Genomic DNA, 72,089 nt, shown 5'->3' on the forward strand with positions numbered 1-72,089 from the left:
GGATCAAACTAAATTGGCAGGGGCATGGGAACCTATGCAAGTGTCAGAGGAAGGGAAATCAAAGACAATAACAAAAGATAGAAAGGGGAATACAAGAAGTGATAGGCAGAAGAATCGAAAGCCAGAATCAAAAAAGACCACAGTAAAAAGAAGTGGGAACGATGCAGAAAGTTAAAAAGACAAACCTTCAGGCTTTGTGCCTGAATGCACAGAGCATTTGAAATAAAGTGGATGAATAAATCACACAAACAGATGTAAAAGGCCATGATATAGTTGGGATTATGGGAGGCAGGGTAACCAGGGATGGGACCTGAACATCCAGGAGTATTCAGTATTTAGGAGGGACTGACATAAAGGAAAAGGCAGTGGGGTTGGATTACTGGTAAAAGAGGATATAAACACAATATTGAAAGATACTAACTTAATCTGTATGGACAAAATTGAGAAATACCTAGGGGCAAAAAAACATGAGTAGTACTGAGAGGCCCAAATTGTAGTGGGAATATGAGGCATGGCATTAAACAAGAAATCAGAAAAACATTCAGGAAAGGAAAATCTGTAATTATGGATGCAAATCAATACCGTCGAGGAAGAATTCCTGCAGTGTGTATGGGATGGTTTTCTGGACCAATACGTGAAAGAACCAACTGGAAAACAGGCCAGCTTAGACTGGATGTTAATCACTGTTAAAGGTACAATTGGTAATATCATTGTGAGAGACTCCTTGAGGATATGTAACCATAATATGATTAAATCTTTCATGAGGATGGAGAGTGAACATAGCACATTACAAAGCAGTGCAGGCCTTTCAGCTCTTGATGTTGCGCCGACCTGCAAAAATAATCTGATACTCATCGAACCTGCACTGTTCCATTATTACCCATATGTATGTCCAATGCCCATTTAAAAGCCTTTAGTGTCGGCGAGTCTACTACTGATGCAGGCAGGCCGTTCCATGCAGCTACTACTCTCTGAGTAAAGAAACTACCCCTAATATCTGTCCTAAATCTATCACCCCTCAATTTAATGCTATGTCCACTCACTTTAGCCTTCACCATCCGAGGAAAAAGGCTCTCACTGTCCGCCCCAACTAATCCTCTGATTATCTTATACATTTCGATTAAGTCATGTCCCAACCTTCTTCTCTTCAACAAAAACAGCCTCAGTTGCCTCAGTCTTTCCTCATAAGATCTTCCTTCCATACCAGGCAACATCTTAGTAAATGTCTTCTGAAAATTTCCAAATCTTCCACATCCTTCCTATAATGCAGTGACGAGAACTGTGCAGCCATACCAGTATCTTGTACAGCTGAAGCATGACCTTGTGCCTCTAAACCCATTCCCCCTATCAATAAACGCCAACACACCAAATGCCTTCTGAACAACCCTATCAACCTGGGTGGCAACTTTCAGGGATTTATGCACCAGGACACCGAGATCTCTCTGTTCATCTACATTGCCAAGACTTTTACCATTAGCCCGGGACTCTGCATTCCTGTTAGTTCTTCCAAAGTGAATACCTCACACTTTTCCACATTAAACTCCATTTGCCACTTCTCAGCCCAGCTTTGCATGTTACCTATGTCCCTCTGTAACCCACAACCTCTTTCAACACTATCCACAACTCTGCCTACCATAGTGTCATCTACAAATTTTCAAACACATCCTTCTACGCCCACCTCCAGATCATTTATAAAAAACAAACAGTAATGGCCCCAAAACAGATCCTCAAGAACTCAATAAGGTTCGTGAGGCACGACCTACCCTTCACGAAACCGTGTTGACTATCCCTAATCAAATTATTCCTTTCCAGATGATTATAAATTTTATCTTTTATACCGTTTTCCAACACCTTTCCAAAGTAAGGTTCACTGGCCTATAATTACCACGGTTGTCCCTACTCCCCTTCTTAAACAAAGGAACTATCCTCCAGTCTTCTGGCACTACACCTGTCAACAATGATGACTTAAAGATCGAAGCCAAAGGCTCTTCAATCTCCTCCCTGGCTTCCCAGAGAATTTGAGGATGAAATTAATCCGGCCCAGGGGGCTTATCTATTTTCAGATCTTCCAAAATTACTAAAACCTCTTTGTTATCAACCTCAATCCCATCTAATCCTGTAGTCTGTATCTCCGTATTCTCACGAACATTTCCCTTTCCAAATATGATGAAAAGTATTCATTAAGCACTTCCTCTATGTTGTCAGATTCCACACACAACTTCCCAGTCCTGTCTTTGATTGGCCCGAATCTTACTCAAATCATTCTTTTATTCCTGATATACCTATAGAAGGCCTTAGGGTTTTCCTTCATCCTATCAGCCAACAACTTCTCATGTCCCCTCCTGGCTCTTCTTAGCTCTCTCTTTAGGTCTTTGTGGCCAACTTATCATCCTCAAGCTCCCTCAGTGAGCTTTCACGCCTCATCCTCACGTAAGCCTTCTTCTTTCTCTTGGCAAGAGCTTCAACTTCTTTCGTAAGCCATGGCTCCCTCTCTCGATAATTACCTTCCTGCCTGACAAGTATATACTTATCAAAGACCCGCAGTAGCTGTTATACAGTCATAGAGATGCACAGCACGGAAACAGACCCTTTGGTCCAACTCATCCATACCGACCAGATATCCCAAACTAATCTAGTCCCACCTACCAGCACCCTGCTCATATCCCTCCAAACCCTTTCTATTCATATACCCATCCAGATGCCTTTTTAATGCTGGGCTGAATATCTCTCATTAAGATGAATGTTCTTCCTCGTTTGCTATATCCCGTGCGTATGCTCCCTAAAATGTTTCCCAGGTCAACGCTACGGAAGCATTTGAGATGGTTTGGTTCCTTTGTCTGGTATTGTGGGCAGCCCCTCATCAAACTTACTAAATTGCAGTTGCCTCAAGGAGGGGGAGGAGTTGATCTCCCAGACATCAGGAGGTATCAATTGAGTTCCCTGCTGTCCTTTGTCTGTGATTGGGTAAGTAACAATCCAAACTCAATATGGCTGGATATTGAGGCCTCCCAGGCAAAGTGCTCTCTTATTAACCTGTTGTTCATGGATACGATGAGGACAGTTATGGATCACTGCTGGAACTGCATTGTCATTAGTACGGTCTAGGCTTGGAGGGTGATGTGTCAGAGTGAGGGTTCTTTATCCAAGACTTTGCCACTTAAGCCAGGGCTCTAACAAGGGATGATGGACTCAGGGTTCAAACTATGGGCAGTGAGAGGAGTTTCTAGTTTGGGAGACTTGTTTGAGGGGGAGGTTATAATGTCTTTTGAGCAACTGAGCCGCAAATACGGGTTACCCAGCAGAGATCTTTTCCGTTTTTTTCAGGTTAGGGATTTCATCCAGAAGAAGACTACGCTTCTCATAAGTCCTATAAGGCCGATACAGAGAGGTTGTTGCTACGTTCCACAAGCACCCTTTCAGTTAGTGCCCTCTATCGCCTACTGGATGGCAGGGCCTGGCAGGATATTAACCGGTTATGTGAGGTCTGGGAGCAAGAGCTAGGAATGGAGATCTCTTCTGAAACATGGGAGAACATATGAGAGAATATTCGAAAGATCTCAATCTGTAATAGGACATGTGCTGTGCAGTTAAAAGTTCTGCGCAGGGCTCATTTGGCACCAGACCATCTGGCGAAGTTTAAAAAAGGGGCATCTTCAGTGTGCCCCAAATGTAAAATAAGTGTAGGTACTCATACCCATTGCTCTGCACTTGCCACAGGCTCTGTGTTTATTGGAGCGCCGTGGAGGGAGAGATCGGGAGGGTATTGAGGACTGAAGTCAAAGAAGACCCAATATCTCTCCTCTTAGGTCTACCAAATTTACCATCTTTAGATGGGCATGGGAAGAAACTGTTTAATATTCTTGCATACTGTGCACAGAAGAATATTCTGATGAACTGGGTGCCTGAGAACTCACCAGGCTTGCTGGGATGGTAGAAATTTAATTATGGAGCCCATTCCCTTGGACCTTATCACAAACATGGTGTATCACACACAGACCATTTTTATAAGATATGGCAGCCCTACTTGAGTTATTTGGGGACAGATTTGTCAATTATCTTAACTGGGGCGTTTGTTTAACCAGGATGGTTAGATTTGTCAAGCCCTGGGCCCTCGAGGGGGTCTCCTGAGTTAAGACAGGTATATATACAATGCTCTCGTTCCTTTGTTTGGGAGCTTTGTGTCGAGCATAGCTGTTCTGTATTTTGTGGGCTTTTTGGTTTTTTTTGCTTTTCTTTCTTTATTTTGGTGTTGCTTTGCACAGTGTTAGGGGTTGTTTTGTATTAGAGAGTAGGTAGACAGTAATTGTATTGTAATTTGTGATTTTTTCTTTTTATTATATTGATAGTTGTTATTGATTGTATTTTTCAATAATTTATTATGTTTGTAAAGTTAAAAAAAAATTTGCAAATAAATATATTTACAAAAAAAAGGAAAGCATAGTAAATGTCTTCTTCACTATCCTAACTGCATGCGAATGTACTTTGAAGGAGCTATGAACCTGCACTCCAAGGTCTCTTTGTTCAGGAACATACTCTAGGACCTCACCATTAAGTGTATAAGTCCTGCTAAGATTTGCTTTCCCAAAATGCAGCACCTTGCATTTATCTAAATTAAACTCCATCTGCCATTCCTCAGCCCATTGGTCCATCTGATCAAGATCTCGTAATCTGAGGTAACCTTCTTCGCTGTACACTACACCTCCAATTTTGGTGTCATCTGTAAACTTTCTAACTCTACCTCCAATGCTCCGATCGAAATCATTTATATAAATGATGAAAAGTAGTGGACCCAGTACTGATCTTTGTGGCACACCACTGGTCACAGGGCCTCCAGTTTGAAAAACAGCCCTCCGCTACCACCCTCTGTCTTCTACCTTTGAGCCAGTTGTGTATCCAAGTGGCTATTTCTCCCTGTATTCCATGAGATCTAACATTGCTGAGCAGTCTCCCATGGGGTACCTTGTCGAATGCCTTACTGAAGTCCATATAGATCACATCTACCGCTCTGCCCTCATCAATCCTCTTTGTTACTTCTTCAAAAAACTCTATCAATTTTGTGAAATATGATTTCCCATACACAAAGCCATGTTGGCTATCTCTAATCAGTCCTTGCCTTTCCAAACACATGTACATCCTGTCCCTCAGGATTCCCTGCAACAAGTTGCCCACCACTGATGTTAGGCTCAATGGTCTATAGTTCCCTGGCTAGGCCTTACCACTTTTCTTAAATAGTGGCACCACATTAGCCAACCTCCAGTCTTCCAGCAGCTGACCTGTGACTATCAATGATGCAAATATCTCAGCAAGAGGCCGAGCAATCACTTCCCTAGCTTCCCACAGAGTTCCCGGGTACAGCTGATCAGATCGTGGGGATTTATCCACTTTTATTCATTTCAAGACATCCAGCACTTCCTCCTCTGTAATATTTCCCGACATTCTATATCTTCCATGTCCTTTGAAACTTGTTTCATATCTCCCCCATCTCCTGCAGCTGTACACAAAGGCTGCCCTGCTGGTCTTTGAGGGGCCCTATTCTTTCCCTAGTTATCCTTGTCTCCTTAATTTATTTGTAAAAAACCTTTGGATTCTCCTTAACCCTATTTGCCAAAGCTATCTCATGTCCCCTTTTTGCCCTTCTGATTTCCCTCTTAAGTATACTCCGAAGCTCCACATTTCAAGAGTGTCCACCCCCTGCAGTTTCCTTCCCCATCCTAAATCTTGCCTAATCACATCATAATTGCCTTTTCCCCAGTTATACCTTTTTCCCTGTAGTATATACCTATCCCTGCCCATTGCCTATGTAAACATAACCGAATTATGGTCACTATCGCCAAAGTGCTCACCTACTTTCAAGTCTAACACCTGGCTGGGTTCATTCCCCAGTAACATATCCAATATGGCATCTCCCCTTGTTGGTCTGTCTACATACTGTGTGAAAAACCCCTCCTGCACACATGGAACTACTTGAACTATAGTATTCCCAGTCAATATTGGCGAAGTTGAAGTCCCCCATAACAACTACACTGTTACTCTCATTCCTATCGAGAATCATCTTTGCTATCCTTTCCTCTACATCCCTGGAACAATTTGGAGGCCTGGAAAAACTCTCAACAGGTGACCTCTACTTTCCTGTTTCTAACCTCAGCCCAAACTTCCTCAGTGGATGAGTTCTCAAACGTTCTCTCAGCTGCTGTAATATTACCCTTGAACAACAATGCCACAGCACCCACCTCTTTTACCATCACCTTGGTTCTTACTGAAACATCTAAATCCCAGAATCTGCAACAACCATTCCTGTCCCTCCTCTAGCCATGTCTCTGAGAAGGCCACAGCATCAAAATCCCAGCTACCATCCCATGCTGCAAGTTCATCCACCTTATTCTGGATCCTCCAGGCATAGACGTACACACATTTCAAACCAACATTTGGATTGCTGGTGCCCTCTCACGACCTTGTAAACCTATCCCTGACCTCACTACCCTCAACCTCCTGTATACTGGAGATAATTAGTTCTGAGACTCGTGTCCTGAATCTTCATAAGGGAAGCTACGATGGTATAGTGGGTATGAGTTGGCTATGATGGTTTGGGAAATGTTCCTGAAAGGAACGACAGTGGATAGGCAGTGGCAAACACTCAGGAGTGAATGGGTGATAAACAACAAATGTTTAATCCGGTCTAGAACATAGAACATAGAACATAGAACAATACAGCACAGAACAGGCCCTTCGGCCCACGATGTTGTGCCGAACTTCTAACCTAGATTAAGCACCCATCCATGTACCTATCCAAATGCCGCTTAAAGGTCGCCAATGATTCTGACTCTACCACTCCCACGGGCAGTGCATTCCATGCCCCCACCACTCTCTGGGTAAAGAACCCACCCCTGACATCTCCCCTATACCTTCCACCCTTCACCTTAAATTTATGTCCCCTTGTAACACTCTGTTGTACCCGGGGAAAAAGTTTCTGACTGTCTACTCTATCTATTCCTCTGATCATCTTATAAACCTCTATCAAGTCACCCCTCATCCTTCGCCGTTCCAACGAGAAAAGGCCGAGAACTCTCAACCTATCCTCGTACGACCTACTCTCCATTCCAGGCAACATCCTGGTAAATCTTCTCTGCACCCTCTCCAAAGCTTCCACATCTTTCCTAAAGTGAGGCAACCAGAACTGCACACAGTACTCCAACTGTGGCCTAACCAAAGTCCTGTACAGCTGCAACATCACTTCACGACTCTTGAATTCAATCCCTCTGCTAATGAACGATAATACTCCATAGGCCTTCTTACAAACTCTATCCACCTGAGTGGCAACCTTCAAAGATCTATGTACATAGACCCTAAGATCCCTCTGTTCCTCCACCTGACTAAGAACCCTACCATTAACCCTGTATTCCGCATTCTTATTTGTTCTTCCAAAATGGACAACCTCACACTTGGCAGGGTTGAACTCCATCTGCCACTCCTCAGCCCAGCTCTGCATCATATCTAAGTCCCTCTGCAGCCGACAACAGCCCTCCTCACTGTCCACAACTCCACCTATCTTCGTATCGTCTGGCGCAAGAGTGCAAAGAGAGCAGTCATAAAATCATGGTTTACAAGGAAACTTAGAGATATGAAAAAGAGATACAAATTGGAATGGAAAAACAGTCAACCTGAGGATTGGGAATGGTTTACAAGCAAAGGAGGGCCAAGGGATTGAGTAAGAAGGAGAGAGGATGAGAGTAAGCTTGCAGAGAATGTAAGAACTGACTGTAAATGTGAATTAGATCAGTATTTGAAAAGAAACAGGTTGGTGAAAACTAATGTCAGTCCCTTACAACCAGAAAGAGGGTAATTTAGAATGGGGAAAAAGAAGTGGCTGACAAACTACAATCATAGTTTGTTTCTGTCTTCACAAAGGAGGGTATGAATAATGTACCAGAAATGATTGCAAACATAGGGACTTTTGCTAATGTAACCCCATTGTTTAAAAAGGGAGGTTGAGAGAAAACAGGGAATTATAGACCAGTGAGCCTGATGTTGTGAGCAGGAAGATGCGAGAGTCTATTTACAGGATTTTATAGCAGAGCACTTAGAAAACAATTTTAGAACCAGACACAGTCAGTATGGATTTATAGAAGGGAAGCCATGCTTGGCAAACTACTGGAATTCTTCAAGGATGTAACGAGTAGGAGGTGATTAGGGGGAGCCAGTGGATGTGTTTTATTTTGACTTTCAGAACAAGTCCCACATAAGAGATTAATGTGTAAAAGTAAGCACATGGGATTGGGGTAGTGGTTTGAGATGGATAGAAAATCAGATTTTCTCAGGGATTTCTGTTTCACAGGTCACGAATCAGTAAAGTACCTTTATGAGAGCTATTCTCTGGGCAGTCTGCAGATGCTGGTGGCTTGGTAGTTCTCCTATCACCTGTTCCCCTGTCTTATACCCCCAATAGCATTGGATTGTATCATTGGTTTTTAAGATTGTCAATATAGTAAACTCAAACTTGATTGGAGTTTGGAATTTTTCAGGGTATAATTTAAACTGATTGGCCTAATTTGAATCTGAACCTGGAATCATACAATACCCTGATATTTAAATTCCCATGTCTGGTCCATTTGAAAACACGCAAGAGAACAGAAGAAAATGTCCTTTTTGCTGAGCTAGTCACAACCAGTTGGACGTTATGAGGTGGGCTCAGTTATGGAAACATTTAGCTTCAAAAAAAGGATAGGTTTCAATTGCTGCTGATTCTAATATTTAATGAAAAATTCCAAAGACACGAGAACTGAATGCAGCAATTCAAACTAATACAGTTGATGCATCATTTCTGTACCTCACAAATACTCTGGGATCACAGAAACACTGTAAAGTTAAAAGCTTCAATAACTCCTGGTAATGTCCCTGTCTCATAATTTAAAAAGCAGATCAAAATTACAGCTAGTCCCAGTCTCAGGGATTTAATTATCCAGTTATTTCCAACCTGAACAACCAATGGCGACAGGTAATGTGTCTATTTAATTCAAGCCATATTAATATTTCTTTATTGAAGAGTGAAGATGATACAGTCATCAGTATTCAAAATCAATGCAAATATTTAACAACATTCATCGAGGATATAACCCACTCACAAGCAATTGGCAGAGCTATGAGGAAAGTGCACCACATAGAAGGAACACCGTGCACATGCAACACTGCAAAGAAACAACAGGTCATTTAGCTTCACAACCTCATTCCATCATTTAGTGATATCTTCGCAAATCTAAATACTCCTCTTTGTCCCAAATACTGGAACAGGAAGGGTTTAGAGAGTTATGGGCCAAATGATGACAAATGGTACCAGATTAATTTAGGCTATCTGATCGATATGAATGAGTTGGACTGTAGGGTCTGTTTCTCTGCTGTACATTTCTATGATTCTACCTTAATTCTTTTGGCTCACCGAAACTATCAATCCCTGCTTTAACACTGCTGTCATTTCCCCACGCAGAGAGGGATACTTTCAGTCTGCAGGCTCCTGATGTTTCTTCTACATTTGCTGACATTAGCTTAACTTTTTAACTTAGGATCAGAGAATCCCTACAGTATGGAAACAGGCCATTTGGCCCGACAGGTTCACACTGACCCTCCGAAGAGTATTCCACCCAGGCCCATTCCCCTATTCTACGTTTATCCCTGACTAATGCACCTAACCTACAGGCAATCCTACAGGCAACTCTGAACACTACAGGCAATCGAGTATGGCCAATTCACCTAACCTGCACATTGACTCATAGAGATGTACAGCATGGAAACAGACCCTTCGGTCCAACCTGCCCATGCTGACCAGATATCCCAACCCAAACTAGTCCCACCTGCCAGCACCCGGCCCATATCCCTCCAAACCCTTCCTGTACATATACCCATCCAAATGCGGAGGAAACCCACGCAGACTTGGGGAGAATATGAAAACTCCAGACAGACAATCATTCTAGGCTGGAATCAAACTCGGGTCCCTGGCGCTGTGAACATGTTGCATCTCAACCAATCAGAAGGCTGTTATCAGGTATAATTTCCTGAATTTAAACATGTAGCAACTTCCAGGGCACCTAGTGCAGACCTCTAAGATGTGGTCATGATGATCATAGATGACGTGGAACCTTTCCTTACTTTAATAAACTCACCTGCATTACAATATCATGCTCAACAATATGTAACATTTAATTTTCAAATTGCAAAAATCTCTTGTATTTCACTGTTTCAGTGTCTAACTTTCATTTCAGTTTATCGTTTCCAAGAAGTGAAAAATATGTGGTTGCTTATAGTATCTGTTGGACAATAATGCACTGCAATGTTTTTCATTGTGGGTATTTAGGTCAAAGTTCTTTGTCATCATAACTCCTGTAACGGCACTCAAGTTAGGCAGATGTGTTTTTTTTAAACTAACTAATTGTACTAGAATAATCTTTGAAGGGATAGGTGTCCCTTCGCTTCCAGTAGACATCATTATAAGATGCAATGCTAATTTTTATGTAATTAGCTGCCTCCAATTGATACCTCAATACACAAATGGATCATGACTGTTACAGATGCAGTTTTTACAAGATCACATTGTTTCATTATGTCTTCCTGTGATGAAATCAATGCTGCAGCCTCACAAATTTATTAAAATAGGAAAAGGTTCCAAAGCCAAATCATAATGCAGATGAATTTATTAGAATAGGAAAAGGTTCCACATCATCTATGATTGTCACAACTACATCTTAGAGGTCTGCGCTAGGTACCCTGGAAGTTGCCTGTATCATGGATAACACCTTGGCTCTTGTTTATTTTCAAGGGCTGGAAAGTCCATTCCACACAAGAATAGCTGCTGGGAGATGGTAGCAGTCCTCTCTGAACATGGCTGATGGTTGTGGGAAATAGAACTCATTCACTTCAATAATTTCAGTCCGAGACAAGATCTGAAGCAACAGTGTTGTTTATTATACGTTTGCAATTGTGGTGCCTAAAATAGACACGCAGAGTTTAGCAACTACATATCTTAGATAGGATTCGTTTCTCTTTCCCTCCTCCCACTACTCTAAACCCAGCACCCTTTACTATTGTTTATCTCTTCCTTATCCAGCCTTGTGCATAACAAAGTACAAGTTTTACTTGGCCATTTCACCACATCCTGCTGTGGTCCATTGTTAGGTATATCCTCCTTCACTACCATCTGTTTCCCTTACTTGTAACATTTCTTCCCATTCCTCATCCATACTGAGCCTTATGACCTTTTATTTGGAGTTTGTTTTTGTTTTTGCAGAAGTGGGAAACAGATGCTAATAACTACTGTTTGTACAGGCATATCTAGCTTAACCTACACCCCCTCCCCTCACAGCACCTTATCTATTTGTCTGTAACATCTACCATTGTTTGCAGGCACATTTCATTCTTGTATGCACATTTTAGCTAATACAAAAACAATTGTATATTTCCTTCACATAGTTTTCATTCTTGTTGACTCAGCTCTTGGTTGAAACAATTAAACACTGGTGTGAGTTCATTTACCTTGCATAAGTAATTATGATTGCAGAAGTAACGCTACTTTACCCATATTGCACATGTTGATTACACAATCCCCTGGTTGAGGCCGAGTGTAGATGCAGTGCAGTTTATACTTTCACCAGGGTTAGGCTGCTCCACCAAGCACAGATGCTAGTCCTCTCCAGATGAGGGCCTGATGTTTAGATTGCTCTGGCATGGGCTTTGTGGTACACGTCAGACAGAGTGTGCCACACAGTCTTTTCTCACTGTGCTCTGCACAACTGGAGAAGTGATGAATGCTGACAAGCTGGGAGGGTGGTATCAGCTTACGCTGGTAGACTGGAGCGACTGGGCTTGTATACCCTTGAGTTTAGAAGACTGAGAGGGGATCTGATTGAGACATATAAGATTATTAAAGGATTGGACACTCTGGAGGCAGGAAACATGTTTCCGCTGATGAGTGAGTGCCAAACCAGAGGAAACAGCTTAAAAATATGGGGTAGACCATTTAGGATAGAGATGAGGAGAAACTTCTTCACCCGAGAGTGGTGGGTGTGTGGAATGCTCTGCCCCAGAGGGCAGTGGAGGCCCAGTCTCTGGATTCATTTAAGAAAGAGTTGGATAGAGCTCTCAAGGATAGTGGAATCAAGGGTTATGGAGATAAGGCAGGAACAGGATACTGATTGAGGATGATCAGCCATGATCATATTGAATGGTGGTGCAGGCTCGAAGGGCAGAATGGCCTACTCCTGCACCTATTGTCTATTGTCTATAACAGTGTTTCAAGGAGGAAGGTAAGGACATGAAATGAGAGGAATGTATCTTCATCGTGATATCATCTTCATCATGGTAGTGTTACAGCAACACAACAGACAGAATTTAATTGACTCCCAGTTCCAATGCATCTGAATTGAATGAAGGCATGATTCATGGACTTTAAATTAGTTGTTGCTCCAAAAACAGCCCATGTTTACTCTCAAAAGCAAATGCTGCTTTTTTTTTGTTCTTCACTTCTGCTAGGCAATAAAAGTTAAAATGTAAATGACTGTTTGAAAGCTTTGCAACTTCTACTGATCCAACATTCAACAATGACAGCATGTTATATAAATTGTAGTGAAGGAAAGAGTACTACTGCTTCAGTTGGGTCCTGTCATCAAAGAGGAACGGTAGCCACTATAGCTTCATTCTTGCAGCTGCATCTGAAATATCTGTTGATCAGATAAATGATAGTTCCATGTGCCAAAATATTGACAAATGTGAGATTCCATTTGTAAATAGCACCCGTGCTAGTGAAGGTCTTCTTTTCCTTGGAGTTCACAGCTCAGATGGTGGATGACTGTCCTATAGTGGTGCATGCTGGCCTTGAGGGTTTTGATGTTCCTGAGGAGTTTGTGGCTGGAGCAGCCAGACTTAGTAAGTTTGCAAATGACACCAAAATTGGAGGTGTAGTGGACAGCAAAGAGGGTTACCTCAGATTACAACAGGATCTGGACCAGATGGGCCAATGGGTTGAGAAGTGGCAGATGGAGTTTAATTCAGATAAATGCGAGGCGCTAAATTTTGGGAAAGCAAATCTTAGCAGGATTTATACACTTAATGGTAAGGTCCTAGGGAGTGTTGCTGAACAAAGAGACCTTGGAGTGCAGGTTCATAGCTCTTTGAAAGTGGAGTCACAGGTAGATAGAATAGTGAAGAAGGCGTTTAGTATACTTTTCTTTATTGGTCAGAGTACTGAGTACAGGAGTTGGGAGGTCATGTTGCGGCTGTACAGGACATTGGTTAGGCCACTGTTGGAATATTGCGTGCAATTCTGGTCTCCTTCCTATCGGAAAGATGTTGTGAGACTTGAAAGGGTTCAGAAAAGATTTACAAGGAAGTTGCTAGGGTTGGAGGATCTGAGCTACAGGGAGAGACTGAATAGGCTGGGGCTGTTTTCTCTGGAGCGTCAGAGGCTGAGGGGTGACCTTATAGAGGTTTACAAAATTATGAGGGCATGTACAGGATAAATAGACAAAGTCTTTTCCCTGGGGTCGGGGAGTCTAGAACTAGAGGGCATAGGTTTAGGGTGAGAGGGGAAAGATATAAAAGAGACTGAAGGGGCAACTTTTTCACGCAGAGGGTGGTACGTGTATGGAATGAGCTGCCAGAGGATGTGGTGGAGGCTGGTACAATTGCAACATTTAAGAAGCATTTGGATGGGTATATGAATAGAAGGGTTTGAAGGATATGGGCCGGGTGCTGGCAGGTGGGACTAGATTGGGTTGGGATATCTGGTCGGCATGGACAAGTTGGACCGAAGGGTCTGTCTCTATGACTCTGTTGGACTATAACCTGGTGTCGAATTTCAGTAAGACTGCAGTAATAGGTAAGGTTTTGGTCTCCATGTCATCTGATTAAATGGAGGAGCAGGTTTAATGGGTCAAATCCTTCTCCTGTACCCGATTATAGTGGTGTCTGCACACACAGCAATGGAAAACTACTCTGGAGCCAGTAACACTGAAAATGAAAGTTGCCTTAATCCCAGAGGACTATTGACTACACTATCACTGGGGAGAAATGATTGGTGGAGCCTTTCACCTGACAGTCATCATACCTCAGACGAATGGTGAAGTTGAGAAGGTGGGGCCTTCATAGTGATCTCAACTGGTACAGGAATTGAATCAATGCTGCTGGTGTCACTTTGCATTTTAAAACACCTGTACAGCAAACTGTAACACACAAACTGCTTCTTGGTGATGTTGTTCCACAATATCCTTGAAATTTCTCTCTCATCACTACTGACATGAATACTTCACACCGGGGTTATGCTGCTCAAAATGGTGTTTCACATACACCCCAATTGTCAACAGAAGCTTTGAAAAGTTGGCTGTTATTGTGTAGAGCTTTCAGACAAATACACCTCATTGCAATTTGAGTTCTAACAGTTGAAATTAATGAATTTAAAAACTTTCCTCTTGTCTTGCCTTCCCCTGTCTCTCTTGACTCCCTTCTATGTGGCAAAGAAACTATTTATTGTGGTAACGATTTATGGTTACTGCGTTCTGAAAGTTAGCCTTGTTATGCTGGGGCTGCATGTCCTGGATCACTGCAAAAATTCAAGAATCTAAATGCACTGGCATCTAAGGTTGGCTTTTAAAACTGTATGGTTACCTGTTTCACAACCCCGGAAGGAAAATGAAGGTTTTCAACTTCTAATTCCATTACATGTTTTTTATATGACGACTGATGCAGCCAAACTCTCTGAATAGAGAGAGAGGGAGGCGAAGCCTTGGAATGTTATGTCTTCAAACCACTGCCCTTCCAAAGGGGGAAGGATGCATTTCAAAACAGACTGGACTGTGGCATTTTGTGACGACAAAGATAACAGGATAGCGACTCCACCCACCCCACCCCCCCCCACCCCCACGCTGCTAAACAGCACGCCAGCTCTCTGCAAATTATGCCCCAAACTGCAAACCCCAAATATATTTTTCCATTCGAAGAACACAGAAGGATAGGGATGAAAAAGCCAGTTTCAACTCAATTGTGGAAGTGGGAGTGAACAATCTGAAGTGGGCGTGAACAGCCATACCAGCCTGAATTTGAGTGCTCGCAGGCTGTAAAGATTACAGATGAAGAGCTGTTCTGTAGTTACCCCTGTCTTGAGGGTAAAGACAGTCTCTCTCTCTCTCTCTCTCCTGAGTGTAAGAGCTCAGCTAGCTAACAGCCAAACAAAAAGAAATAGGGCAACTAAAGGACTCCCTCTTAAACCTGACACCGAGAATTCAACCAAAGTTAAAGAAACAGGACAACAGAATCACAACCTGTAAAATTAAGGATCATGAAACCGACTGTTTGACTAACAATGTCAGTGCTATGGGTAACTTCCACTGCATTGGCCATAATGTTCACCTATTACTGTTTGTGAATAATTCAAAACTGACCCATTTATCTTTTTTCATAAATTTTCACCTGCCTCTAAGTTTAATCTGTGTGTATGTATGTTGCATTACTAATTCATCTCACGTTTTAATAAAGTCACTCATAAACTGCTAACTTAAGACAGTCTGGTTAAATTGGCTGCTTTTAGACTAAGTTCATTTGGAGCTGGGAAAATGGTATCCATAATGGAAGGAATTGTTAATAAATTAACTTTGTTGAGATAAAACAAGGGGATGGTGAATAATTAACAGTTTTAGTGTCCTGTCTGGAATTGGAAAAAATGCTATTTTTTTCTTTTATTCTTCTTCTTTTCTCGTATTTCTTTCTCTTTCTTCGCTTTTTTAAAGCTTACTTCCCAGGAAGGTGATGGAGTGAGACTTCAGCTCTCAGTAATGAGGTGGCTGGTAAACCAATCAGATCTCTAGCACTCAGGAGCATTGTAGCATTGTTGAGGTCCAGAGCAGTCAGTGGTGAGGGAGCTGGTGATCCCCAGGTGGCATTCAGCAGTGAAGCGGTGGTGAGTCTGGATGGGGGTCAGCAGTGGTGATCCCGGATGGCATTCGGTGGTGAGGAGGCTGGTGAACCCGGATGGTATTCGCTGGTGAGGTGGCTGATGATTGGGACTCTGGCAGTTGGCAGCGAGATGGCAGTGCAGAGGAGATCAAGTCCAGCACAGGGAGTGGAAGCCCTCCTGGGGAAAGCCCAGCAGGAGTGTCTGCAGGCCCATGGCTAAAGAAAGAATATTATGCTGAACATCTAACTTATTTCTTTGTTTTTCTACATTGTACCGAAGATTTTGTACCGAGGTATCTTTGTACCTAAGGTGGCACTGAGAATGGCGACTATGTACACTTCTCACTGTACTCCTGTTCTTGAGTACATGTGACAATGAAGACTAATTCTAATTCTGATAAATTGGGGAAATTTGCCAGGGGTCTGGGCATAACAACCAGCATTTCTAATATGCATACAGTACCAATATCTGATGAGATGTGCAGCAGATGCCAGATGGATAAAGAGATTTGTACAAATGCTACTTGTGTATCAGCAGCTGGTAGAGTGGGCAGATCAGTTCGTGTGCAATGCTGTAATGACACTAATGCTGCCATTTTCAGGAGCAGAGATCCAGCTTATCCTTTCTCTTAGTCTTACATAACAGAACATAATGTCAAACAACATAAAAGATGTCCATCAGCACAATTTTGCTGAATTAGGTATTTTTGCTGCTGGTGCATTTGCTTTTAAACATTCAATAGTCTTCAGGAGGTGGTTTGGCTAATGCTGCAGTATTTAGTTTCACTGATGGTTAGGCTCTTGTTTAATGAGCTGACTTCCCAATAATGGCATTGTCCTTGCAGGTCTTCCCTTTGGAATTGAGCACGAGTGGAAAATGAAGAGAAGATGCACAGAGCAGGCCAAGCTACTGGAAAAGCGAGAAGGAAGAATGGGATATGGTCTCATCATGCTACTCCGATGGTCTTTAAGACGGCAGTTCTCTTCTCAACTTCAGCAAGGTTCTGTACATGACACATCGTTATCTCACATACTTACCCCTTTACCTTATGAATGTGCTGGCTGTGCTGCTGAAAATGTAAATATCAGAGGTAAAGATAAAGTGACAACCATCCCAGAGGAGCACAGGGCTCTCTCATTAGAGGGAAAGTTGACTGATGGAAGTTTGACCTGAGGGTCACCACACCTCAGGGACGGGAAGGAGTGAGAAGGAGAATCCTTCATGGTGACCTCTGTCTGTAGGAATCAAACCCACACTCAGACCATAGCAACTGACTGCAGCAAAAAGGGGACATGGTTTGTATCTCCCTCAACTTCTCAGCAGCGGGAATCGAGAGAGTATGAGCCAGGGGGCAGCTGGCAAGATAAGGTTGAATGTAAAATACTTACCTCGTGAATCAGCAGAGCGAAGGCTGAACAGGAGGGGGAGTGAACACTGGGACTGCTGGGTAAGTGAACGAGTACATTCAGGCAATGGCTAAACCCAAAAGACTACACATGTAGTGTCCCCTACCCATCCTCCTCCTCTAACCAAGAAAAGGACTCTGTGTGGGAAGTTGGTAAGGTTTTTTTAAAAGTCTTTGGCGATTTCGAGCAGAGGGTATGGAAGCTAGGACAGTTACATGTTCCTCTTGCAGGATGTGGGAGGTAAGGGTCACCACTCATGTCCCTGTTAACTTCACCTGTGAAAAGTACACCCAACTCCAGGTCCTCACAGACTGCGTTAGGGAACTGGAGCTGGAGCTGGATGAACTTTGGATCATTCGGGAGGCTGAAGGGATGATAGAGAGGAGTTATAGGGAGGTAGTCACACCTAAGTTACAGGATAAATAAAGCTGGGTGACTGTCAGGAGAGGGAAAGGAATTAGGCAGACAGTGCAGGGATCCACGATGGCCGTTACCCACAATAATAAGATAAAGCTTTGGATACTGTTGTGAGAGGGACCTACCAGGGGAAAGCCACGGGATTGGTGGGGGAATAAGAGAGTGATCGTGAAAGGAGATTCAACGGTTACAGGAACAGACAGGCGACTCTGTGGTCGCGAATGAGACTCCCAGATGGTCTGTGCCTCCCGGGTGCCAGCGTCAGGGATGGTTTGGATCAAGTCTACAGGATTCTGGGGAGGGTGAGCAGCAGAAGTTGTGGTACACATCGGTACCAATGGCGTAGCTAGGAAAAGGGATGAGGACCTGGAAAGTGAATATAGGGAGTTCGGTTGGAAGCTAAAGGCAGGATGAGAGGAGTAGTGATCTCAGGATTGCTTCCGATACCACAGGCTAGTGAGGTTAGGAATGGAGAGCAAGTGCAGCTGAACACGTGGCTGCAGAGTCAGTGTAGAACGGAGGGCTTCAAATATGTGCATCGTTGGGATATCTTCTGGAGAAGGCGGAACTGTACAAGGAGGAAGGTTTGCACCTGAGCCGGAGGGGTACCAATATCCTGAGAGGGAGGTTTGCCAGATCTCTTTGTGAGGATTTAAACTAGATTGTCAGAGGGTTAGGAACCGGACCTACGGATCAGAGGATGTGTTATCTGGTGAACAGGCAGAGACGATGTGCAGAGAGTCTGTAAGGAAGGATAGACAGTTGATAGGGCAATGTTGCAGTCAATGTCAGGCGTTGAAATGTGTCTATGTTAATACAAGAAGTGTCACGAATAAGGATGATGAACTTAGAGTGTGGATCAGTACTTGGAGCTACGATGTTCACAGGGGCAAGAATGGTTGTTGCATGTTCTATTCATTTCAAAATGGATAGGGAGGGAGGTAAAAGAGGTGGGGGAGTGGCATTGCTAATCAGGGCTAGTATTACAGCTGCAGAAAGGAAGGTCATCGAGGAGGGTTTGTCTACTGAGCCAGTATGGGTGGAAGCCAGAAACAGGAAAGGAGCAGTCACTTTATTGTGAGTTTTCTACACAACCCCAAATAGCAATTGAGGAGGATCTCAATATGGAAAATCCTAAGGCATTGTACACTGATGTAAGGAACAACAGGATGGCCAGAGTGAGGGTAGGGCTGATCAGGGATGGTAGAGGGAACTTATGCCTGGAGTCAGAGGAGGTAGGGGTGGCCCTTAATGAATACTTTTCTTCAATATTCACTTTTGAGAAGGGCATTGTCGTTTGTGAGGACAGCATGAAACAGGCTGATCTGCTCGAACAGGTTGATGTTAAGGAGGAGGATGTTCTGGAAATTTTGAAAAACATGAGGATAAATAAATTCCCTGGGCCAGATAGGATATACCCAAGATTACTACAGGAAGCGATGGAAGAGATTGCTATGCTTTTGGCAGTGATCTTTGCATCCAGAGGGTGGCAAATGTTATTCCCTTGTTCAAGAAAGGGAATAGGAATAACCCTGGGAATGACAAACCAGTTAGTCTTAAGTCTGTGGTGAGCAAATTATTGGAGAGGAGCTTGAGATACAGCACATATGATTACTTGGAAAATCATAGTTTGATTAGACATAGTCAGCATGGCTTTGTGAGGGGCAGGTCATGCCTTCAAGTCTTATTGAATTCTTTGAGGATGTGACAAATCACATTGATGAAGGTAGAACATTGGATGTGGTGTATATGGATTTCATACACCAGTTGATAAGGTTCCCCATGGTATGCCCATTCAGAAAGTAAGGAGACATGGGATACAGGGAAATCTGGCTGTCTGGATACAGATTTGGCTGACCGAAAGAAGACAGAGGGTGTTAGTAGATGGAAAGTATTCAGCCTGTAGCTTGGTGACCAGTAGTGTTCTGGAGGGATCTGTCCTGGGACCTCTGCTCTTTGTGATTTGTGTAATTCACCTGGATGTGGAAGTGGAAGGGTGGGTTAGTAAGTTTGCCAATGACACGAATGTCGGTGGAGTGGTGGATAGAGTGGAGGGCTGTTGTAGGTCATTGACAGAATGTAGAGCTGATCTGAGAAGTGGCAGATGGAGTTCAACCTGGAAAAGTGTGAAGTGATTCATTTTGCAAGGTTGAAGTTGAACGCAGATTGCAGTGTTAAAAGCAGGATTCTTGGCAGCGTGGAGGAACAGAGTGATCTTAGGGTCCACATCCATAAATCCCTCAAAGTTGCCACCCAAGTTGATAGGGTTGTTAAGAAGGCATATGGTGTATTGGCTTTCATTAGTGGGGGATTGAGTTTAAGAGCTGTGAGGTTATGCTGCTATAAATTCCTGGTTAGACCACACTTAGAATATTGTGTTCTGTTCTGGTCACCTCATTATAGGAAGGATTTGGAATCTTTAGAAAAGGAGCAGAGGAGATTTACCAAGATGCTGCCTGGATTGGAGGGCCTGTCTTATGAAGAGAGGTTGAGGGAGCTAGGGCTTTTCTCATTGAAGCGAAAAAGGATGAGAGGTGTGATTTGGAAGAGGTTTACAAGATGATGAGGTATAGATAGAGTGGATAGTCAGAGAGTTTTTCCCAGGGTAGAAATGGCTATCAGGAGGGGACATACTTTTAAGGTGATTGGAGGAAGGTTTTAGGTGAGATGTCAGAGGTAAGTTCTTTACACAGAGAGTGGTGGGTACGTGGAATGCACTGCCAGCAGTGGGAGTAGAGTCAGATACATTAGGGACATTTAAGCGACTCTTGGATAGGCACATGGATGATAGTAAAATGTAGGGTATGTAGCTTTGTTTGACCTTAGAGTAGGATATAATGTCGGCACAACATTGAGGACTGAAGGGCCTGGACTGTGAAATACTGTTCTATGTTAACTATTCTGCCCCATAGGGAGCTGGGTTCATTTCAGCTTTGTCCTGAATGTCTGAAGGAGCTGGGATCAGAATTTCCAGCTAGAAATGTAGAGCACAGTGTTAATGGAAAGGAAAATCCCGACAGTGGGTGCCACTCTCAGGAATATCCAGACCAATGTGCTGTAAACTGTGGAATCCTGACAGCACTCTCTGCAGCTTTCTTGTTTTTGAATGGCATGTTGACAAGACAACCTGTTCAGGTGATTTCCTGGATAAAGCAAATTTTGAAGCCTCCTAGAAAATTACTATAGCACAACAGGAGGCCATTCGGCCATGGCACTGGCCTTCCTACTGTACATGTTACTTTCTTTTCCTCAGTTGCCATCCCCATCCAGCCCTGCACACTCGAACCTTTCTGGACACTATCTCAATTTCCTTTCAAAAGCCTTGGTCGAACCTGCCCACACCACACTCTCAGACACTGTGCCCAGACCCTAACCACTTGCTGCATGGAAAGTTTCTCCTTATCATTTATTTTTCTTTTGCCAACTGCTTTCAATCGGTGCTGTTTAGTTCTTGGTCTATCCCCGGGTGAGGAATGTCCGTTCTAAGGGTACATTGGAGAGGTTGGAACTGGTTTCCTTGGGGAACACAAACTTGAGAAGAGATTTGATTGAAATGTTCAAAATAATCATGTTTGGACAGAGTGGATGGGCTGAAAATGTGTTGCTGGAAAAGCGCAGCAGGTCAGGCAGCATCCAAGGGGCAGGAGAATCGACGTTTTGGGCATGAGCCCTTCTTTAGCCCTTCCTGAAGAAGGGCTGATGCCCGAAACATCGATTCTCCTGCTCCTTGGATGCTGCCTGACCTGCTGCGCTTTTCCAGCAACACATTTTCAGCTCTGATCTCCAGCATCTGCAGTCCGCACTTTCTTCCAGAGTGGATGGGACAAAACCGTGCCCATTCCCAATGTGGAATCAAGGTGCATAGAACCCAGATAGCAAGTATTCTGTGAAAGAAATGATGGCGACATGAGGAGAATCTTTATCCTCAGAAAGTGGTCAGGATCTGGAAAGCATTGCCCAAGTGTGGGGTTGGGACAGGGCCAACCAAGTCCTTCAATAAGAAATTACATCATGATGTGAAATTAGCCGAGCAACGGGAGAAAGGCACTGGCTGAAGTGAATCTTCAGAGATTCAGAACAGATACAGTGGCCGAGTCACTACCTCCTGTGTTTTACTCAATGATTCCATTATATACTTCCGAGTGCCCATTGCGCTATCTGGGAATGTGATGATAAAGGCCTATCACTGGAGTATTAATCCAGAAACTCAGCTCATGTTCTGGGGATGTGAGTTTGAATCTTGGCACGGCATATGGTGGAATTTGAATTCAATTTTTAAAATCTGGAATTATGAATGACCTGATGATTATGAAACCACTGTTGATTGTCAAAAGAAACTAATCTGGTTTACTAATGTCCTTCAGGGAGAGAATTCTGCTGTTTGTACCTGGTCTGGCCTACCTGTGACTCCAGAGTGACAGCAATGTGGTTGCCCCCTGACCTGCAATCAGATCAAGGCCAGCCAGTGATGCCCACATCCCACTGATGAATTTAAAGAGTATGGTCTGCACCCTCCCACCCCTTTACAATCTGTTGAGGTTTAGTATCCTTCCTGTCCCTACAGGGCATGTTGGAAGTATTTATTTTACTTGTTGCCTTGTAAGAGGCCCTTTTGGTATGGAAACCAGACTGGGTTCTGCTGCTGTGAGCTGCAGTGAGAACAATGCGAATCAAGAGTATGGTGCTTTTGCCCGAAACATCGACTTTCCTGCTCCTCGGATGCTGCCTGACCTGCTGTGCTTTTCCAGCACCACACTCTTGACTCTAATCTCCAGCATCTGCAGTACTCACTTTCGCCAATTGAGAGCAATGTGTCTAACAGAGATGTTGAGCTGCCCAGGAGTTGGAGCAGAACTGTTCAGAACATTCTCCCCCTTTCTCTGAGTCTCGCTATGCTCTGGCTGCTTTCAGTCTGTTTGCTTAGCACTGTCACTGAACAACAACAGCTTAACGTACACACTCTCAGCCCAGCTGACTGGCTCAGTCTGTTTGTAAACTGATGCTGGGATAACAGTGTATCGTCATCCAAGCTGTCAATCATCCAGCAAGGCTGAGGTTCCACGTTGTGTAACAGGAAGGGGAACTTTTCGCAGCTCTGTGAGCAGCAGCAATGCTGTTCGATCACCTCACCAAACAACTGAGCAAAGCAACGCAGGGCCCCTGGGGATGGATGGTGAAAAAGTTCTTCGAGAGGAGGAATAGATTGTTGGAGGTGAATGCTGTCAAACTGTGTGACATTCAGCCTGAGAGTGTGGTGCTGGAACTAGGCTTTGGACCAGGGCTCGGTCTGCAGGAAGCTGCTAAACGCCTTACACTGCCGAAGGGTAAACTCTCTGGGCTGGATTACTCTGAATACATGTACCGTGTAGCCAGCAGGAGGTTGCAGCCTGATATTCAGACCGGGAAGGTGACATTGTTTCATGGCAGTGTGGAACATATCCCTCTGGAAGACAACGTGGTGGACAGAGTATTTCACTGCAACTGTTATTACTTCTGGCCTGATCTGCAATCTGGATGCAGAGAGATTTACCGAGTTATGAAACCAGGTAGAGTATTGAGCTGGTTAATTCTGAAAAATCCTAAACCTCCAGGGAAATGCTGCAGTCAGGATGAAATGGTGGGGTTACATATCAACTCATCTCCCTGATTGACATATCACTGATTAGCCTGGTAGTCAACACTGATTAACTTAAAGAGAGACTACAAGAGCTAAACATGGCCCTGACCACTTGTGTGCTTTGAGTAGAACAATCAGGGACAGAAGGATTATTTATAGTGACTCTTCTACAACACCCCTCTTTCCATCGAGATCACCCCCTCACCACTTTGACCAGCAGCCAGATTTTCCGAGAGAGGCTGAAGATGTTTTAAAAGTCCAAGACAAGTCCAATAATTATAGAATCAGTCAATAGTACAGTATCAACAATACTTAGAGAAGGAAGACCTCAGCCTGTAATGCCTGTGCCCATTGTCATGACTGACCGGGGTAGTTTGCTGGAAATCAAACCCCACTATTCCTGGAATTTGTCCTTTCACTGTTTTTGAAGATATTTTATTCCTTCTTTAACAGGGGATTCACACATAAAGGTATATGGAAGCCGCTAGCTATTATTCAGAACTTTCTATTACTTTCACGCAGGTGAGAGAGACCGTGTGATTTTTTTGATGATTTCTCTTTGCTGGCCAGGTGGTTCTGTTCCCCACACACGGCATGGTTACCTGGTCGGGAACCAATCAGAGTATCGTTGTCAAGAAAGTTTGCTTTTGTTCAGAACTCATTTGCTCTGTGATGTCTGCTTTAGCTCTCAATGTTCCAACATCATGTGGAATACACAGTGTATTCCAGAAAACTGGATTTTTTAAACCATCTCTTTGTACCGTGTTCTGGACTAGGCCGGACCCCCTCAAAATATTTCAAGAAAGTAGCCTGGACCCGAAATTTGCGAGTTGTTTTAAGCAGGTGTAAAATGGATATTCCAGGAGTGATGCAACTGGCCCAACCACTTAGTTTTAAACAAAATAATTTATTTGCAAGATTACCAAATGAAACACAAACAAAAGAGACTGAATACAGAAGAACTTAGTCTATCCGAAAACTCAACAGATTATCCCAACTTAATGACGCAATTTCAAATACTCCCAACAATCCCTATAAACACTCGTGGGCAAAAAATGTAAAATCAAACACTGCCTTATAGGAGAGAGAGATTCAGCTTGGAACACCTTCCATGTAGTTATTACTTGGACCAGCAGCTGCAAAACTGACTGACTGCTTTCAGTGAACAGCCAGGCTGCTAAAACCAAATCAAAGCAGAGAAAAGCTGAGCTGGGAGAACTGACCACTTCCCTTTCATTGGAGATAAGTTTATTTTCAAAAGATTGAAAGCATTCTCAAGTAGTTAAAACCAGACCTTTTGGAATTGCTGCTTTTACGGCTTCTCTGGGGAATAAAAAAGCCAGCGACAGCATAACCTTGTGAAAGGATCAGCTTTGTCACAACTGTCTTCTTTAAAGTAGGATCTTCCTTTTTAGTCTAGAGTCCAAAATTAAAGGAAATAATAGGATAGGGTCTTTGCGCAATTTAATTTCCCCCCTGTTTAGGTCTCTCTATCTGTATTCTTTTCCAATTCCTCCCTGACTCTTCCATATTAAAGTTAATTGTAGAGTCCTGGCTGTACTTATTACAGCTTTCTTGTTTTTGAGGTACATGCTGCACAAACAACCTTCATTTTTAGTCCAGTGTCCAAAACTAAAGGAAATAAGAAGATGTAGCCTTTACACTTTCTCCTTTTTCTGTTTCTCTATGAGTGTTCTTTTCCAATTCTTTCTTGAATCTTCCATAGTTGCCAATTGTATTATCTACTCAACATCTTTTGTATACAGCTGTTATTTTTGCCTAATCTGTAGCAGCTGCATGTTTTGGTAGGAAGATTGGTGAATTTACTGCATAGCTCTTTGTATTGGATTCACAAATCTCAACTGCCAACCTCACCTTCAATTCATCTCACATACTTAACCCTTTAACAGCAGCTCTCAAAGCTGGATACTTAATTCTCAGAAGTCACTCTAGTCCAAGAGGACCACAGAGCTGCTTTATTATTACAGAGAAAGAGATGGCCAATGGTAATTTAACCTAAGGGTCACTATGCCTCGGGGAGGATAGGGAATGAGAGGAGTATCCTTCGTGGTATCCTCAGACTTTGCAGGGATTAAACCCAGACTCAGACCATAGCAACTGACTGCAGAAAAATGGGACATGGTTTGACTCCTTCCTTGACTATCCCGCCCTATAGGGTGGGGGGTACTGTGTTCATTTCAGCTACGCCTTACCTGTCTGTGCAGCTGGGATCAGAATTCCCAGCTAGAAATCCAGAGCACAGTATTAATGGAAGAGAAAATCCTGACAGTGGGTGCCACTCTCGGGAATATTCAGACCAATGTGCTGTGAACTATGCAGCCCTGGCAGCACTCCCTGCAACTTTCTTGTTTTTTGAACAACATGCTTCCAAGACAACCTGTTCAGGTGATACCTGGTTAAAGCAAATGTCGGGACTTCTCAGAATTATTACAGCACAATAGGAGGCTATTCAGCCCATTCCACTCACCCTCCAAATGAACATTTTATTTTGTGCTCCTCTCTTGCCTTGTCCCTTTAACCCTGCACACTCTACCTTTCCAGTGACTGTCTCATTTTTGTTTTGAACGCCTTGGTATAAGTCCACTGCACTCTCAGACTCTGACCCAGACCCTAACTCCTTGTTGTATGGAAAATGTTTACACTAGTGTCATTTTTGCTTCTTTTGCCAACTGCTTTCAATTGTTGCCCTATCATTCTCGATCTTTTCACAAATGGAAACCTTTTTCTCCCTGTTTACTCTGACCAGACCCATTGTGATTTTGAATACTTTGAATCTACTCTCACTCGATTTTTCATAACTTCTTCATAACACATGCAGCTGGAAGTTGGTGTAATTAGTAGGAATTATTTCCAAGTCTGCCTGACTGAGGAGATAACATTTAGTTACTGGGTGGCAATGTGCCAAAAAGCTCAAGGGTCTCCTTTTTTGGTGGTAATTGGAATCTCCTACCCAGAGATCTTCCAGTTTCTGAATGCAGATTGCCAGAAGCTGACCCATGATCGTCATTTAAAACTGTGAGCTGAAATACCGCGTTCCACTGAAGGAACGTCTCAGGTTTCTGAACCAGTAGCAATCTGTTGAAAGCTGCTTGACTTATTGAAATCTCCTGAATTCTGAGGTGTCAGCGTGCACATGTATAGGGAACTTATTCCAATGAGCTGGTAGGGAGGGACAACAGGTGGCACATACCCAAAGGCCAGTACTTCCCCACCCCCAACATCCCACACCCTTCTGATCACAATCCTGATTCTTCCAGAGTTTAATAATCAAGCCAGAGGGCAGAATATTTGCTCCCCACCCCACCACCCCAGAGGGAATGAGGGCAATAGCTATAAAGTATCTTACTGGCTGACATGCCAATTCAGCCTCTGGGCCACTCTTTCACATGTGGGTAGCTCGTTAACAGTAGCCAGTTCAAGGAAGCAACTTTCTAGCAGGAGTCAGTTTAGGTGCCTGGAGGTGGTCATCCGATGGGTCAGCAATCCAGGATGGTCTCTCCCAGAAACTTCCCCCTACTCCCTGAGTACAGGAGCAGCCATGAGCCATCTTGGAAGGAGACTCCAACCTCCCCCATCTTCTACTCATTACTGGTGGCCTGTTTGCTGAATCTTTTTTTCATCAGATTTTGACCCATTTGCAGAGAGGAATCTCCATATTGAATCCCTCTCTCTTTTGCTTACCTTCCCTTACAACCTGCTGCACCTCCCTTGCTGGAAGCCTTCTGATTGGCCCTCCTTGTTTCAGGGCGCATCCACTTTTGATGGTCAGGGAACAAAAGCCCAGGTGAGTTAGGAAAATCCATAGCATTTTGATTCCACAGGTGTGGTTGCTTTTTCACTAGAAGGTCTTGATATTGAGATTCTTCTTCACCTAAATTCCAAGAAACAACCTATCAGAAAATTGAGTATTTATCCTTTATTTGACAGGGGGACTGATGGTCACCACCTTAAGCCTGGAAGTTCTAAGGAAGATTGTTGCTGCTGGATTGTTGAAGAATACAAAATGGCCACCTGAACCATACATGGCTACTCTCCGTGACACGGGATTTGTTGACGTGTGTATGGAGCACAAAAAAGATCAAGGGAAACCCTTTCAGGCTATCTTTGCTAGAGCAAATAAGCCGTGAATGTGCTGTCATCTCTGATGCCTCACTAGCTCAATAATTTGGGTTTACTGAGCTATTATATAACCCATTTGTAATATTTGTAGATAAATTGGAAGACACCACTTCATTGAACGTAGAAGAGTACAGCACAGTAGAGATCCTTCGGCCTTTGATATTGTGCCAGCATTTTATCCTATTCTAAAGTCAGACTAACCTGCATTCCCTTCATTGTATTAACTTCCATGTGTCTATCCATGAGACACTTAAACATCCACAATGTATTTGAATCTAGTTCCAGTGCATTTAACCGCCCCACCAATTGGAGTAAAGAACCTTCCTCTGACATCTCCACTAAATCTTTCTCCAGTTGCCTTAAAATTATGTCCCTTCATCATTGAAAAAGTCCCTGGCTATCCACTCTACCTATGCCTTTAACAACTTGTACACCTCTATCAAGTCACCTCTCATCCTTCTTCGCTCCAATGAGAAAAACCCTCGCTTCCTCAACCTTTCTTCGTAAGAGATGTTGTCCAGTCTAAGCAGCATCCTGGTATATCTTCTGTACACTCTGTCTAAAGCTTTCTCATGTTTTCTATGATGAGGCAACTAGAACTGAATACAATATTCCATGTGTGGTCAAACCAGGACTCTGTAGAGCTGCAGCATAACCTCGCGGCTCTTAAACTCAATCCTACTGCTAATGAAAGCCAACACACCATGCGCCCTCTTAACAACCCTATCAACCTGGGTGCCAACCTTCAGGGATCTATGGAGATGGCCTCCCAGATTCCTTTGTTCCTGTACCCTGCCAAGAGTTCTGCCTTTAACCTTGTATTCTGCATTCAAATTCAATCTTCCAAAGCGAATCACTTCCCACTTTTACAGGTTGAACTCCATCTGCCACTTCTCAGCACAGTTCTGCATCCTGTCAATTTCCCATTGCAACCTACAACAGCTCTCCACACTATCCACAACTCTCCCAACCTTCGTGTCATCGGCAAACTTACTAACCCACCCTTACACTTGCTCATTCAAATCATTTCTAAAAATCACAAAGAGCAGAGGTCCCAGAATTGATCCTTGCAGAACACTACTGGTCACCGAGCTTCAGGCTGAATACTTTCTACCACCACCCTCTGTCTTCTATGGGCCAGCCAATTTTGTATCCAGACAGACAGATTTCTGTATATTCCATGTTTCCTTACTTTCTGTATGAGCCTACCATGGGGAGCATTATCAAATGCCTTGCTAAAATCTACGTACATCACATCCACTGCTCTACCTTCATCAACACATTTTGTCACATCCTCAAGGAATTCAATAAGGTTTGTGAGGCATGACCTGCCCCTTACAAAGCCACGCTGACTATCTCTAATCAAACCATGATTTTCCTAGTAATCATAAATCCTGTCTCTCTGAAACTTCTCCAATATTAAAGTTCCCTTTCATTAACTAATCAAAACAGTCAAGGTCTGTGAAGTCAAGAGAATATTTGGCAGAATGGATTACTGGCTGACCTCATGAGTAGAACAGAGAATGAAAGTAATGGTGGCTATTCAGAGTGGCAGAAGGTAGTAAGTGGCATTCCACAAAGGTTAGTGTTGAGAGCATTGATGTTCAAAATGTATATTATTGATTTGGACATTGGGATAAAATAAAACACAATTTCCAAATGTTTGGATGACAAATTTATGGGTGAGGGGGGAGTCATGGTCAATATGAAGCGATGTCTGCAACAAAATACAGGAGGACATTAATCAACTTGCATTGTGGGCAAATAATCATGAAATAAAGTTCAACGCAGGTAAATGTGAGATTGTCCATTTGGCAGGAAGAGGGTTTAATTCATTTGTCACTCAGAACATCAAAATCTTGGAGTGCAACTAAATAAATCATTAAAGGTTGTGTTGTAGGTGAGGAAGGGCATCAAAGATAGCAAATTTAGCAATAGGTTTTAATTGTAGAAGAATAGAATCAAAAAGTAGGGAGATTGTAATCTTAGTTAGACCATACTTCTGGTCATTATGTCATCAAAAGGTGGTAGAGCGAAAGGCAAGGGTTCAGGAAAGATGTTGCAAGGGTGATACCAGGAATGCACACATTTCAAGGTCTCTATTTTCTTGAAAACTAGAAGAGACTTTTAAAATTGTGAAAGGATTTGACAGAGTGAATCCAACTGGAACATATCCAATTGTGGAGAAAAGCATAACTAGAGGCCATGAGGGAATTCAGAAGTAACTTTCCACAGGTTGGTCAGAACATGAAACTCACTACCTGAGACCGATTGAAATTTATAGTAAAGATGCATTTTCGAAGAAGTGAGACAGGATTGTGGGGAGAAGGAAATAAACAGTAACAATAACATGTTCAGATAATATAAAGTGGGAGAAGGCTCGAGTGGATAGCAACTGGTTGGGACATGTGTTTTTCTGTGCTGTAACATGTTATAATTTTAGCCACCTTATTAATAATTACAATAAATGGATTTTTGTAAATGTTGTTTTGAGATTTTTTTTGAATACATACTAATTCTTTTATTTTAATGGTTATGTTGTATCCAGTTGGTGGTCAGCAATTGTGTTAGATGGCAATGAGACTTATCAAATTTGTTTATTGAGAACACTCGTCCAATCTCTCTGGATGTGAGTCGTGTGATTCGAACAAAGGATGAGTGGTTTTGAGACATTTTGAGTTCCATTCTCTGAATGGAATCCTCAGTAATGAAAAGCAAAAGATTGGCCATTCCTCGAACTGTGAGAAATGTTGCTTTTCAGGTGAGATGTTAAACTGAGGCATTGTCTGCCCTTGTGGGTAGACACGTGAATTAAGTGTAGGCTATAACGCCATTTGAATTTGCTACGCTATTCTGTAAGGTTACACCTGATTTAATTTTAATCTCAATTCCACTTTGCCACCTATGCCGATAAATTTTTATTCCATAAAAATAATAAAAGAACTTCAGATGCTGGAAGTCTGAAACAAAGAAAAACCATAAGTTACTGGCAAAACCCAGCAAGTCTGGCAGTATCTAGGCAGAGGAAGCAAAATTAACATTTTAGGTCCAGTGACTCTTCTTCAGAACTAATGGAAGCTAGGAAAAGGTTTTTATATAAATGGAGGGTAGGGGCTAAGTATTGAAGAGTTGGTGGAGATGGAGCCCAAGGAGAGAGAAAAGCAGTTGGACAGACAAAGGAATAGATAACAGTCAACCAAGGAGAGTTAATAGCTGTTAATGGGGACTATTAGTGACAGAAATGGATAATGTGTAATAGCAGACAATGTGATTAAAAGGCCTGATATGTGGGGTTTGGGGAAGTGTGCTCAACCCTTATAATTGTTGAACTCAATATAGAGTCCAAAAGGCTGTAGAATTCCCAAGCAAAAAATGAGGTGCTGCTCTTCCAGCTTGTGCTGACCTTCAGTGGAGCACAGCAGCAAACCTGAGGCAGAGGGTGGCCAGGGATGTGTTGAAACGGCAGGCAACTGGAAAATCAGGCTCTCTTTTGCTGACAGAATGTAGGTGTTCTGCAAAGCAGTCCCACAGTCTACTCTTCATTTCCCCAATGTAGAGGAGACCACGTTGTGAGCAGGAAATACAGTAGACTAGATTGAAGTGCAGGTAAAGTGCTGCTTCATCAGGAAAGTGTGTTTGGACCCTTGGATACTGAGGAGGGTGAAAATAAGTTGGCAGTTGTTACACCATCTGTGGTTGCAGAAGAAGGTGCACTGGGACTGTTGGGAGGTCTTGGGAGTGAAGGAGGAGTGGGTCAAGATGTCCTGGAGGGAACAGTCCTTGTGGAAAGCTGATAAGGGAGAGGAGGGCAGGGGAATAGTTGTCTGGTGGTGGCATCCTGCTGGAAATGGCAGCTAATGATACTTTCCTTATCAAGGCTATCGAGCTCTGCCTTCAAAGTATTTCAAAATAATACCTCCACCACCATTTGAAGAAGAGAGTTCCAAAGTTTCACAACTCTGTGAGAGATGAAAAATTCTCCCTCTCTGCCTGAAATGGAGAAACTTTTTTATTTTCGAACATTAACCCCTAGTTCTAGATTCTCTCGCCAGAGAGTTTGACAGGGCTTCGAAGAACACACATAATCTGTCTAGAGTCTCCGCTAACATTTATCCCATAAGCATTTTAACTAAAACAGATAACCTGATCATTATCACAACTTGACTTGTGGAACTTATGAAAGTTTCAGGCACAACATCTCATTTTCTGCTCAGGCAATTTACAGCACCACGGTCTCAATATTGAATTCAATACAAACCACATTATGTTTCTTATCCATTTTTCTTGCATTCTCTTCCCATCCTGACAGCCTTGCTTGAACCTTACTTATTTTGCTCTTAATAGAAAGAACCCCTTCTCTCCCCCTTTTACATTTTCATTTACGCCCATTTGACATTTCTTTCTCTTTCTCCACCATTAACAACCCCTTATTCTTTTGCACTGGGTCTCTTCCTCTGTCAGATGCATGTGTAAAATAATTCCCACAGCTTTCAGTTCTGAAGAAGAATCAGACTGCACTCGAAACATTTTTATTCTCTCCACAGATGCTGCCTGACCTGATGAGTTCCTCCAGCACTTTTTGTTTGCTGTACGCATATTGACTGCTGTGTCCACCACATTACAACAATGATGACACTTCAAGTGTGTTTAATTCAAAAGCATTTGGGTGTTTAGGTCACAAAAGGCACTATATAAATGCAAGTGCTTTCTTATCTCAGTATAGCAATTGAAGAGAACATCATGATTGCTGAACAGAGAAAGAATTCATAAGTGTTATGTTGTTGCCAGTTCAGAAGAATTCCATGAAATTGTAAGGACGGAAGAACAGTTTCAGTGTCTTCAATGGGGTGATGTCTGTGCCCACCCAGATATTTAGGGAACAAAAAGTCCACAACACAACAGGAATCACTTTACAATATTTGACAAATTTATCAAACCCAATTGCAGCTCCATTTTGGCTCCCTCTTCAGAAATACACAGCATTTATATTTTATTTGGACTTTCTGTATTTCACCGAAATAGAGAAAGAATATGCATAATTTATCTGGTAGACTGTTGTCTTCTGGACACTAAAAACCTTTGAATATTTTGTAGCTGTACCTATCCATTCAAGTGGAGTTTTCTATCAGATTAGCTGGTGTCTTGTTGGTGACAGAAGGGCTTTGAGGTGTCAGGGTTAGCCACTCATCACAGAATAGTACGCACTTGCAAAACTCAGAGCATAATGTTCAACATTACATGTAACTCCACAATTGGACAAAATTTATTGCATGAGTGTGCAGTGAATTGTACTGGCAAGTTTAGGATTGTCAGGTTTTCAGAGTGGTGCACCTTTGTGTACTGATAGCTACAAATATTAATGCATAGGACCCCATGGTCACAGACAGAACATGCACACCCACTGCACCTGTTTCCGTGCGGCAAAATAGGCAACAGCCATTGTCTGGTACATTTCTCAGGTCAATGCCTTGAGTAGTTAGATTCAACCTGCCTTGCTTGAAATTTAAACAAAGTTTGACAATGAGCAGTCATTCCTTAACTGTAGTATCCTACATGACAACCCCTCGACCAATCAGAATCCAGTTGCCAACCAATCAGCACCCTTTTCTCATACAGGATAAATGTTGCTGTCCCTTTAACATTGCATGTGTACTGTGAGGAGTGCAACTGAAAAGCTTCGGCAAAGTATATCCTTTTCAGCAGTGCTCACATTGTGTGCTACCAAATGATTATTTTATATGTTTCATTTTTATACTGTATTTAATGGTTGTCTATAAACATGTAATGACTTCTGGTTACCTATTGTATTTGTATCACCATGTGTACCATTATTCAGGATGGTCACACCTACCTGAACCTTATATGTCACTGGACCAGACCTCATGTCGATCGTGCCATTTATAAATGCATAACTAATTCCATGGTTCCTCCACCAAACTTTGTCACAGTGGCTCAGTGGTTAGAACTGCTACCTCACAGTGCCAGGGACCTGAGTTACATTTCCGCCTTAGGCAACTGTCTGTGTGGAGTTTGCACATTCTCCCCGTGTCTGCGTGGGTTTCCTCTGGGTGCTGTGGTTTCCTCCCACAGTCCAAAGATGTGGAGGTTAGATGAATTGACCTGGTAAATTGCCCGTAGTGTTAGATGTACTAGTGAGGGAAATGGATCTGCGTAGGTTGCTCTTCAGAGTGTCGGTGTGGACTTGTTGGTCCGAAGGGCCTGTTTCCTTGCTGTAGGGAATCTAATCTAAAAAAAACTGTCTCCCTTGCATAACAGAGTTTTCTGTGTAGCAGTGCCGTTGCTGATGCAGCTTAGCCCTCCCTTCCAGGAATGTCATATTTAACCTGCTGTGGAGTTCTCCCCCAGTTAGGAACTTTGCTGGAGCGATCCCTATAGTTGCATGAGGGGTGATCATCTAATCAAATAGGAACCAGGACAGTTTGGTATCAAATGAAGCTGTAGGCTGTTTCTTATGGCTGCCTTCAAAGTTTGGACTGCTCTTTCCGGCACACCATTCACTGATGGTTGGTATGGAGCTGTCCTTATAAAACGAATACCACTTGACTTTAGAAAATGCTCAAATTCTATGCTGTCAAACAATGGCCTATTATCTGTGACCAATATCTCTGAGGGTGTATGTATAGTAAAAGATATGCTCAGTTTTTGTATTGTTGACCCCGTGTTTGGTTAATGAACTTTATGCACGTCCAGCGACTTGGAGTAGGCATCTACAATGACAAAGAAGATTGAGCCCATGAAATTGCCTACATAGTCAAAGCATGATCAAGTCCAGGACTTACCCAACCATTATACAAATGTGGGGAAATGCTGGTGATAAGCTTTGTCCTTGTTGGCACTTTGGACACTGCCTCAAAACACAGCTAAGTCTGCGTCCAACTCTGGCTACCTGACGTTACATCTTGGCAACATTTTAGAAACCCCTGGATGACCTTAGTGGAGTTCAGCAAGTATCTGGTGGTGACCTTTTCTTGGGTCAATCACTCCTACTCCCCATAAGAATATGCCGTCCTCTACTTTGATCTGGGCTCGGCAGATCCAGAAAGGTTTCAATTCATGTTGTATCGACCTTTTGTTTCCCCCATCACCACCAGCTGTTTCACTTTTGCAGGACTGGATCTTTCTGCAAGCAAAGACTAATGTTGGCAGCTGTGACTGGAAGTTTGTCCAAAACATTTGAAACTATTACAGACTCTTCCACTGGTACTACCATCACTGGTGTAACTGCTAGTGGAAGATGGCTCAGACAGTGTTCGAACTTGAAATTATACACACTTAGTAATAGAACCCAACACTGAATTTGACCTGAAACTAAGGGCAGCACTGCTTTGTCCTTTCTAAGTAGATCTAGCAGGTGTTGGTGGAACTTCCTGACTCCAAATATGACTACCAAACTTTCCTTCTGTATGTGGGTGTATTTATGCTCTGCATCAGCCAAAGTGCTGCATGCATATGCTATTTGGCATCCCTCTCTATTGGGCCACATATGAGCTAACACTTCCCAATGCTGTATGGGGAGGCATTGTATGTCAAGACCAGATCCTGCTTGGGATCATAGTGCACCAAACCATAGAGAATGATAACTCTTTCTACACTTCCCTGAAAGTTTCCACGACTGACCATTTTTGAAGAGTCGATGCAAAAGTGTCAGAATGGAGGTCAGGTCATGTATGAACTTTCCATGGTAATTCACCAGTCAGGGCACCTTTGAGCACCCTCACTTCATCTTCAAACAGGTGTAACCCGACCTTGTCAACTCTATAGCCTAAGTAGGTCACATGGGGTGCCTGGAACACACATTGTTTCCCTTCTAAGGCATATGCCTGCTTGGGAGAAACTTCTAAGGACTATGTCTAAGTTCTGTAAGTGCTCCATATTGGTCTTCTCTCAAATTAGGATGTCATCTCGATAAATGGCGACCTGGAGCAGACCATGTGCAATGTTCTTCATCATCCATTGAAAAATTGCAAAGGCTCATCTAACCGCAATTGTAACTTAGCATAGCTCATGTTCAGCTTTGTGAAGGACAGTGCCCCCTGCCTGCTTTGCATACAAGTTCTTTATGTGAGGGATTGGGTATTTATCCAGCTATGAAAAGATGGGCTTGGCTCCTTTGATCGTCCTTGGACCTTCCTGAAAAACTTCCAGGTATTTAATTCAGACTTCACTCAGTCAGCCAATTTCTAAATGAAAAATGTTGAGCCAATCAAGGTGAATCTTTCTCAGCCAGCTTTGCCCCCATCAAGCTTGGGCACAAGTCTTTTACTACAATCCATGGTCCCTGAACCAGCTGCTTCACATATGAGATTGGAACCAAAGTCATATTCTCAATTTGTGAAGATTCCCCAGAATAGATTCTCAGTCAAACTCAGGTCTTACACAAACCTCAGAGTTGGAGTCCAGAGCAAAGGCTGGTTCTGCAATCACTGAAATGGCCACTCAGGTATTGCCCTCTATTAGAACCAGGTGACCATTTAACCAGATGTTTATTCTGATTGGTTCTGATTTGGATGTTGCTGAGCAATTCTCCAACCCAAAGAGAGGTGGACTTTCCAGGGTGTGCACCTTATGGATACTGGATTATGAGTTTAATTATTCCATTTCGGTCTAGTGGGACTCTTTTGCTGTTTCAAGACGGCATGCCAGCAGCAACTACAATAGCCTGCTGCTCTGGATCCTGAAGAAAATGTTAACTGTTTGACAGAGGCTTGGCTTTGTTTTTGGGTGTTGCTGTGGGTTGAGCTAGAGACCTTCAGTTCAGGATATGTCCTGAGTGAAGGCAATTGCCTTCACTCAAATGCTGTTCACCAAGTGGCGTCAGACTTCACTTCCCTAGAAATAGCCTGCAATTCCTATGCTCCACTTGCCACATTTTCAATGATAAATCCAGTTGCCTCTTTGAAATCCAGTTGGGCCTCAGCTGGTTTTTGCATGGTTACATCATTAATCCAACATCCCAAAAGGCATCTCAGCATCTCATTAAGGGTTAACACAGTCACGTGCCTCTGCCAGTTGTCTTAACCTTGTCAAAAACCCCGATGCAGGTTCCCCGGTTCTCTAATTGCTGAGTAAAACCAATACCATTTCAGAGTTAGAAGAGGCTTGTCGTGTAATATTCCTTAACTAAATCCATCAATACTTGAAAGGTTTTAGTATCTGGTGCCTCAAGGAAAGTTAGAACATAGAACATTACAACGCAGTACAGGCCCTTCAGCCCTCGATCTTGCATCTCTCTGTGAAATCAAAGTTAGGCTCCTAATAACTGAAAAAGCTGGTGTCAGGAGAATTACACGTTGCGTTTCACCTGCCCCAATGTCTTTTTGCGCAGAAAAAATAAAGCATTCTTTCCACAAACTGGGCACAGTCTTTTACAGCAGGGTTGAATGAGCAAAGCTTCCTAAATAACAATGTGATGCTAGAAATGATTACCCCAATTCAAAAACGACTACGCAAAAGGATTTAATCAGGACCATGCTCTTCTCTCATTGCCACTGAAATAATTCCACAGAGGCTGGTAGCCTGTCACTAAGTCACCCTTAATTTCCACTTGGACACTCCTTGACTTTGATCCAACTTCCTCAGTGCCAGCTCGCAGAGTCAACAGGATATCTGACACTCCAGGTAAAAACAATGACTGCAGATGCTGGAAACCAGATTCTGGATTAGTGGTGCTGGAAGAGCACAGCAGTTCAGGCAGCATCCAAGGAGCAGTAAAATCAATGTTTCGGGCAAGCGCCCTTCATCTGATAAAGGGCTTTTGCCCGAAACGGCGATTTTACTGCTCCTCAGATGCTGCCTGAACTGCTGTGCTCTTCCAGCACAACTAATCCAGTTTCTAACACTCGAGTTTATATCTGTCAGCCAGAGATCCCTGATTGTATGATTAAGAATCACAGTCAAGTAACTCATATTCCTTGAGGTCCACCTGGCTGAATTCATTGCAATCAATACAAGGGCAACATTCATTTGAACGAATGACCGAAAGGATAGGCCAACCAAGTGGGCGGCACGGTGGCACAGTGGTTAGCACTGCTGCCTCACAGCGCCTGAGACCCGGGTTCAATTCCTGCCTCAGGCGACTGACTGTGTGGAGTTTGCACGTTCTCCCCGTGTCTGCGTGGGTTTCCTCCGGGTGCTCCGGTTTCCTCCCACAGTCCAAAGATGTGCAGGTCAGGGTGGATTGGCCATGCTAAATTGCCCATAGTGTTAGGTAAGGGGTAAAATGTAGATGTAGGGGTATGGGTGGGTTACGCTTCGGCGGGGCGGTGTGGACTTGTTGGGCCGAAGGGCCTGTTTCCACACTGTAAGTAATCTAATCTAATCTAATCTAATCTAATCTAACCAAAATGTAAATATGAACAACCTATAGTTCGTCTCTAATTGGTAAAAAAAATTAAAAGTAACAAAAGGGTAGATAAAAGGGAAACAGTGGATATAATATATTTGGATTGGGATTTGGTATACATGAATACTGTGATGATACTGTCAACATAAGAGGTTATTCTTCCCTGTTTTGTGTTTGAAGAGTGATTGGAAGGTTGAGGCACTGAAGTGGCTACTGAAGATGACTTGAGTAAACAGTTTGTCAGGTCTTGTGTTCTTTAGCAGCCAGAATGAGTGTGGCCAGCTCTCACAGATCCAGATGTCTGAGTTGTGGTTTGTCCAGTAACCTCAGAAGCTCTTGGAGTCTGAAAAACATTGGAGGCTTCAGTGAATGTCTCCTGGCTGCTACACTCACTGAATCTTCTCGATGCTTTGTCCCTCCTGGATTGGAGAACTGCATGTGAGAATCTGTGTCTGGCTTTCCTTTTAGCAAAGGGGTGGATTTATGGAATGTTACTATATTGAAACAGTTAATTAATAATGGTTACTGTATCTATTTTTCTGTTAAGTTTCCAATCTATTTTATTCTAAATTCTTCTTTCTTTGGTTGTATTTTATCTACAGTGTTTAAATAGATTGTGTTTTGCTTAATGTCCAGTAGCTTGGCCAGTCATATTGCATCTGAGACACTTCAGATTTGCCTTGAAAACAAGAAAAAGTTAGGGTCTGGTCTACCTTCTTAATATATTTTTGAGGGAGTCGGATCTGGTTCATAACAATACTTAGTAAAATAAAAGCCCGTGGTATTGGACATATTATAATGAATAGAGGATTTGCTAACTAACACAATACAGAGTGTTGTGTTAATGGGGGCATTTTCAGGAATAAAACTTATATCTCATTGCCACAGGGGTCAGTGCCGAGGCCACATTTATTCACAATATTAGAAACTTGGATGAGAAAAGTGAATGCACTATGGCCAAGTTTGCAGATGACACAAACTCTTGTATGAATGCAAGTGGTGAAGATGACACAAAGACTCTGCAGAGTGGGATTAAGAGTGACAAAACCATGGCAGATGGAATGTAATGTGGGGGAAAGTGAGGTTATTGACTATGGCAAGAAAAATGAATATAATTTAAGTGAAGAAAGACTGCAGAAAGCGACAGAACACAGATATGGGAAACCTGTCCATGAACCACAAGAAGCCAGCGTCCAAGTTCAGTGACAATAGGAAAGGCAATTGGAATGTTGTCCTTTATTTCAAAGTAGAAAATCTGAAACTATATGAGACATTAAAGTCATAGAGATGTACAGAAGAGAATCAGAGCCTTTGGTCCAACCTGACCATGCTGACCAACTATCCTAAATTAATCTAGTCCCATTTGCCAGCACTTGGCCCATTTCCCTCTAAACCCTTCCTATTCATAGACCCAATCAGATGCCTTTTAAATGTTGTAATTGGACCACTTTCTCTGGCAGCTCAATTCCATTCTACACCGTCTTCAGCTTGAAAATGTTCCCCACTTAGGAACATTTGTGATAGGCAATAAATACTGGCCAGCCAGGGATGCCCGTGTCCCACAGATGAATTGAAAAAAGGAATGATTTCTTCATACCATTTTCTGTGTGCATAGATTTGAGATGGAAGAATGTAAGATGATGGATTTTGAGTATGGTTTGAGGCATTTTCATTTAGAGTTGTAGGAGCAAATTACAGCTGATGCTGGAATCAGTTCTGAAACCAAAAAATGCTGGAGATCCCAGTAAGTTAGTAAGCATCTATAGGGAGCCAGCAAGCTAACATTTCAAGTCTAGATGACTGATGAAGAAGTAGCTTGCTCTCTCTCCGTGGATGCTGTGATCTCCAGCACTTTATGTTTTCATTTAGATGTTGTTGACAACGAAAGTTTGCACAACAAAGAAACTGCTAAAATGTACCATTTAAACATTATCTAATGCACTTCTGTGGCTTTCCGGTGCAAATTCCAATTTGTCCAAACATTCATAGTCTGCCCCATATTAAGCCTGCCTCATCATTAACCTGAATCTTCCTTTAAATTAACGCCGAGGTTTTAGTCCTTGTCTTTAGAACCTTCCATCGCTTCAATTCACTCAAATTCTCCAACTTCCTGCCGATTTAATGAGTGCCCAACTTGCTTTAGTCTCTGAATTGCAAATCTACGTTAATGGCTAGGACTTTGGTGTGAGGACCTGGACAGAGCTTTAGCACTGATATTAACTTTTAAGCTTACCAGCTCATCAATGATTTGGAGATGCTGGCGTTGGACTAGGGTGTACAAAGTTAAAAATTGCATAACACCAGGCTATAGTCCAACAGGTTTAATTGGAAGCACACTAGCTTTCGGAGCGTCGCTCTGAAACCTAGTGTGCTTCCAATTAAACCTGTTGGACTAAAACCTGGTGTTGTGTGAATCAACCACATCGCCCCGTGGCCCAAAATTTCAACTCCCCCTCCCACTCTGCCGAGGACATGGAGGTCCTGGGCCTCCTTCACTGCCGCTCCCTCACCACCAGACGCCTGGAGGAAGAATGCATAGTCTTCCGCCTCGGAACACTTCAACCCTAGGGCATCAATGTGGACTTCAACAGTTTCTTCATTTCCCCTTCCCCCACCTCACCCTAGTTCTAGACTTCCAGCTCAGCACTGTCCCCATGACTTGTCCGGACTTGTCCTACCTGCCTATCTCCTTTTCCACCTATCCACTCCACCCTCTCCTCCCTCACCTATCACCTTCACCCCAACCCCACCCACCCATTGTACTCTATGCTACTTTCTCCCCACCCCCACCCTCCTCTAGCTTATCTCTCCACGCTTCAGGCTCACTGCCTTTATTCCTGATGAAGGGCTTTTGCCCAAAACGTCGATTTTGAAGCTCCTTGGATGCTGCCTGAACTGCTGTGCTCTTCCTGCACCACTAAGCCAGAATCTGGTTTCCAGCATCTGCAGTCATTATTTTTACCTCGTTGATTTTTAACTTAGCTCATCAATGGTGAGGAGAGCAGGCTTAATGAATGACACATTATGGTCATAATTGTCATTTAGTTGGTTACCCATCTGCTGAAGTGACCTGCTTATATCCACAATATCATCAGCATTATCTGAGAGAAAATAAAGCAGTTAGAATACAGAAAATGATGGTAAATTCCCACAAAAATCCCCATTCCTTGTCAATTCCTACAAATCATTTCACTCGGGAGCTCGTAACATGTCATGTGTTGCGTTTTCTAACTTCTAGTCTGTTGTGACCATTTGAAGGGGGAGGGTGAACATCCAGTCTTCGTGGTGCACATTGATATCAAATACATAGGTTACAAAAAAGGAATGAGGTCCTAAAAGCAAAATAAAGGGAATGAGGAAATAAGCTGAAAAATAAGGATTTGAAACGGGTGATTTCAGGATTACAACCAGTCCCTTGTGCTAGTCAGAGTAATAATAGCAGGGTTTACTGAATGAATTAGTGTCTAAAAAGATGATGAGGGGGAGGGTTTCAGATTCCTGGGACGTTGTGGTTTCTGAGGGAAACTGGAAGAAACTGGACTGGTTACTCCTGGGCGGGACCATGACGAAGGCCTTTCAAGGAAGTACTTGCTCAATTAGTTGGGTTTAGGAGGGATCAAACTAAATTGGCAGGAGCATGGGAACCTATGCAAGTGTCAGAGGAAGGGAAATCAAAGACAATAACAAAAGATAGAAAGGGGAATACAAGAAGTGATAGGCAGAAGAATCGAAAGCCAGAATCAAAAAAGACCACAGTAAAAAGAAGTGGGAACGATGCAGAAAGTTAAAAAGACAAACCTTCAGGCTTTGTGCCTGAATGCACAGAGCATTTGAAATAAAGTGGATGAATAAATCACACAAACAGATGTAAAAGGCCATGATATAGTTGGGATTATGGGAGGCAGGGTAACCAGGGATGGGACCTGAACATCCAGGAGTATTCAGTATTTAGGAGGGACTGACATAAAGGAAAAGGCAGTGGGGTTGGATTACTGGTAAAAGAGGATATAAACACAATATTGAAAGATACTAACTTAATCTGTATGGACAAAATTGAGAAATACCTGGGGGCAAAAAAAACATTAGTAGTACTGAGAGGCCCAAATTGTCGTGGGAATATGAGGCATGGCATTAAACAAGAAATCAGAAAAACATTCAGGAAAGGAAAATCTGTAATTATGGATGCAAATCAATACCGTAGAGGAAGAATTCCTGCAGTGTGCATGGGATGGTTTTCTGGACCAATACGTTAAAGAACCAACTGGAAAACAGGCCAGCTTAGACTGGATGTTAATCACTGTTAAAGGTACAATTGGTAATATCATTGTGAGAGACTCCTTGAGGATATGTAACCATAATATGATTAAATCTTTCATGAGGATGTAGAATGAACATAGCACATTACAAAGCAGTGCAGGCCTTTCAGCTCTTGATGTTGCGCCGACCTGCGAAAATAATCTGATGCCCATCGAACCTGCACTGTTCCATTATTACCCATATGTATGTCCAATGCCCATTTAAATGCCTTTAGTGTCGGCGAGTCTACTACTGATGAAGGCAGACCGTTCCATGCAGCTACTACTCTCTGAGTAAAGAAACTACCCCTAATATCTGTCCTAAATCTATCACCCCTCAATTTAATGCTATGTCCACTCACTTTAGCCTTCACCATCTGAGGAAAAAGGCTCTCACTGTCCGCCCCATCTAATCCTCTGATTATCTTATACATTTCGATTAAGTCATGTCCCAACCTTCTTCTCTTCAACAAACACAGGCTCAGTTCCCTCAGTCTTTCCTCATAAGATCTTCCTTCCATACCAGGCAACATCCTAGTAAATCTCTTCTGAACCTTTTCAAATCTTCCACATCCTTCCTATAATGCAGTGACGAGAACTGTGCGGCCATACCAGTATCTTGTACAGCTGAAGCATGACCTTGTGCCTCTAAACCCATTCCCCCTATCAATAAACAACAACACACCAAATGCCTTCTGAACAACCCTATCAACCTGGGTGGCAACTTTCAGGGATTTATGCACCAGGACACCGAGATCTCTCTGTTCATCTACATTGCCAAGACTTTTACCATTAGCCCGGGACTCTGCATTCCTGTTAGTTCTTCCAAAGTGAATACCTCACACTTTTCCACATTAAACTCCATTTGCCACTTCTCAGCCCAGCTTTGCATGTTACCTATGTCCCTCTGTAACCCACAACCTCTTTCGACACTATCCACAACTCTGCCTACCATAGTGTCATCTACAAATTTTCAAACAAATCCTTCTACGCCCACCTCCAGATCATTTATAAAAAACAAACAATAATGGCCCCAAAACAGATCCTCAAGAACTCAATAAGGTTCGTGAGGCACGACCTACCCTTCACGAAACCGTGTTGACTATCCCTAATCAAATTATTCCTTTCCAGATGATTATAAATTTTATCTTTTATACCGTTTTCCAACACCTTTCCAAAGTAAGGTTCACTGGCCTATAATTATCAGGGTTGTCCCTACTCCCCTTCTTAAACAAAGGAACTATCCTCCAGTCTTCTGGCACTACACCTGTCAACAATGATGACTGAAAGATCGAAGCCAAAGGCTCTTCAATCTCCTCCCTGGCTTCCCAGAGAATTTGAGGATGAATCCAATCCGGCCCAGGGGGCTTATCTATTTTCAGATCTTCCAAAATTACTAAAACCTCTTTGTTATCAACCTCAATCCCATCTAATCCTGTAGTCTGTATCTCCGTATTCTCACGAACATTTCCCTTTCCAAATATGATGAAAAGTATTCATTAAGCACTTCCCCTATGTTGTCAGATTCCACACAAAACTTCCCAGTCCTGTCTTTGATTGGCCCGAATCTTACTCAAATCATTCTTTTATTCCTGATATACCTATAGGAGGCCTTAGGGTTTTCCTTCATCCTATCAGCCAACAACTTCTCATGTCCCCTCCTGGCTCTTCCTAGCTCTCTCTTTAGGTCTTTGTGGCCAACCTATAATTCCCAAGCTCCCTCAGTGAGCTTTCACGCCTCATCCTCATGTAAGCCTTCTTCTTTCTCTTGGCAAGAGCTTCAACTTCTTTCGTAAGCCATGGCTCCCTCTCTCGACAATTACCTTCCTGCCTGATAAGTATATACTTATCAAAGACCCGCAGTAGCTGTTATAGAGTCATAGAGATGCACAGCACGGAAACAGACCCTTTGGTCCAACTCATCCATACCGACCAGATATCCCAATCTAATCTAGTCCCACCTACCAGCACCCTGCTCATATCCCTCCAAACCCTTTCTATTCATATACCCATCCAGATGCCTTTTTAATGCTGGGCTGAATATCTCTCATTAAGATGAATGTTCTTCCTCGTTTGCTTTATCCCGTGCGTATGCTCCCTAAAATGTTTCCCAGGTCAACGCTACGGAAGCATTTGAGATGGTTTGGTTCCTTTGTCTGGTATTGTGGGCAGCCCCTCATCAAACTTACTAAATTGCAGTTGCCTCAAGGAGGGGGAGGAGTTGATCTCCCAGACATCAGGAGGTATCAATTGAGTTCCCTGCTGTCCTTTGTCTGTGATTGGGTAAGTAACAATCCAAATTCAATATGGCTGGATATTGAGGCCTCCCAGGCAAAGTGCTCTCTTATTAGATTAGATTACTTACAGTGTGGAAACAGGCCCTTCGGCCCAACAAGTCCACACCGCCCCGCCGAAGCGTAACCCACCCATACCCCTCCATCTACATCTACCCCTTACCTAACACTACGGGCAATTTAGCATGGCCAATTCACCTAACCTGCACATCTTTGGACTGTGGGAGGAAACCGGAGCACCCGGAGGAAACCCACGCAGACACGGGGAGAACGTGCAAACTCCACACAGTCAGTCGCCTGAGGCGGGAATTGAACCCGGGTCTCCGGTGCTGTGAGGCAGCAGTGCTAACCACTGTGCCACCGTGCCCTGTTGTTCATGGATAAGATGAGGACAGTTATGGATCACTGCCAGAACTGCATTGTCATTAGTACGGTCAAGGCATGGAGGGGAATGTATCAGAGTGAGGGTTCTTTATCCAAGACTTTGCCACTTAAGCCAGGGCTCTAACCAGGGATGATGGACTCAGGGTTCAAACTATGGGCAGTGAGAGGAGTTTCTAGATTGGGAGACTTGTTTGAGGGGGAGGTTATAATGTCTTTTGAGCAACTGAGCCGCAAATACGGGTTACCCAGCAGAGATCTTTTCCGTTTTTTTCAGGTTAGGGATTTCATCCAGAAGAAGACTACGTTTCTCACTAAGTCCTATAAGGCCGATACAGAGAGGTTGTTGCTACGTTCCACAAGCACCTTTTCAGTTAGTGCCCTCTATCGCCTGCTGGGTGGCAGGGCCTGGCAGGATATTAACCGGTTATGTGAGGTCTGGGAGCAAGAGCTAGGAATGGAGAACATGGGAGAACATATGAGAGAATATTCGAAATATCTCAATCTGTAATAGGACATGTGCTGTGCAGTTAAAAGTTCTGCACAGGGCTCATCATGCACCAGACCATCTGGTGAAGTTTAAAAAAGGGGCATCTTCAGTGTGCCCCAAATGTAAAATAAGTGTAGGTACTCATACCCATTGCTCTGGACATGCCCCAGGCTCTGTGTTTATTGCAGCGCCGTGGAGGGAGAGATCGGGAAGTCAAAGTAGACCCGATATCTCTCCTCTTAGGTCTACCGAATTTACCATCTTTAGACGGGCATGGGAAGAAACTGTTTAATATTCTTGCATACTGTGCACAGAAGAATATTCTGATGAACTGGGTGTCTGAGAACCCACCGGGTTTGCTGGGATGGTAGAAATTTAATTATGGAGCCCATTCCCTTGGACCTTATCACAAACATGGTGTATCACACACAGACCATTTTTATAAGATATGGCAGCCCTACTTGAGTTATTTGGGGACAGATTTGTCAATTATCTTAACTGGGGCGTTTGTTTAACCAGGATGGTTAGATTTGTCAAGCCCTGGGCCCTCGAGGGGCTCTCCTGAGTTAAGACAGGTATATATACAATGCTCTCGTTCCTTTGTTTGGGAGCTTTGTGTCGAGCATAGCTGTTCTGTATTTTGTGGGCTTTTTGGTTTTTTTTGCTTTTCTTTCTTTATTTTGGTGTTGCTTTGCACAGTGTTAGGGGTTGTTTTGTATTAGAGAGTAGGTAGACAGTAATTGTATTGTAATTTGTGATTTTTTCTTTTTATTATATTGATAGTTGTTATTGATTGTATTTTTCAATAATTTATTATGTTTGTAAAGTTAAAAAAAAATTTGCAAATAAATATATTTACAAAAAAAAGGAAAGCATAGTAAATGTCTTCTTCACTATCCTAACTGCATGCGAATGTACTTTGAAGGAGCTATGAACCTGCACTCCAAGGTCTCTTTGTTCAGGAACATACTCTAGGACCTCACCATTAAGTGTATAAGTCCTGCTAAGATTTGCTTTCCCAAAATGCAGCACCTTGCATTTATCTAAATTAAACTCCATCTGCCATTCCTCAGCCCATTGGTCCATCTGATCAAGATCTCGTAATCTGAGGTAACCTTCTTCGCTGTACACTACACCTCCAATTTTGGTGTCATCTGTAAACTTTCTAACTCTACCTCCAATGCTCCGATCGAAATCATTTATATAAATGATGAAAAGTAGTGGACCCAGTACTGATCTTTGTGGCACACCACTGGTCACAGGGCCTCCAGTTTGAAAAACAGCCCTCCACTACCACCCTCTGTCTTCTACCTTTGAGCCAGTTGTGTATCCAAGTGGCTATTTCTCCCTGTATTCCATGAGATCTAACATTGCTGAGCAGTCTCCCATGGGGTACCTTGTCGAATGCCTTACTGAAGTCCATATAGATCACATCTACCGCTCTGCCCTCATCAATCCTCTTTGTTACTTCTTCAAAAAACTCTATCAATTTTGTGAAATATGATTTCCCATACACAAAGCCATGTTGGCTATCTCTAATCAGTCCTTGCCTTTCCAAACACATGTACATCCTGTCCCTCAGGATTCCCTGCAACAAGTTGCCCACCACTGATGTTAGGCTCAATGGTCTATAGTTCCCTGGCTAGGCCTTACCACTTTTCTTAAATAGTGGCACCACATTAGCCAACCTCCAGTCTTGCAGCAGCTGACCTGTGACTATCAATGATGCAAATATCTCAGCAAGAGGCCGAGCAATCACTTCCCTAGCTTCCCACAGAGTTCCCGGGTACAGCTGATCAGATCGTGGGGATTTATCCACTTTTATTCATTTCAAGACATCCAGCACTTCCTCCTCTGTAATATTTCCCGACATTCTATATCTTCCATGTCCTTTGAAACTTGTTTCATATCTCCCCCATCTCCTGCAGCTGTACACAAAGGCTGCCCTGCTGGTCTTTGAGGGGCCCTATTCTTTCCCTAGTTATCCTTGTCTCCTTAATTTATTTGTAAAAAACCTTTGGATTCTCCTTAACCCTATTTGCCAAAGCTATCTCATGTCCCCTTTTTGCCCTTCTGATTTCCCTCTTAAGTATACTCCGAAGCTCCACATTTCAAGAGTGTCCACCCCCTGCAGTTTCCTTCCCCATCCTAAATCTTGCCTAATCACATCATAATTGCCTTTTCCCCAGTTATACCTTTTTCCCTGTAGTATATACCTATCCCTGCCCATTGCCTATGTAAACATAACCGAATTATGGTCACTATCGCCAAAGTGCTCACCTACTTTCAAGTCTAACACCTGGCCGGGTTCATTCCCCAGTAACATATCCAATATGGCATCTCCCCTTGTTGGTCTGTCTACATACTGTGTGAAAAACCCCTCCTGCACACATGGAACTACTTGAACTATAGTATTCCCAGTCAATATTGGCGAAGTTGAAGTCCCCCATAACAACTACACTGTTACTCTCATTCCTATCGAGAATCATCTTTGCTATCCTTTCCTCTACATCCCTGGAACAATTTGGAGGCCTGGAAAAACTCTCAACAGGTGACCTCTACTTTCCTGTTTCTAACCTCAGCCCAAACTTCCTCAGTGGATGAGTTCTCAAACGTTCTCTCAGCTGCTGTAATATTACCCTTGAACAACAATGCCACAGCACCCACCTCTTTTACCATCACCTTGGTTCTTACTGAAACATCTAAATCCCAGAATCTGCAACAACCATTCCTGTCCCTCCTCTAGCCATGTCTCTGAGAAGGCCACAGCATCAAAATCCCAGGTACCATCCCATGCTGCAAGTTCACCCACCTTATTCTGGATGCTCCTGGCATAGACGTACACACATTTCAAACCAACATTTGGATTGCTGGTGCCCTCTCACGACCTTGTAAACCTATCCCTGACCTCACTACCCTCAACCTCCTGTATACTGGAGATAATTAGTTGTGAGACTCGTGTCCTGAATCTTCATAAGGGAAGCTACGATGGTACACTGGGTATGAGTTGGCTATGATGGTTTGGGAAATGTTCCTGAAAGGAACGACAGTGGATAGGCAGTGGCAAACACTCAGGAGTGAATGGGTGATAAACAACAAATGTTTAATCCGGTCTAGAACATAGAACATAGAACATAGAACAATACAGCACAGAACAGGCCCTTCGGCCCACGATGTTGTGCCGAACTTCTAACCTAGATTAAGCACCCATCCATGTACCTATCCAAATGCCGCTTAAAGGTCGCCAATGATTCTGACTCTACCACTCCCACGGGCAGTGCATTCCATGCCCCCACCACTCTCTGGGTAAAGAACCCACCCCTGACATCTCCCCTATACCTTCCACCCTTCACCTTAAATTTATGTCCCCTTGTAACACTCTGTTGTACCCGGGGAAAAAGTTTCTGACTGTCTACTCTATCTATTCCTCTGATCATCTTATAAACCTCTATCAAGTCACCCCTCATCCTTCGCCGTTCCAACGAGAAAAGGCCGAGAACTCTCAACCTATCCTCGTACGACCTACTCTCCATTCCAGGCAACATCCTGGTAAATCTTCTCTGCACCCTCTCCAAAGCTTCCACATCTTTCCTAAAGTGAGGCAACCAGAACTGCACACAGTACTCCAACTGTGGCCTAACCAAAGTCCTGTACAGCTGCAACATCACTTCACGACTCTTGAATTCAATCCCTCTGCTAATGAACGATAATACTCCATAGGCCTTCTTACAAACTCTATCCACCTGAGTGGCAACCTTCAAAGATCTATGTACATAGACCCCAAGATCCCTCTGTTCCTCCACCTGACTAAGAACCCTACCATTAACCCTGTATTCCGCATTCTTATTTGTTCTTCCAAAATGGACAACCTCACACTTGGCAGGGTTGAACTCCATCTGCCACTCCTCAGCCCAGCTCTGCATCATATCTAAGTCCCTCTGCAGCCGACAACAGCCCTCCTCACTGTCCACAACTCCACCTATCTTCGTATCGTCTGGCGCAAGAGTGCAAAGAGAGCAGTCATAAAATCATGGTTTACAAGGAAACTTAGAGATATGAAAAAGAGATACAAATTGGAAAGGAAAAACAGTCAACCTGAGGATTGGGAATGGTTTACAAGCAAAGGAGGGCCAAGGGATTGAGTAAGAAGGAGAGAGGATGAGAGTAAGCTTGCAGAGAATGTAAGAACTGACTGTAAATGTGAATTAGATCAGTATTTGAAAAGAAACAGGTTGGTGAAAACTAATGTCAGTCCCTTACAACCAGAAAGAGGGTAATTTAGAATGGGGAAAAAGAAGTGGCTGACAAACTACAATCATACTTTGTTTCTGTCTTCACAAAGGAGGGTATGAATAATGTACCAGAAATGATTGCAAACATAGGGACTTTTGCTAATGTAACCCCATTGTTTAAAAAGGGAGGTTGAGAGAAAACAGGGAATTATAGACCAGTGAGCCTGATGTTGTGAGCAGGAAGATGCGAGAGTCTATTTACAGGATTTTATAGCAGAGCACTTAGAAAACAATTTTAGAACCAGACACAGTCAGTATGGATTTATAGAAGGGAAGCCATGCTTGGCAAACTACTGGAATTCTTCAAGGATGTAACGAGTAGGAGGTGATTAGGGGGAGCCAGTGGATGTGTTTTATTTTGACTTTCAGAACAAGTCCCACATAAGAGATTAATGTGTAAAAGTAAGCACATGGGATTGGGGTAGTGGTTTGAGATGGATAGAAAATCAGATTTTCTCAGGGATTTCTGTTTCACAGGTCACGAATCAGTAAAGTACCTTTATGAGAGCTATTCTCTGGGCAGTCTGCAGATGCTGGTGGCTTGGTAGTTCTCCTATCACCTGTTCCCCTGTCTTATACCCCCAATAGCATTGGATTGTATCATTGGTTTTTAAGATTGTCAATATAGTAAACTCAAACTTGATTGGAGTTTGGAATTTTTCAGGGTATAATTTAAACGGATTGGCCTAATTTGAATCTGAACCTGGAATCATACAATACCCTGATATTTAAATTCCCATGTCTGGTCCATTTGAAAACACGCAAGAGAACAGAAGAAAATGTCCTTTTTGCTGAGCTAGTCACAACCAGTTGGACGTTATGAGGTGGGCTCAGTTATGGAAACATTTAGCTTCAAAAAAAGGATAGGTTTCAATTGCTGCTGATTCTAGTATTTAATGAAAAATTCCAAAGACACGAGAACTGAATGCAGCAATTCAAACTAATACAGTTGATGCATCATTTCTGTATCTCACAAATACTCTGGGATCACAGAAACACTGTAAAGTAAAAAGCTTCAATAACTCCTGGTAATGCCCCTGTCTCATAATTTAAAAAGCAGATCAAAATTACAGCTAGTCCCAGTCTCAGGGATTTAATTATCCAGTTATTTCCAACCTGAACAACCAATTAAGACTATGGCGACAGGTAATGTGTCTATTTAATTCAAGGCATATTAATATTTCTTTATTGAAGAGTGAAGATGATACAGTCATCAGTATTCAAAATCAATGCAAATATTTAACAACATTCATCGAGGATATAACCCACTCACAAGCAATTGGCAGAGCTATGAGGAAAGTGCATTACATAGAAGGAACACCGTGCACATGCAACACTGCAAAGAAACAACAGGTCATTTAGCTTCACAACCTCATTCCATCATTTAGTGATATCTTCGCAAATCTAAATACTCCTCTTTGTCCCAAATACTGGAACAGGAAGGGTTTAGAGAGTTATGGGCCAATTGGTGACAAATGGTACCAGATTAATTTAGGCTATCTGATCGATATGAATGAGTTGGACTGTAGGGTCTGTTTCTCTGCTGTACATTTCTATGATTCTACCTTAATTCTTTTGGCTCACCGAAACTATCAATCCCTGCTTTAACACTGCTGTCATTTCCCCACGCAGAGAGGGATACTTTCAGTCTGCAGGCTCCTGATGTTTCTTCTACATTTGCTGACATTAGCTTAACTTTTTAACTTAGGATCAGAGAATCCCTACAGTATGGAAACAGGCCATTTGGCCCGACAGGTTCACACTGACCCTCCGAAGAGTATTCCACCCAGGCCCATTCCCCTATTCTACGTTTATCCCTGACTAATGCACCTAACCTACAGGCAATCCTACAGGCAACTCTGAACACTACAGGCAATCGAGTATGGCCAATTCACCTAACCTGCACATAGAGTCATAGAGATGTACAGCATGGAAACAGACCCTTCGGTCCAACCTGCCCATGCTGACCAGATATCCCAACCCAAACTAGTCCCACCTGCCAGCACCCGGCCCATATCCCTCCAAACCCTTCCTGTTCATATACCCATCCAAATGCGGAGGAAACCCACGCAGACTTGGGGAGAATATGAAAACTCCAGACAGACAATCATTCTAGGCTGGAATCAAACTCAGGTCCCTGGCGCTGTGAACATGTTGCATCTCAACCAATCAGAAGGCTGTTATCAGGTATAATTTCCTGAATTTAAACATGTAGCAACTTCCAGGGCACCTAGTGCAGACCTCTAAGATGTGGTCATGATGATCATAGATGACGTGGAACCTTTCCTTACTTTAATAAACTCACCTGCATTACAATATCATGCTCAACAATATGTAACATTTAATTTTCAAATTGCAAAAATCTCTTGTATTTCACTGTTTCAGTGTCTAACTTTCATTTCAGTTTATCGTTTCCAAGAAGTGAAAAATATGTGGTTGCTTATAGTATCTGTTGGACAATAATGCACTGCAATGTTTTTCATTGTGGGTATTTAGGTCAAAGTTCTTTGTCATCATAACTCCTGTGGAGTTATGATGACCATCATAGCTCAGATGGTGGATGACTGTCCTATAGTGGTGCATGCTGGCCTTGAGGGTTTTGATGTTCCTGAGGAGTTTGTGGCTGGAGCAGCCAGACTTAGTAAGTTTGCAAATGACACCAAAATTGGAGGTGTAGTGGACAGCAAAGAGGGTTACCTCAGATTACAACAGGATCTGGACCAGATGGGCCAATGGGTTGAGAAGTGGCAGATGGAGTTTAATTCAGATAAATGCGAGGCGCTAAATTTTGGGAAAGCAAATCTTAGCAGGATTTATACACTTAATGGTAAGGTCCTAGGGAGTGTTGCTGAACAAAGAGACCTTGGAGTGCAGGTTCATAGCTCTTTGAAAGTGGAGTCACAGGTAGATAGAATAGTGAAGAAGGCGTTTAGTATACTTTTCTTTATTGGTCAGAGTACTGAGTACAGGAGTTGGGAGGTCATGTTGCGGCTGTACAGGACATTGGTTAGGCCACTGTTGGAATATTGCGTGCAATTCTGGTCTCCTTCCTATCGGAAAGATGTTGTGAGACTTGAAAGGGTTCAGAAAAGATTTACAAGGAAGTTGCTAGGGTTGGAGGATCTGAGCTACAGGGAGAGACTGAATAGGCTGGGGCTGTTTTCTCTGGAGCGTCAGAGGCTGAGGGGTGACCTTATAGAGGTTTACAAAATTATGAGGGCATGTACAGGATAAATAGACAAAGTCTTTTCCCTGGGGTCGGGGAGTCTAGAACTAGAGGGCATAGGTTTAGGGTGAGAGGGGAAAGATATAAAAGAGACTGAAGGGGCAACTTTTTCACGCAGAGGGTGGTACGTGTATGGAATGAGCTGCCAGAGGATGTGGTGGAGGCTGGTACAATTGCAACATTTAAGAAGCATTTGGATGGGTATATGAATAGAAGGGTTTGAAGGATATGGGCCGGGTGCTGGCAGGTGGGACTAGATTGGGTTGGGATATCTGGTCGGCATGAACAAGTTGGACCGAAGGGTCTGTCTCTATGACTCTGTTGGACTATAACCTGGTGTCGAATTTCAGTAAGACTGCAGTAATAGGTAAAGTTTTGGTCTCCATGTCATCTGATTAAATGGAGGAGCAGGTTTAATGGGTCAAATCCTTCTCCTGTACCCGATTATAGTGGTGTCTGCACACACAGCAATGGAAAACTACTCTGGAGCCAGTAACACTGAAAATGAAAGTTGCCTTAATCCCAGAGGACTATTGACTACACTATCACTGGGGAGAAATGATTGGTGGAGCCTTTCACCTGACAGTCATCATACCTCAGACGAATGGTGAAGTTGAGAAGGTGGGGCCTTCACAGTGATCTCAACTGGTACAGGAATTGAATCAATGCTGCTGGTGTCACTTTGCATTTTAAAACACCTGTACAGCAAACTGTAACACACAAACTGCTTCTTGGTGATGTTGTTCCACAATATCCTTGAAATTTCTCTCTCATCACGACTGACATGAATACTTCACACCGGGGTTATGCTGCTCAAAATGGTGTTTCACATACACCCCAATTGTCAACAGAAGCTTTGAAAAGTTGGCTGTTATTGTGTAGAGCTTTCAGACAAATACACCTCATTGCAATTTGAGTTCTAACAGTTGAAATTAATGAATTTAAAAACTTTCCTCTTGTCTTGCCTTCCCCTGTCTCTCTTGACTCCCTTCTATGTGGCAAAGAAACTATTTATTGTGGTAACGATTTATGGTTACTGCGTTCTGAAAGTTAGCCTTGTTATGCTGGGGCTGCATGTCCTGGATCACTGCAAAAATTCAAGAATCTAAATGCACTGGCATCTAAGGTTGGCTTTTAAAACTGTATGGTTACCTGTTTCACAACCCCAGAAGGAAAATGAAGGTTTTCAACTTCTAATTCCATTACATGTTTTTTATATGACGACTGATGCAGCCAAACTCTCTGAATAGAGAGAGAGGGAGGCGAAGCCTTGGAATGTTATGTCTTCAAACCACTGCCCTTCCAAAGGGGGAAGGATGCATTTCAAAACAGACTGGACTGTGGCATTATGTGACGACAAAGATAACAGGATAGCGACCCCACCCACCCCACCCCCCCCCCCCACCCCCACGCTGCTAAACAGCACGCCAGCTCTCTGCAAATTATGCCCCAAACTGCAAACCCCAAATATATTTTTCCATTCGAAGAACACAGAAGGATAGGGATGAAAAAGCCAGTTTCAACTCAATTGTGGAAGTGGGAGTGAACAATCTGAAGTGGGCGTGAACAGCCATACCAGCCTGAATTTGAGTGCTCGCAGGCTGTAAAGATTACAGATGAAGAGCTGTTCTGTAGTTACCCCTGTCTTGAGGGTAAAGACAGTCTCTCTCTCTCTCTCTCCTGAGTGTAAGAGCTCAGCTAGCTAACAGCCAAACAAAAAGAAATAGGGCAACTAAAGGACTCCCTCTTAAACCTGACACCGAGAATTCAACCAAAGTTAAAGAAACAGGACAACAGAATCACAACCTGTAAAATTAAGGATCATGAAACCGACTGTTTGACTAACAATGTCAGTGCTATGGATAACTTCCACTGCATTGGCCATAATGTTCACCTATTACTGTTTGTGAATAATTCAAAACTGACCCATTTATCTTTTTTCATAAATTTTGCACTTGCCTCTAAGTTTAATCTGTGTGTATGTATGTTGCATTACTAATTCATCTCACGTTTTAATAAAGTCACTCATAAACTGCTAACTTAAGACAGTCTGGTTAAATTGGCTGCTTTTAGACTAAGTTCATTTGGAGCTGGGAAAATGGTATCCATAATGGAAGGAATTGTTAATAAATTAACTTTGTTGAGATAAAACAAGGGGATGGTGAATAATTTACAGTTTTAGTGTCCTGTCTGGAATTGGAAAAAATGCTATTTTTTTCTTTTATTCTTCTTCTTTTCTCGTATTTCTTTCTCTTTCTTCGCTTTTTTAAAGCTTACTTGCCAGGAAGGTGATGGAGTGAGACTTCAGCTCTCAGTAATGAGGTGGCTGGTAAACCAATCAGATCTCTAGCACTCAGGAGCATTGTAGCATTGTTGAGGTCCAGAGCAGTCAGTGGTGAGGTAGCTGGTGATCCCCAGGTGGCATTCAGCAGTGAAGCGGTGGTGAGTCTGGATGGGGGTCAGCAGTGGTGATCCCGGATGGCATTCGGTGGTGAGGAGGCTGGTGAACCCGGATGGTATTAGCTGGTGAGGTGGCTGATGATTGGGACTCTGGCAGTTGGCAGCGAGATGGCAGTGCAGAGGAGATCAAGTCCAGCACGGGGAGTGGAAGCCCTCCTGGGGAAAGCCCAGCAGGAGTGTCTGCAGGCCCATGGCTAACGAAAGAATATTATGCTGAACATCTAACTTATTTCTTTGTTTTTCTACATTGTACCGAAGATTTTGTACCGAGGTATCTTTGTACCTAAGGTGGCACTGAGAATGGCGACTATGTACACTTCTCACTGTACTCCTGTTCTTGAGTACATGTGACAATGAAGACTAATTCTAATTCTGATAAATTGGGGAAATTTGCCAGGGGTCTGGGCATAACAACCAGCATTTCTAATATGCATACAGTACCAATATCTGATGAGATGTGCAGCAGATGCCAGATGGATAAAGAGATTTGTACAAATGCTACTTGTGTATCAGCAGCTGGTAGAGTGGGCAGATCAGTTCGTGTGCAATGCTGTAATGACACTAATGCTGCCATTTTCAGGAGCAGAGATCCAGCTTATCCTTTCTCTTAGTCTTACATAACAGAACATAATGTCAAACAACATAAAAGATGTCCATCAGCACAATTTTGCTGAATTAGGTATTTTTGCTGCTGGTGCATTTGCTTTTAAACATTCAATAGTCTTCAGGAGGTGGTTTGGCTAATGCTGCAGTATTTAGTTTCACTGATGGTTAGGCTCTTGTTTAATGAGCTGACTTCCCAATAATGGCATTGTCCTTGCAGGTCTTCCCTTTGGAATTGAGCACGAGTGGAAAATGAAGAGAAGATGCACAGAGCAGGCCAAGCTACTGGAAAAGCGAGAAGGAAGAATGGGATATGGTCTCATCATGCTACTCCGATGGTCTTTAAGACGGCAGTTCTCTTCTCAACTTCAGCAAGGTTCTGTACATGACTCATCGTTATCTCACATACTTACCCCTTTACCTTATGAATGTGCTGGCTGTGCTGCTGAAAATGTAAATATCAGAGGTAAAGATAAAGTGACAACCATCCCAGAGGAGCACAGGGCTCTCTCATTAGAGGGAAAGTTGACTGATGGAAGTTTGACCTGAGGGTCACCACACCTCAGGGACGGGAAGGAGTGAGAAGGAGAATCCTTCATGGTGACCTCTGTCTGTAGGAATCAAACCCACACTCAGACCATAGCAACTGACTGCAGCAAAAAGGGGACATGGTTTGTATCTCCCTCAACTTCTCAGCAGCGGGAATCGAGAGAGTATGAGCCAGGGGGCAGCTGGCAAGATAAGGTTGAATGTAAAATACTTACCTCGTGAATCAGCAGAGCGAAGGCTGAACAGGAGGGGGAGTGAACACTGGGACTGCTGGGTAAGTGAACGAGTACATTCAGGCAATGGCTAAACCCAAAAGACTACACATGTAGTGTCCCCTACCCATCCTCCTCCTCTAACCAAGAAAAGGACTCTGTGTGGGAAGTTGGTAAGGTTTTTTTAAAAGTCTTTGGCGATTTCGAGCAGAGGGTATGGAAGCTAGGACAGTTACATGTTCCTCTTGCAGGATGTGGGAGGTAAGGGTCACCACTCATGTCCCTGTTAACTTCACCTGTGAAAAGTACACCCAACTCCAGGTCCTCACAGACTGCGTTAGGGAACTGGAGCTGGAGCTGGATGAACTTTGGATCATTCGGGAGGCTGAAGGGATGATAGAGAGGAGTTATAGGGAGGTAGTCACACCTAAGTTACAGGATAAATAAAGCTGGGTGACTGTCAGGAGAGGGAAAGGAATTAGGCAGACAGTGCAGGGATCCACGATGGCCGTTACCCACAATAATAAGATAAAGCTTTGGATACTGTTGTGAGAGGGACCGACCGGGGGAAAGCCACGGGATTGGTGGGGGAATAAGAGAGTGATCGTGAAAGGAGATTCAACGGTTACAGGAACAGACAGGCGACTCTGTGGTCGCGAATGAGACTCCCAGATGGTCTGTGCCTCCCGGGTGCCAGCGTCAGGGATGGCTTGGATCAAGTCTACAGGATTCTGGGGAGCGTGAGCAGCAGAAGTTGTGGTACACATCGGTACCAATGGCGTAGCTAGGAAAAGGGATGAGGACCTGGAAAGTGAATATAGGGAGTTAGGTTGGAAGCTAAAGGCAGGATGAGAGGAGTAGTGATCTCAGGATTGCTTCCGATACCACAGGCTAGTGAGGTTAGGAATGGAGAGCAAGTGCAGCTGAACACGTGGCTGCAGAGTCAGTGTAGAACGGAGGGCTTCAAATATGTGCATCGTTGGGATATCTTCTGGAGAAGGCGGAACTGTACAAGGAGGAAGGTTTGCACCTGAGCCGGAGGGGTACCAATATCCTGAGAGGGAGGTTTGCCAGATCTCTTTGTGAGGATTTAAACTAGATTGTCAGAGGGTTAGGAACCGGACCTACGGATCAGAGGATGTGTTATCTGGTGAACAGGCAGAGACGATGTGCAGAGAGTCTGAAAGGAAGGATAGACAGTTGATAGGGCAATGTTGCAGTCAATGTGAGGCGTTGAAATGTGTCTATGTTAATACAAGAAGTGTCACGAATAAGGATGATGAACTTAGAGTGTGGATCAGTACTTGGAGCTACGATGTTCACAGGGGCAAGAATGGTTGTTGCATGTTCTATTCATTTCAAAATGAATAGGCAGGGAGGTAAAAGAGGTGGGGGAGTGGCATTGCTAATCAGGGCTAGTATTACAGCTGCAGAAAGGAAGGTCATCGAGGAGGGTTTGTCTACTGAGCCAGTATGGGTGGAAGCCAGAAACAGGAAAGGAGCAGTCACTTTATTGGGAGTTTTCTACAGAACCCCCAAATAGCAATTGAGGAGGAGCAGATTGGGAGGCAGATTTTGGAAAGATGCAGAAGTAACAGGGTTGTTGGCATGTGTGACTTCAACTTGCCTAATATTGATTGGAATCTTCTTTGTTAAATAATTTGAATGGAGCAGATTTTGTCAGGTATATCCAGGAAGGGTTCCTGACTCAATATGTAGATCGGCTAACTAGAGGGGAGGCCACATTGGATTTGGTGCTTGGAAATGAACTTGGTCAGGTGTCAGATCTCTCAGTGGGAGAGCATTTTGATGGTAATGATCACACCTCCCTGACCTTTACCATAGTCATGGAGAGGGATAGGAGCAGATGGTATGGGAAAGTATTGCATTGAGAGAGGGGAATCACAGTGCTATTAGGCAGGAACTGTGCAGCAGAAATTGGGAACCAGAGCTACAGATCAGAGGATGGGATAGCTGGTGAACAGGCAGATATGGCGTGCAGAGAATTTATGAGAAAGGATAGACAGCTGATAGGGTAAAGTTGCAGACAGTGTGATTGTTGCTGTGTTTTTACTTTACTGCAAGAAGTGTCAGGAATAAGGGTGATGAACTAAGATGATGGATCAGTTAGAGAACAGATAATCTCAGAGAAATGCACGACCGAAATGTGGAGGCTCTTTAGGGAGCACTTGGTGTGAGTGTTGGGCAGGTTTGTCCCACTGAGGTGAGGAAGGGATGGTCGGGTGAAGGGACCTTGAATGACAAGAGATGTAGAACATCCAGTCAAGAGGAAGAAGGAAGCTTACATACGATTGGGGCAACAAGGATCAACAGGGCTCTAGAGGGTTACAAGGTAGCCAGGAATGAACTAAAGAATGAACATAGGAGAGCAAGAGGGGGGCATGAAACAGTCTTGATGGGTAGGAATAAGGAAAATCCTAAGGCATTCTACACTGATGTGAGGAACAACAGGATGGCCAGAGTGAGGGTAGAGTGAGTGTAGGGCTAGTCAGAGGAGGTAGGGGAGGCCCTTAATGAATACTTTTCTTCAATATTCACTTTTGAGAAGGGCATTGTCGTTTGTGAGGACAGCATGAAACAGGCTGATACGCTCGAATAGGTTGATGTTAAGGAGGAGGATGTTCTGGAAATTTTGAAAAACATGAGGATAAATAAATTCCCTGGGCCAGATAGGATATACCCAAGGTTACTACAGGAAGCAATGGAAGAGATTGCTATGCTTTTGGCAGTGATCTTTGCATCCAGAGGGTGGCAAATGTTATTCCCTTGTTCAAGAAAGGGAATAGGAATAACCCTGGGAATGACAAACCAGTTAGTCTTACGTCTGTGGTGAGCAAATTATTGGAGAGGAGCTTGAGATACAGCACATATGATTCCTTGGAAAATCATAGTTTGATTAGACGTAGTCAGCATGGCTTTGTGAGGGGCAGGTCATGCCTTCAAGTCTTATTGAATTCTTTGAGGATGTGACAAATCACATTGATGAAGGTAGAACATTGGATGTGGTGTATATGGATTTCATACACCAGTTGATAAGGTTCCCCATGGTATGCTCATTCAGAAAGTAAGGAGACATGGGATACAGGGAAATCTGGCTGTCTGGATACAGATTTGGCTGACCGAAAGAAGACAGAGGGTGTTAGTAGATGGAAAGTATTCAGCCTGTAGCTTGGTGACCAGTAGTGTTCTGGAGGGATCTGTCCTGGGACCTCTGCTCTTTGTGATTTGTGTAATTGACCTGGATGTGGAAGTGGAAGGGTGGGTTAGTAAGTTTGCCAATGACACGAAGGTTGGTGGAGTGGTGGATAGAGTGGAGGGCTGTTGTAGGTCATTGACAGAATGTAGAGCTGATCTGAGAAGTGGCAGATGGAGTTCAACCTGGAAAAGTGTGAAGTGATTCATTTTGCAAGGTTGAAGTTGAATGCAGATTACAGTGTTAAAAGCAGGATTCTTGGCAGCGTGGAGGAACAGAGTGATCTTAGGGTCCACATCCATAAATCCCTCAAAGTTGCCACCCAAGTTGATAGAGTTGTTAAGAAGGCATATGGTGTATTGGCTTTCATTAGTGGGGGATTGAGTTTAAGAGCTGTGAGGTTATGCTGCTATAAATTCCTGGTTAGACCACACTTAGAATATTGTGTTCAGTTCTGGTCACCTCATTATAGGAAGGATTTGGAATCTTTAGAAAAGGAGCAGAGGAGATTTACCAAAATGCTGCGTGGATTGGAGGGCCTGTCTTATGAAGAGAGGTTGAGGGAGCTAGGGCTTTTCTCACTGGAGCGAAAAAGGATGAGAGGTGTGATTTGGAAGAGGTTTACAAGATGATGAGGTATAGATAGAGTGGATAGTCAGAGACTTTTTCCCAGGGTGGAAATGGCTATCAGGAGGGGACATACTTTTAAGGTGACTGGAGGAAGGTTTTAGGTGAGATGTCAGAGGTAAGTTCTTTACACAGAGAGTGGTGGGTACGTGGAATGCCCTGCCAGCAGTGGGAGTAGAGTCAGATACATTAGGGACATTTAAGCGACTCTTGGATAGGCACATGGATGATAGTAAAATGTAAGGTATGTAGCTTCGTTTGACCTTAGAGTAGGATATAATGTCGGCACAACATTGAGGACCGAAGGGCCTGTACTGTGTAATACTGTTCTATGTTAACTGTTCTGCCCCATAGGGAGCTGGGTTCATTTCAGCTTTGTCCTGAATGTCTGAAGGAGCTGGGATCAGAATTTCCAGCTAGAAATGTAGAGCACAGTGTTAATGGAAAGGAAAATCCCGACAGTGGGTGCCACTCTCGGGAATATCCAGACCAATGTGCTGTAAACTGTGGAATCCTGGCAGCACTCTCTGCAGCTTTCTTGTTTTTGAATGGCATGTTGACAAGACAACCTGTTCAGGTGATTTCCTGGATAAAGCAAATTTTGAAGCCTCCTAGAAAATTACTATAGCACAACAGGAGGCCATTCGGCCATGGCACTGGCCTTCCTACTGTACATGTTAGTTTCTTTTCCTCAGTTGCCATCCCCATCCAGCCCTGCACACTCGAACCTTTCTGGACACTATCTCAATTTCCTTTCAAAAGCCTTGGTCGAACCTGCCCACACCACACTCTCAGACACTGTGACCAGACCCTAACCACTTGCTGCATGGAAAGTTTCTCCTTATCATTTATTTTTCTTTTGCCAACTGCTTTCAATCGGTGCTGTTTAGTTCTTGGTCTATCCCCGGGTGAGGAATGTCCGTTCTAAGGGTACATTGGAGAGGTTGGAACTGGTTTCCTTGGGGAACACAAACTTGAGAAGAGACTTGATTGAAATGTTCAAAATAATCATGTTTGGACAGAGTGGATGGGCTGAAAATGTGTTGCTGGAAAAGCGCAGCAGGTCAGGCAGCATCCAAGGGGCAGGAGAATCGACGTTTTGGGCATGAGCCCTTCTTTAGCCCTTCCTGAAGAAGGGCTGATGCCCGAAACATCGATTCTCCTGCTCCTTGGATGCTGCCTGACATGCTGCGCTTTTCCAGCAACACATTTTCAGCTCTGATCTCCAGCATCTGCAGTCCGCACTTTCTTCCAGAGTGGATGGGACAAAACCGTGCCCATTCCCAATGTGGAATCAAGGTGCATAGAACCCAGATAGCAAGTATACTGTGAAAGAAATGATGGCGACATGAGGAGAATCTTTATCCTCAGAAAGTGGTCGGGATCTGGAAAGCATTGCCCAAGTGTGGGGTTGGGACAGGGCCAACCAAGTCCTTCAATAAGAAATTACATCATGATGTGAAATTAGCCGAGCAACGGGAGAAAGGCACTGGCTGAAGTGAATCTTCAGAGATTCAGAACAGATACAGTGGCCGAGTCACTACCTCCTGTGTTTTACTCAATGATTCCATTATATACTTCCGAGTGCCCATTGCGCTATCTGGGAATGTGATGATAAAGGCCTATCACTGGAGTATTAATCCAGAAACTCAGCTCATGTTCTGGGGATGTGAGTTTGAATCTTGGCACGGCATATGGTGGAATTTGAATTCAATTTTTAAAATCTGGAATTATGAATGACCTGATGATTATGAAACCACTGTTGATTGTCAAAAGAAACTAATCTGGTTTACTAATGTCCTTCAGGGAGAGAATTCTGCTGTTTGTACCTGGTCTGGCCTACCTGTGACTCCAGAGTGACAGCAATGTGGTTGCCCCCTGACCTGCAATCAGATCAAGGCCAGCCAGTGATGCCCACATCCCACTGATGAATTTAAAGAGTATGGTCTGCACCCTCCCACCCCTTTACAATCTGTTGAGGTTTAGTATCCTTCCTGTCCCTACAGGGCATGTTGGAAGTATTTATTTTACTTGTTGCCTTGTAAGAGGCCCTTTTGGTATGGAAACCAGACTGGGTTCTGCTGCTGTGAGCTGCAGTGAGAACAATGCGAATCAAGAGTATGGTGCTTTTGCCCGAAACATCGACTTTCCTGCTCCTCGGATGCTGCCTGACCTGCTGTGCTTTTCCAGCACCACACTCTTGACTCTAATCTCCAGCATCTGCAGTACTCACTTTCGCCAATTGAGAGCAATGTGTCTAACAGAGATATTGAGCTGCCCAGGAGTTGGAGCAGAACTGTTCAGAACATTCTCCCCCTTTCTCTGAGTCTCGCTATGCTCTGGCTGCTTTCAGTCTGTTTGCTCAGCACTGTCACTGAACAACAACAGCTTAACGTACACACTCTCAGCCCAGCTGACTGGCTCAGTCTGTTTGTAAACTGATGCTGGGATAACAGTGTATCGTCATCCAAGCTGTCAATCATCCAGCAAGGCTGAGGTTCCATGTTGTGTAACAGGAAGGGGAACTTTTCGCAGCTCTGTGAGCAGCAGCAATGCTGTTCGATCACCTCACCAAACAACTGAGCAAACCAACGCAGGGCCCCTGGGGATGGATGGTGAAAAAGTTCTTCGAGAGGAGGAATAGATTGTTGGAGGTGAATGCTGTCAAACTGTGTGACATTCAGCCTGAGAGTGTGGTGCTGGAACTAGGCTTTGGACCAGGGCTCGGTCTGCAGGAAGCTGCTAAACGCCTTACACTGCCGAAGGGTAAACTCTCTGGGCTGGATTACTCTGAATACATGTACCGTGTAGCCAGCAGGAGGTTGTAGCCTGATATTCAGACCGGGAAGGTGACATTGTTTCATGGCAGTGTGGAACATATCCCTCTGGAAGACAACGTGGTGGACAGAGTATTTCACTGCAACTGTTATTACTTCTGGCCTGATCTGCAATCTGGATGCAGAGACATTTACCGAGTTATGAAACCAGGTAGAGTATTGAGCTGGTTAATTCTGAAAAATCCTAAACCTCCAGGGAAGTGGTGCAGTCAGGATGAAATGGTGGGGTCACATATCAACTCATCTCCCTGATTGACATGTCACTGATTAGCCTGGTAGTCAAATGCTGATTTACTTAAAGAGAGACTACAAGAGCTAAACATGGCCCTGACCACTTGTGTGCTTTGAGTAGAACAATCAGGGACAGAAGGATTATTTATAGTGACTCTTCTACAACACCCCTCTTTCCATCGAGATCACCCCCTCACCACTTTGACCAGCAGCCAGATTTTCCGAGAGAGGCTGAAGATGTTTTAAAAGTCCAAGACAAGTCCAATAATTATAGAATCAGTCAATAGTACAGTATCAACAATACTTAGAGAAGGAAGACCTCAGCCTGTAATGCCTGTGCCCATTGTCATGACTGACCGGGGTAGTTTGCTGGAAATCAAACCCCACTATTCCTGGAATTTGTCCTTTCACTGTTTTTGAAGATATTTTATTCCTTCTTTAACAGGGGATTCACACATAAAGGTATATGGAAGCCGCTAGCTATTATTCGGAACTTTCTATTACCTTCACGCAGGTGAGAGAGACCGTGTGATTTTTTTGATGATTTCTCTTTGCTGGCCAGGTGGTTCTGTTCCCCACACACGGCATGGTTACCTGGTTAGGAGCCAATCAGGGTATCGTTGTCAAGAAAGTTTGCTTTTGTTCAGAACTCATTTGCTCTGTGATGTCTGCTTTAGCTCTCAATGTTCCAACATCATGTGGAATACACAGTGTATTTCAGAAAACTGGATTTTTTAAACCATCTCTTTGTACCGTGTTCTGGACTAGGCCGGACCCCCTCAAAACATTTCAAGAAAGTAGCCTGGACCCGAAATTTGCGAGTTGTTTTAAGCAGGTGTAAAGTGGATATTCCAGGAGTGATGCAACTGGCCCAACCACTTAGTTTTAAACAAAATAATTTATTTGCAAGATTACCAAATGAAACACAAACAAAAGAGACTGAATACAGAAGAACTTAGTCTATCCGAAAACTCAACAGATTATCCCAACTTAATGACGCAATTTCAAATACTCCAAGCAATCCCTATAAACACTCGTGGGCAAAAAATGTAAAATCAAACACTGCCTTATAGGAGAGAGAGATTCAGCTTGGAACACCTTCCATGTAGTTATTACTTGGACCAGCAGCTGCAAAACTGACTGACTGCTTTCAGCGAACAGCCAGGCTGCTAAAACCAAATCAAAGCAGAGAAAAGCTGAGCTGGGAGAACTGACCACTTCCCTTTCATTGGAGATAAGTTTATTTTCAAAAGATTGAAAGCATTCTCAAGTAGTTAAAACCAGACCTTTTGGAATTGCTGCTTTTACGGCTTCTCTGGGGAATAAAAAAGCCAGCGACAGCATAACCTTGTGAAAGGATCAGCTTTGTCACAACTGTCTTCTTTAAAGTAGGATCTTCCTTTTTAGTCTAGAGTCCAAAATTAAAGGAAATAATAGGATAGGGTCTTTGCGCAATTTAATTTCCCCCCTGTTTAGGTCTCTCTATCTGTATTCTTTTCCAATTCCTCCCTGACTCTTCCATATTAAAGTTAATTGTAGAGTCCTGGCTGTACTTATTACAGCTTTCTTGTTTTTGAGGTACATGCTGCACAGACAACCTTCATTTTTAGTCCAGTGTCCAAAACTAAAGGAAATAAGAAGATGTAGCCTTTACACTTTCTCCTTTTTCTGTTTCTCTGAGTGTTCTTTTCCAATTCTTTCTTGAATCTTCCATAGTTGCCAATTGTATTATCTACTCAACATCTTTTGAATACAGCTGTTATTTTTGCCTAATCTGTCGCAGCTGCATGTTTTGGTAGGAAGATTGGTGAATTTACTGCATAGCTCTTTGTATTGGATTCACAAATCTCAACTGCCAACCTCACCTTCAATTCATCTCACATACTTAACCCTTTAACAGCAGCTCTCAAAGCTGGATACTTAATTCTCAGAAGTCACTCTAGTCCAAGATAGCTGATGGTAATTTAACCTAAGGGTCACTATGCCTCGGGGAGGATAGGGAATGAGAGGAGTATCCTTCGTGGTATCCTCAGACTTTGCAGGGATTAAACCCAGACTCAGACCATAGCAACTGACTGCAGAAAAATGGGACATGGTTTGACTCCTTCCTTGACTATCCCGCCCTATAGGGTGGGGGGTACTGTGTTCATTTCAGCTACGCCTTCCCTATCTGTGGAGCTGGGATCAGAATTCCCAGCTAGAAATCCAGAGCACAGTATTAATGGAAGAGAAAATCCTGACAGTGGGTGCCACTCTCGGGAATATTCAGACCAATGTGCTGTAAACTGTGCAGCCCTGGCAGCACTCCCTGCAGCTTTCTTGTTTTTTGAACAACATGCTTCCAAGACAACCTGTTCAGGTGATACCTGGTTAAAGCAAATGTCGGGACTTCTCAGAATTATTACAGCACAATAGGAGGCTATTCAGCCCATTCCACTCACCCTCAAAATGAACATTTTATTTTGTGCTCCTCTCTTGCCTTGTCCCTTTAACCCTGCACACTCTACCTTTCCAGTGACTGTCTCATTTTTGTTTTGAACGCCTTGGTATAAGTCCACTGCACTCTCAGACTCTGACCCAGACCCTAACTCCTTGTTGTATGGAAAATGTTTACACTAGTGTCATTTTTGCTTCTTTTGCCAACTGCTTTCAATTGTTGCCCTATCATTCTCGATCTTTTCACAAATGGAAACCTTTTTCTCCCTGTTTACTCTGACCAGACCCATTGTGATTTTGAATACTTTGAATCTACTCTCACTCGATTTTTCATAACTTCTTCATAACACATGCAGCTGGAAGTTGGTGTAATTAGTAGGAATTATTTCCAAGTCTGCCTGACTGAGGAGATAACATTTAGTTACTGGGTGGCAATGTGCCAAAAAGCTCAAGGGTCTCCTTTTTTGGTGGTAATTGGAATCTCCTACCCAGAGATCTTCCAGTTTCTGAATGCAGATTGCCAGAAGCTGACCCATGATCGTCATTTAAAACTGTGAGCTGAAATACCGCGTTCCACTGAAGGAACGTCTCAGGTTTCTGAACCAGTAGCAATCTGTTGAAAGCTGCTTGACTTATTGAAATCTCCTGAATTCTGAGGTGTCAGCGTGCACATGTATAGGGAACTTATTCCAATGAGCTGGTAGGGAGGGACAACAGGTGGCACATACCCAAAGGCCAGTACTTCCCCACCCCCAACATCCCACACCCTTCTGATCACAATCCTGATTCTTCCAGAGTTTAATAATCAAGCCAGAGGGCAGAATATTTGCTCCCCACCCCACCACCCCAGAGGGAATGAGGGCAATAGCTATAAAGTATCTTACTGGCTGACATGCCAATTCAGCCTCTGGGCCACTCTTTCACATGTGGGTAGCTCATTAACAGTAGCCAGTTCAAGGAAGCAACTTTCTAGCAGGAGTCAGTTTAGGTGCCTGGAGGTGGTCATCCGATGGGTCAGCAATCCAGGATGGTCTCTCCCAGAAACTTCCCCCTACTCCCTGAGTACAGGAGCAGCCATGAGCCATCTTGGAAGGAGACTCCAACCTCCCCCATCTTCTACTCATTACTGGTGGCCTGTTTGCTGAATCTTTTTTTCATCAGATTTTGACCCATTTGCAGAGAGGAATCTCCATATTAAATCCCTCTCTCTTTTGCTTACCTTCCCTTACAACCTGCTGCACCTCCCTTGCTGGAAGCCTTCTGATTGGCCCTCCTTGTTTCAGGGCACATCCACTTTTGATGGTCAGGAAACAAAAGCCCAGGTGAGTTAGGAAAATCCATAGCATTTTGATTCCACAGGTGTGGTTGCTTTTTCACTAGAAGGTCTTGATATTGAGATTCTTCTTCACCTAAATTCCAAGAAACAACCTATCAGAAAATTGAGTATTTATCCTTTATTTGACAGGGGGACTGATGGTCACCACCTTAAGCCTGGAAGTTCTAAGGAAGATTGTTGCTGCTGGATTGTTGAAGAATACAAAATGGCCACCTGAACCATACATGGCTACTCTCCGTGACACGGGATTTGTTGACGTGTGTATGGAGCACAAACAAGATCAAGGGAAACCCTTTCAGGCTATCTTTGCTAGAGCAAATAAGCCGTGAATGTGCTGTCATCTCTGATGCCTCACTAGCTCAATAATTTGGGTTTACTGAGCTATTATATAACCCATTTGTAATATTTGTAGATAAATTGGAAGACACCACTTCATTGAACGTAGAAGAGTACAGCACAGTAGAGATCCTTCGGCCTTTGATATTGTGCCAGCATTTTATCCTATTCTAAAGTCAGACTAACCTGCATTCCCTTCATTGTATTAACTTCCATGTGTCTATCCATGAGACACTTAAACATCCACAATGTATTTGAATCTAGTTCCAGTGCATTTAACCGCCCCACCAATTGGAGTAAAGAACCTTCCTCTGACATCTCCACTAAATCTTTCTCCAGTTGCCTTAAAATTATGTCCCTTCATCATTGAAAAAGTCCCTGGCTATCCACTCTACCTATGCCTTTAACAACTTGTACACCTCTATCAAGTCACCTCTCATCCTTCTTCGCTCCAATGAGAAAAACCCTCGCTTCCTCAACCTTTCTTCGTAAGAGATGTTGTCCAGTCTAAGCAGCATCCTGGTATATCTTCTGTACACTCTTTCTAAAGCTTTCTCATGTTTCCTATGATGAGGCAACTAGAACTGAATACAATATTCCATGTGTGGTCTAACCAGGACTCTGTAGAGCTGCAGCATAACCTCGCGGCTCTTAAACTCAATCCTACTGCTAATGAAAGCCAACACACCATGCGCCCTCTTAACAACCCTATCAACCTGGGTGCCAACCTTCAGGGATCTATGGAGATGGCCTCCCAGATTCCTTTGTTCCTGTACCCTGCCAAGAGTTCTGCCTTTAACCTTGTATTCTGCATTCAAATTCAATCTTCCAAAGCGAATCACTTCCCACTTTTACAGGTTGAACTCCATCTGCCACTTCTCAGCACAGTTCTGCATCCTGTCAATTTCCCATTGCAACCTACAACAGCTCTCCACACTATCCACAACTCTCCCAACCTTCGTGTCATCGGCAAACTTACTAACCCACCCTTACACTTGCTCATTCAAATCATTTATAAAAATCACAAAGAGCAGAGGTCCCAGAATTGATCCTTGCAGAACACTACTGGTCACCGAGCTTCAGGCTGAATACTTTCTACCACCACCCTCTGTCTTCTATGGGCCAGCCAATTTTGTATCCAGACAGACAGATTTCTGTATATTCCATGTTTCCTTACTTTCTGTATGAGCCTACCATGGGGAGCATTATCAAATGCCTTGCTAAAATCTACGTACATCACATCCACTGCTCTACCTTCATCAACACATTTTGTCACATCCTCAAGGAATTCAATAAGGTTTGTGAGGCATGACCTGCCCCTTACAAAGCCACGCTGACTATCTCTAATCAAACCATGATTTTCCTAGTAATCATAAATCCTGTCTCTCTGAAACTTCTCCAATATTAAAGTTCCCTTTCATTAACTAATCAAAACAGTCAAGGTCTGTGAAGTCAAGAGAATATTTGGCAGAATGGATTACTGGCTGACCTCATGAGTAGAACAGAGAATGAAAGTAATGGTGGCTATTCAGAGTGGCAGAAGGTAGTAAGTGGCATTCCACAAAGGTTAGTGTTGAGAGCATTGATGTTCAAAATGTATATTATTGATTTGGACATTGGGATAAAATAAAACACAATTTCCAAATGTTTGGATGACAAATTTATGGGTGAGGGGGGAGTCATGGTCAATATGAAGCGATGTCTGCAACAAAATACAGGAGGACATTAATCAACTTGCATTGTGGGCAAATAATCATGAAATAAAGTTCAACGCAGGTAAATGTGAGATTGTCCATTTGGCAGGAAGAGGGTTTAATTCATTTGTCACTCAGAACATCAAAATCTTGGAGTGCAACTAAATAAATCATTAAAGGTTGTGTTGTAGGTGAGGAAGGGCATCAAAGATAGCAAATTTAGCAATAGGTTTTAATTGTAGAAGAATAGAATCAAAAAGTAGGGAGATTGTAATCTTAGTTAGGCCATACTTATAGTTCTGGTCATTATGTCATCAAAAGGTGGTAGAGCGAAAGGCAAGGGTTCAGGAAAGATGTTGCAAGGGTGATACCAGGAATGCACACATTTCAAGGTCTCTATTTTCTTGAAAACTAGAAGAGACTTTTAAAATTGTGAAAGGATTTGACAGAGTGAATCCAACTGGAATATATCCAATTGTGGAGAAAAGCATAACGAGAGGCCATGAGGGAATTCAGAAGTAACTTTCCACAGGTTGGTCAGAACATGAAACTCACTACCTGAGACCGATTGAAATTTATAGTAAAGATGCATTTTCGAAGAAGTGAGACAGGATTGTGGGGAGAAGGGAATAAACAGTAACAATAACATGTTCAGATAATATAAAGTGGGAGAAGGCTCGAGTGGATAGCAACTGGTTGGGACACGTGTTTTTCTGTGCTGTAACATGTTATAATTTTAGCCACCTTATTAATAATTACAATAAATGGATTTTTGTAAATGTTGTTTTGAGATTTTTTTTGAATACATACTAATTCTTTTATTTTAATGGTTATGTTGTATCCAGTTGGTGGTCAGCAATTGTGTTAGATGGCAATGAGACTTATCAAATTTGTTTATTGAGAACACTCGTCCAATCTCTCTGGATGTGAGTCGTGTGATTCGAACAAAGGATGAGGGGTTTTGAGACATTTTGAGTTCCATTCTCTGAATGGAATCCTCAGTAATGAAAAGCAAAAGATTGGCCATTCCTCGAACTGTGAGAAATGTTGCTTTTCAGGTGAGATGTTAAACTGAGGCATTGTCTGCCCTTGTGGGTAGACACGTGAATTAAGTGTAGGCTATAACGCCATTTGAATTTGCTACGCTATTCTGTAAGGTTACACCTGATTTAATTTTAATCTCAATTCCACTTTGCCACCTATGCCGATAAATTTTTATTCCATAAAAATAATAAAAGAACTTCAGATGCTGGAAGTCTGAAACAAAGAAAAACCATAAGTTACTGGCAAAACCCAGCAAGTCTGGCAGTATCTAGGCAGAGGAAGCAAAATTAACATTTTAGGTCCAGTGACTCTTCTTCAGAACTAATGGAAGCTAGGAAAAGGTTTTTATATAAATGGAGGGTAGGGGCTAAGTATTGAAGAGTTGGTGGAGATGGAGCCCAAGGAGAGAGAAAAGCAGTTGGACAGACAAAGGAATAGATAACAGTCAACCAAGGAGAGTTAATAGCTGTTAATGGGGACTATTAGTGACAGAAATGGATAATGTGTAATAGCAGACAATGTGATTAAAAGGCCTGATATGTGGGGTTTGGGGAAGTGTGCTCAACCCTTATAATTGTTGAACTCAATATAGAGTCCAAAAGGCTGTAGAATTCCCAAGCAAAAAATGAGGTGCTGCTCTTCCAGCTTGTGCTGACCTTCAGTGGAGCACAGCAGCAAACCTGAGGCAGAGGGTGGCCAGGGATGTGTTGAAACGGCAGGCAACTGGAAAATCAGGCTCTCTTTTGCTGACAGAATGTAGGTGTTCTGCAAAGCAGTCCCACAGTCTACTCTTCATTTCCCCAATGTAGAGGAGACCACGTTGTGAGCAGGAAATACAGTAGACTAGATTGAAGTGCAGGTAAAGTGCTGCTTCATCAGGAAAGTGTGTTTGGACCCTTGGATACTGAGGAGGGTGAAAATAAGTTGGCAGTTGTTACACCATCTGTGGTTGCAGAAGAAGGTGCACTGGGACTGTTGGGAGGTCTTGGGAGTGAAGGAGGAGTGGGTCAAGATGTCCTGGAGGGAACAGTCCTTGTGGAAAGCTGATAAGGGAGAGGAGGGCAGGGGAATAGTTGTCTGGTGGTGGCATCCTGCTGGAAATGGCAGCTAATGATACTTTCCTTATCAAGGCTATCGAGCTCTGCCTTCAAAGTATTTCAAAATAATACCTCCACCACCATTTGAAGAAGAGAGTTCCAAAGTTTCACAACTCTGTGAGAGATGAAAAATTCTCCCTCTCTGCCTGAAATGGAGAAACTTTTTTATTTTCGAACATTAACCCCTAGTTCTAGATTCTCTCGCCAGAGAGTTTGACAGGGCTTCGAAGAACACACATAATCTGTCTAGAGTCTCCGCTAACATTTATCCCATAAGCATTTTAACTAAAACAGATAACCTGATCATCATCACAACTTGACTTGTGGAACTTATGAAAGTTTCAGGCACAACATCTCATTTTCTGCTCAGGCAATTTACAGCATCACGGTCTCAATATTGAATTCAATACAAACCACATTATGTTTCTTATCCATTTTTCTTGCATTCTCTTCCCATCCTGACAGCCTTGCTTGTACCTTACTTATTTTGCTCTTAATAGAAAGAACCCCTTCTCTCCCCCTTTTACATTTTCATTTACGCCCATTTGACATTTCTTTCTCTTT

General features: G+C 43.1%; 1 protein-coding gene and 1 pseudogene across 1 annotated transcript; both read left to right on the top strand.

Annotated features, from left to right (window-relative positions):
• The first annotated feature begins 22,742 nt into the window (after nucleotides 1-22,742).
• Nucleotides 22,743-29,997, top strand: LOC140467224 (uncharacterized methyltransferase YdaC-like). The gene is made up of 2 exons (XM_072563448.1): nucleotides 22,743-23,297; nucleotides 27,317-29,997. Exons 1-2 carry the CDS (start codon nucleotides 22,862-22,864, stop codon nucleotides 27,514-27,516), a joined length of 636 nt encoding a protein of 211 aa, XP_072419549.1. The 5' UTR covers nucleotides 22,743-22,861; the 3' UTR covers nucleotides 27,517-29,997.
• Nucleotides 29,998-62,919: 32,922 nt separating this feature from the next.
• Nucleotides 62,920-70,145, top strand: LOC140467225 (uncharacterized methyltransferase YdaC-like; annotated as a pseudogene).
• Nucleotides 70,146-72,089: the final 1,944 nt, after the last annotated feature.

This window comes from Chiloscyllium punctatum, chromosome 45 (assembly GCF_047496795.1).
Source record: "Chiloscyllium punctatum isolate Juve2018m chromosome 45, sChiPun1.3, whole genome shotgun sequence".
NCBI lineage: Eukaryota > Metazoa > Chordata > Chondrichthyes > Orectolobiformes > Hemiscylliidae > Chiloscyllium > Chiloscyllium punctatum.

What these genes read in the sequence shown, in the direction of transcription:
- LOC140467224 (XM_072563448.1), top strand. Translation starts at nt 22,862, where the DNA reads ATGCTGTTCGATCACCTCACCAAACAACTGAGCAAAGCAACGCAGGGC. An exon ending in TTACCGAGTTATGAAACCAG is followed by an intron (nt 23,298 to 27,316) that starts GTAGAGTATTGA and finishes TTTATTTGACAG; the next exon opens with GGGGACTGATGGTCACCACC.